General features: G+C 42.5%; 2 protein-coding genes across 2 annotated transcripts in view; one reads left to right on the forward strand and one right to left on the reverse strand.

Annotated features, from left to right (window-relative positions):
• Positions 1 to 12,990, forward strand: part of LOC124136905 (calcium and integrin-binding family member 3-like) — a 21,542-nt gene extending 8,552 nt beyond the window's left edge. Inside the window, exons 3-7 of the mRNA XM_046502948.2 lie at positions 1,221 to 1,338; positions 2,419 to 2,566; positions 2,995 to 3,101; positions 4,071 to 4,159; positions 10,585 to 12,990. Of these exons, the coding sequence (XP_046358904.1) occupies positions 1,221 to 1,338; positions 2,419 to 2,566; positions 2,995 to 3,101; positions 4,071 to 4,159; positions 10,585 to 10,606 (484 nt within the window). The 3' untranslated portion in view covers positions 10,607 to 12,990. The remainder of the gene's footprint in view (positions 1 to 1,220; positions 1,339 to 2,418; positions 2,567 to 2,994; positions 3,102 to 4,070; positions 4,160 to 10,584) is intronic.
• An 8,544-nt stretch (positions 12,991 to 21,534) lies between these two features.
• On the reverse strand, positions 21,535 to 55,113 carry LOC124136906 (regulator of G-protein signaling 9-binding protein-like). The gene is made up of 7 exons (XM_046502949.2): positions 54,268 to 55,113; positions 37,293 to 37,459; positions 34,495 to 34,625; positions 27,261 to 27,396; positions 26,071 to 26,168; positions 23,746 to 23,804; positions 21,535 to 22,466 (listed from the first exon to the last, which is right to left on the reverse strand). Exons 1-7 carry the CDS (start codon positions 54,367 to 54,369, stop codon positions 22,341 to 22,343), a joined length of 819 nt encoding a protein of 272 aa, XP_046358905.2. The 5' UTR covers positions 54,370 to 55,113; the 3' UTR covers positions 21,535 to 22,340.
• Between the last annotated feature and the right edge of the window lie 5,735 nt (positions 55,114 to 60,848).

The following is a 60,848-nucleotide window of genomic DNA, read 5'->3' on the forward strand; positions in this document are numbered from 1 at the left end:
GTTTCAAAACATGTTTGGGGACATAAAACCAGATGGGTTTCACAATTAAACAAAGGGAATAAATGAGTTATGATTGCAATACGCATGGGAATTAAAAATAATTCTTTTTATACTTTAAGTTTTTAGTAATTTCAATATCAATTTATGCATTTGAAATATTTGAATACAAACTGTTAAAGAGTTATCTGTTTCTGTAAATTATATAAAGATCACATGTAGATTGAACATTTACTGGACATTATTTAGTTGGGTTTTTGTTCATTTCATGACATGATTAAATTGGTACAGTAAAGTAAATATCATTTTGGTAGAAATATTAATTGTTACCAAAATTGCAGATCAAACTGTACTTTACTTTAAATATTTACACACCCTTTATGTAATAATTCAGTTGAAATATTACACCTCATGCTATCTAATCTTTCAACATTGACAATCAAAATAACAACTGTTCACAATCACAACAGCACAAGTAGATCTAGAGGTCTAATATTTTATTGGAATGCATTTGAGTCCATTACAATTTACATCAAATACGCAACTGATGCTAACTTCTGATTTGTTACGATTGTAAATTCTCAGTAGGTTACAATTTGATACATTATATCAACATATCAATTTAGTTAGTTTCTGACATATATCTAGATATGGTCAAAAGGTCAATATTTCGACTTCAAATACAACCCGCTAAGTTATTTAAACTCACAATAAATAGTTTGGCTTAATGGTGTGTAAACAATGAATTATTCTTTACAAGATTTCAGTAGCATTTGTATTAAGTCTGTTCAGCTACCATAAACTGCACTGGGAGTTACCAGGTGGTCATGGATACTTTAAATTGAAATCACAACAGAACGGCCAGACTCAAATTTATATCGGTAAGGAGTCCAGATAACAGTTGAATAGTTTGTCAATAAGAATAATGTTCAATACTTACGATAAATGTACCGGGATGGTTAAATTGTCACAGTTTGTCCCGATTGCGTGCCTTGTTGACATCTCCATGTGTTTCATGTGCTATCCAGCCTTCACCTTCTGCTCTCCAAGCCTCGCTTTCAAACCGGAAGTTTCGAAGTGTGAAAAAGGTCAATATCACTGGCTTAATGTAATGTGTGACCCTTGGGTGCCGGGAACTAACATTAACTCTGTCATTGGCACTCTTATACAAGTCATTGGGAATCCTTTCTTCATTGAATAACATTGCCTGTGTGTTTGTGCAGGGTGTTCAAACGCTTCCAGTTGCTGGATCCCGATCAAATTCCTTTTGACATGACTGGTAGCGAAACGAGGACACTCAAGATCCCAGTGGACACCATAGAAAACATGTCGGAGCTGAAGGTACGTTGTTGGCAGAGGAACAGGAAAACTCTCCAACCAGCCTTAGGTCTTGTCACACTTTTAATAGATTTCATTTGTGTCAAACCTGCTGAAGCAGAGAGGAATGAGGAACATGTTGTTGAAAGATAAATATGGTAAAGTCCCCCTTGGGTCAATAAGCATGATTAGAGTTTTCAAATCACAATACTACCTCTGATTAATGGCCATGTAATTGCAGAAGCTAATATTTAGAGAAAAGTATGTATTTCCTGGTCGTTTAGGGCAGAAACCACAATAGAAAGAAAACTGTTTCAAAACTATTCTCACACACAGACACACACAAACAGACACACGCTCATACAAAGAGAGACACGCAGATACAGACACACACTGCATGTTTGGTACCATATACAGCTAGATCTGCCCTGCTCTACATTGCATATCTCCTCAATATATTCAACTTTTTATCCAGCTACTAACCCTTCATACTTCTGTAAGCCTTAAGTTTTCACTTGACATCATGTCCAATATACATGTACAATGTATTAATATATGCACTGCTAGTACTATTACGTAAGGTTACAGTCTTTGTTCTAGAGCCAGACTTCCAATTAGGGGCCAAAGTCACAGACAGCTCCTTGTGTCAAGTGTTTTGTAAACAAACAGCTGAGTGTCAGCTCTCCTAATTTAACGCCTTTCATCTAAATTTTTTCATCCTTCAAAGATTGTAAAAGCAATATGTGCTAGAAAAAAGATAACTCTACACCATGTTCAGTCCCAAGTGCATAGCAAATAAGACTGCTGTGACTTGTAGTTTGTAGACAGAAGTGTGTCAGAGTCCCTAATCTAGATGTGGCGGTCTGACCCAGCCAAGATACCCTGATGTCTATTTTTGGTATTTTGTGAGATATGTTTAATCAAGATATACTGGTAGTTATATGTGGGAGTTTCATTGTGACCTAGTTACGTAACATATCCATGATATCATTTCAGGTTTTTGCTTTAGGCCTTTGAATATTTCTGATGGCATTCTTTAGTCAAATTAGTGTAGACTTGTAGACATTGTAGAGTGACTCATCATTGATCATGATCCTGTTGCAGGAGAATCCGTTCAAGCGCCGCATCTGTGAGGTGTTCTCGGAGGACGGCAGCGGAAGCATGTCATTCGATGACTTCCTGGACATGTTCTCCATCTTCAGCGAGGCGGCACCTCGAGACATCAAGACGGTCTACGCGTTCCGGATCTATGGTACAGTGACACCAGTGTTGTTAGATGGAGATTACACTTCTTAGATGGTCATAGTAAATGTATGCCAAGTTTGTTTGTTGTTTAACGCTGCACTCAGCAATACTCCAGCTGTACGACAGCAGTCTACACCTAATCAAGTGTAAACCAGCCCATCCAGTGATTGACATCATGAGCATCAATCTACGCAATTGGGATATTATGACATGCATCAACCAAGTCAGTGAGCCTGATTACCTTATCCTGTTTAAAGTTTCCTCTTATGACAAACATGGGTTGCTGAAGGCCAATTCTAAAGTGGAATCTTCACCAGGTTATGCCATGTAACACAAGAGATTGGATCCCTATTACTCTAATTGATACTAAGCAAATCCTCCTTTTAGTTATATTAATTCTGAAAAAAAACATCTGACTGAACTTCCTTTACTCAGATTTTGATGGCGACAACTATTTGAACCGAGAGGATCTGGAGAAGACATTGTTTTGTCTGTCGGGAAAGGAGCTTTCCACAGAGGAGGTCACGTTCGTTGTGGACAAGGTTAGATCAACAGTTTTATGATTTCACTTAGTAAAGTTTTTCTGTGTGTACTATCCAGTCATCCTAGAAACAGGTGTAGGTGGCAGCATTACAGATAATTGCAGAGATTGTGGCCCTTAGTAGAGTAAGATCTGTTGATCAAGTCAAGTAGAAGCTACCTTATAAAGAGAGATTTGGTTTACAATTGGAAAGATTTCTGACCTGGGGTTTTAAGCATGTTGAACTGTGAGTCCAGTGAATGAGGTGGCTGCTTGTTATAAAGGACACTCTAGAATTACACTGGGGGGTTTCTGCTAAATTGCATATTTTATGAATACATAATGCCATAAAGAAGTGGTCAAATGTTACAAATGTTATATTTGCGTTATGCTTTCTCAGTAAAGTACAGATTCTAGCACTTTTTGGGGTTGAGTCCCATCCAGGATTCGAACCCACACTGCCAGAGTGAGGCACCTAATCACCAGCACACAAAGTTAGCGATCTAACCCACGCAGCCACCGAGGCTTCTAGGCATATTTTATGACTGCTTCTTTTATTGGCTATAATTGTACTGTAATACATGGTAATGTCACTGTATACATGCTAGATGTTTTTGGACTATTCCTTCTATCTGAGCAGTTAATTACAGTGTACCATGGCAACAAGACAATCAGGTCATTGAAGTATACTGTCTGTCAGTGTTTAGGCATGTTATCCTAGATTCCTTGCGTCATCAGCTTATACAAACAAAAGAACTTTCACTTCAGTCAATGTCCCACAGTTTCAAAACAATAATTCTCTTATTTTTAGAAAATATTCTGGATGATATTTAGTAATTGAGTTGAAAGTTAAATGTTATATCAGATACATCTCAGCCATATGGTGTTGATAGGGATAATTTTACTGAGTGAGTTGAAGGGTTAACATTATATCAGCATTTTATGAGCCCACTGACATGACTGCTATTGACTTGTTTCTTCTCCCGTGCAGGTGCTGGAGGAAACTGATTTAGATGACGACGGATCATTGTCATACATTGAGTTTGAGCATGTCATCTCTCGGGCTCCAGACTTCCTCAAGTGAGTTGATGTTGAAATGACGCAGTAGCAAGTCCATGTGTGTACATCCTGTTTTGGTAGCTTTAGATTAGATGTTAGGATCAAGGTGGCTGAAAAGTCTAAGTATGATGGAATGCATTGATGGAGTTGGTAGGTAATTATTTTTCAACATAATCCCCTCTGAGGTCCCCACTCTTCTGCCAACTGTGCTCGAATGCCTGGACCCCAGGGTGTAGAAGGTTTCCTGCTGGTGGTGTACAGAATCCTCCACAGGAGAACTGATGTCATCATTTCCATAACGCTTGCCACCTCAGAAGAGGTGGAAATCTGACCGTACCAAATCTGGTGGGGATGGAGGATGTTTAAAGCCACAGTCATGCATTGCAGCCATGGCTACAACACTTGTGAGCAGGTCACAGGGTGCACTGTCCATGGCTACAACACTTGTGGCAGGTCACAGGGTGCACTGTCCATGGCTACAACACTTGTGAGCAGGTCACAGGGTGCACTGTCCATGGCTACAACACTTGTGGCAAGTCACAGGGTGCACTGTCAATGGCTACAACACTTGTGCGCAGGTCACAGGGTGCACTGTCCATGGCTACAACACTTGTGAGCAGGTCACAGGGTGCACTGTCCATGGCTACAACACTTGTGGCAGGTCACAGGGTGCACTGTCCATGGCTACAACACTTGTGGCAAGTCACATGGTGCACTGTCCATGGCTACAACACTTGTGGTAGGTCACAGGGTGCACTGTCCATGGCTACAACACTTGTGGCAGGTCACAGGGTGCACTGTCCATGGCTACAACACTTGTGGCAAGTCACAGGGTGCACTGTCCATGGCTACAACACTTGTGGCAGGTCACAGGGTGCACTGTCCATGGCTACAACACTTGTGGCAGGTCACAGGGTGCACTGTCCATGGCTACAACACTTGTGGCAGGTCACAGGGTGCACTGTCCATGGCTACAACACTTGTGCGCAGGTCACAGGGTGCACTGTCAATGGCTACAACACTTGTGGCAGGTCACAGGGTGCACTGTCCATGGCAACAACACTTGTGGCAGGTCACAGGGTGCACTGTCCATGGCTACAACACTTGTGAGCAGGTCACAGGGTGCACTGTCCATGGCTACAACACTTGTGGCAGGTCACAGGGTGCACTGTCCATGGCTACAACACTTGTGGCAAGTCACAGGGTGCACTGTCCATGGCTACAACACTTGTAGTAGGTCACAGGGTGCACTGTCCATGGCTACAACACTTGTGGCAAGTCACAGGGTGCACTGTCCATGGCTACAACACCTGTGGCAGGTCACAGGGTGCACTGTCCATGGCTACAACACTTGTGGCAGGTCACAGGGTGCACTGTCCATGGCTACAACACTTGTGGCAGGTCACAGGGTGCACTGTCCATGGCTACAACACTTGTGAGCAGGTCACAGGGTGCATTGTCCATGGCTACAACACTTGTGAGCAGGTCACAGGGTGCACTGTCCATGGCTACAACACTTGTGGCAGGTCACAGGGTGCACTGTCCATGGCTACAACACTTGTGGCAGGTCACAGGGTGCACTGTCCATGGCTACAACACTTGTGGCAGGTCACAGGGTGCACTGTCCATGGCTACAACACTTGTGGTAGGTCACAGGGTGCACTGTCCATGGCTACAACACTTGTGGCAGGTCACAGGGTGCACTGTCCATGGCTACAACACTTGTGAGCAGGTCACAGGGTGCACTGTCCATGGCTACAACACTTGTGGCAGGTCACAGGGTGCACTGTCCATGGCTACAACACTTGTGGCAAGTCACAGGGTGCACTGTCCATGGCCACAACACTTGTAGTAGGTCACAGGGTGCACTGTCCATGGCTACAACACTTGTGGCAAGTCACAGGGTGCACTGTCCATGGCTACAACACTTGTGGCAAGTCACAGGGTGCACTGTCCATGGCTACAACACTTGTGGTAGGTCACAGGGTGCACTGTCCATGGCTACAACACTTGTGGCAGGTCACAGGGTGCACTGTCCATGGCTACAACACTTGTGAGCAGGTCACAGGGTGCATTGTCCATGGCTACAACACTTGTGAGCAGGTCACAGGGTGCACTGTCCATGGCTACAACACTTGTGGCAGGTCACAGGGTGCACTGTCCATGGCTACAACACTTGTGGCAAGTCACAGGGTGCACTGTCCATGGCTACAACACTTGTAGTAGGTCACAGGGTGCACTGTCCATGGCTACAACACTTGTGGCAAGTCACAGGGTGCACTGTCCATGGCTACAACACCTGTGGCAGGTCACAGGGTGCACTGTCCATGGCTACAACACTTGTGGCAGGTCACAGGGTGCACTGTCCATGGCTACAACACTTGTGGCAGGTCACAGGGTGCACTGTCCATGGCTACAACACTTGTGAGCAGGTCACAGGGTGCATTGTCCATGGCTACAACACTTGTGAGCAGGTCACAGGGTGCACTGTCCATGGCTACAACACTTGTGGCAGGTCACAGGGTGCACTGTCCATGGCTACAACACTTGTGGCAGGTCACAGGGTGCACTGTCCATGGCTACAACACTTGTGGCAGGTCACAGGGTGCACTGTCCATGGCTACAACACTTGTGGTAGGTCACAGGGTGCACTGTCCATGGCTACAACACTTGTGGCAGGTCACAGGGTGCACTGTCCATGGCTAAAACACTTGTGAGCAGGTCACAGGGTGCACTGTCCATGGCTACAACACTTGTGGCAGGTCACAGGGTGCACTGTCCATGGCTACAACACTTGTGGCAAGTCACAGGGTGCACTGTCCATGGCCACAACACTTGTAGTAGGTCACAGGGTGCACTGTCCATGGCTACAACACTTGTGGCAAGTCACAGGGTGCACTGTCCATGGCTACAACACTTGTGGCAAGTCACAGGGTGCACTGTCCATGGCTACAACACTTGTGGCAGGTCACAGGGTGCACTGTCCATGGCTACAACACTTGTGGCAGGTCACAGGGTGCACTGTCCATGGCTACAACACTTGTGAGCAGGTCACAGGGTGCATTGTCCATGGCTACAACACTTGTGAGCAGGTCACAGGGTGCACTGTCCATGGCTACAACACTTGTGGCAGGTCACAGGGTGCACTGTCCATGGCTACAACACTTGTGGCAAGTCACAGGGTGCACTGTCCATGGCTACAACACTTGTAGTAGGTCACAGGGTGCACTGTCCATGGCTACAACACTTGTGGCAAGTCACAGGGTGCACTGTCCATGGCTACAACACCTGTGGCAGGTCACAGGGTGCACTGTCCATGGCTACAACACTTGTGGCAGGTCACAGGGTGCACTGTCCATGGCTACAACACTTGTGGCAGGTCACAGGGTGCACTGTCCATGGCTACAACACTTGTGGTAGGTCACAGGGTGCACTGTCTATGGCTACAACACTTGTGGCAGGTCACAGGGTGCACTGTCCATGGCTACAACACTTGTGAGCAGGTCACAGGGTGCATTGTCCATGGCTACAACACTTGTGCGCAGGTCACAGGGTGCACTGTCCATGGCTACAACACTTGTGGTAGGTCACAGGGTGCACTGTCCATGGCTACAACACTTGTGGCAGGTCACAGGGTGCACTGTCCATGGCTACAACACTTGTGGCAAGTCACAGGGTGCACTGTCCATGGCTTCAACACTTGTGGCAGGTCACAGGGTGCACTGTCCATGGCTACAACACTTGTAGTAGGTCACAGGGTGCACTGTCCATGGCTACAACACTTGTGGCAGGTCACAGGGTGCACTGTCCATGGCTACAACACTTGTGAGCAGGTCACAGGGTGCACTGTCCATGGCTACAACACTTGTGGCAGGTCACAGGGTGCACTGTCCATGGCTACAACACTTGTAGTAGGTCACAGGGTGCACTGTCCATGGCTACAACACTTCTGGCAAGTCACAGGGTGCACTGTCCATGGCTACAACACTTGTGGCAAGTCACAGGGTGCACTGTCCATGGCTACAACACTTGTGAGCAGGTCACAGGGTGCACTGTCCATGGCTACAACACTTGTGCGCAGGTCACAGGGTGCACTGTCCATGGCTACAACACTTGTGGCAGGTCACAGGGTGCACTGTCCATGGCTACAACACTTGTAGTAGGTCACAGGGTGCACTGTCCATGGCTACAACACTTGTGGCAGGTCACAGGGTGCACTGTCCATGGCTACAACACTTGTAGTAGGTCACAGGGTGCACTGTCCATGGCTACAACACTTGTGGCAGGTCACAGGGTGCACTGTCCATGGCTACAACACTTGTGGCAGGTCACAGGGTGCACTGTCCATGGCTACAACACTTGTAGTAGGTCACAGGGTGCACTGTCCATGGCTACAACACTTGTGGCAGGTCACAGGGTGCACTGTCCATGGCTACAACACCTGTGGCAGGTCACAGGGTGCACTGTCCATGGCTACAACACTTGTGGCAGGTCACAGGGTGCACTGTCCATGGCTACAACACTTGTGGCAAGTCACAGGGTGCACTGTCCATGGCTACAACACTTGTGGCAAGTCACAGGGTGCACTGTCCATGGCTACAACACTTGTGGCAGGTCACAGGGTGCACTGTCCATGGCTACAACACTTGTGGCAGGTCACAGGGTGCACTGTCCATGGCTACAACACTTGTAGTAGGTCACAGGGTGCACTGTCCATGGCTACAACACTTGTAGTAGGTCACAGGGTGCACTGTCCATGGCTACAACACTTGTGGCAGGTCACAGGGTGCACTGTCCATGGCTACAACACTTGTGGCAGGTCACAGGGTGCACTGTCCTGGTGGAACAACACACCTTTGTGAGTTTTCCATGACGTTTAGCCTTGATATTCTCACACAGTTGCCTGTAAGCAGATTAGCATAATATTGGCCATTAATGGTACGACCATTTGGAAGATAGTCTACCAGTAGGATTCCTTTGGAGTTCCTGAAAACTGAAGCCATCACCTTTCAGCTGATGGAACAGACTTTGCTTCTTTGGAGGAGATGTTACATGTTTCCACTGCTTTGACTGTTGTGTAGACTGTGGCTGAAAGGGGTAAACACCTAGTCCCATCCATTGTTGCAAATCGCTTGACAAAATCAGCTTCGTCTGCTTCTAGGCGTTATAATTTCTGATGAGAGATGATGAACCTGGAATGTTTCTGATCAGGAGTCAGAAGCCTTGGAACCCAGCACGCTGAAACATTCCATGCTTTGTCATGCCCAGCTCATTCCCCAGAATGTTCTCAACTCACCCATGAGTGATGCCTACAGTCCTGGCTATGTGATGTGTGGGGAGTCATCAATCATCTGTGATCATATCATGTAATATATCAACAGTTTCCTTCTTGGTGACAGTTGAAGGTCTTCCTGATCGTGTGTCCTCTTTGAGGCTCTATTTTCGTCTCTTGACCTCCCCAGCCCCACCTAACAGTGGCTAAAGGAAGGAACATCATCCCCTAATGTTGACACCATGCCAGCATGGTCCTTAATACAGGGAAACTGTTGAGGGTGTACAATACGTCCTTCATGGTGAGACTCAGAACCTTTCAGCCACCCCTCGTAGATACATTTATTCTCTGTAGGATCTAAAGAGTAAATGTAAGAGTGGTTACTTTTTGTTTGAAATGATTACCAAGAGCACTGACTTTGTCTTTGGCTATGATCCATCCCTTATGTCACATTCCTAATTATTAGACATCAGCATCATAATCTGCTTTTATCACAAAATAATAAAAGTACTTAATGCAGAGAAGGCAAGGAAAGAATTATCTCACTCTATTGCAAAGTAATGTCCACTTGCATTAAGTCCAACTTAATTGACTGTGACCCTTGTGGGGGTTCCACGTTAGAATTGGTCCCCAGCAACCTTTGTTGGTTGTAAGATTTTGTTGGTTTGTTTAACGCCGCACTCAGCTGTATTCCAGCTATATGATGGCAGTCTGTAAATAATTGAGTCTGGACCCGTGATTGACATGATGACCATTGATCTACGCAATTGGGATGCCGGTCGTAAGAGTCAACCAGATGGATCGGGTGGTCAGGCTCAGTGACTTGGTTGATAGGATGTCTCTGACCCGACGATGGGGCTCACACTTTAGTATATCAATCACTGGATTGTCTAGTCCAGTTTATTGCTTACAGGTTACCATTATTTAGCTGGAATGTTGCTGAGAGCGGCATCAATCAACAAACTAACAAAGAAATAATAAAGGGGGCAAGGTTCTTAACCAACACTCGATACTCGGTCTGTAGTCTCCTTGCCAGAGCTTGTTGGTTCCACCAGCATCACTTTGTGCTTTCCTTTCACATTGATCTGACATCTTGTATAGCTCCTAAATTGTTAAAAGAAGTTAAACATCTTAAAACCCATTCCCTTAACTCGTATCATATTCTTTGTTTCAGTACGTTTCACATCAGGCTGTAGCTGGGGGGCTGATGGCTTGTTTGCTGTCTTCTGCTGCTGATGTATCAGTTAGAAACAGTTTGGTTTTAAAGATGTCAAATCAAGTGTCACTGGTGAGAGTGACCACATTTTCCTGTATATATCAGCAGTATAGCCTATCAATATGATTACAGAAATTTGAAATCATATCATTCATAGAATCATAACATTGACGTTTATTGTAGATAAACCATTTTCCATTGACAGAGCATATGTCATTGAACATTGAAGGCATGGCAGAGTGCTATGTTGCCATGGTTTCACAAACTACCTTTGTAGTAAAACAAGTGCATACTAGGTTTATCTAACACCAGTTTAGACACCACAAATTTTGACATTATTTTTATTTAAATATTTATTTAGCATAATTCATTGGTTAAACAAAATGCAAGAGACTTGCCGGGGTAAATTGGCTCCTTGTTGTTATGTCTTCTTTCAAGGCTCAAGAAATGTTCTGCCTGCTACTCAAGTGCCAGAAACATCTTGCAGGATTCTTAATACTCATGAAACCTTTCTTGTTTTCTTCTGTCCTACTGATATTAAGTGATATCTGCTGCATTAATGAACATTGGTTACGGAGTACTTTCCCTTGTATGGATGCCAAGATTGCAACCACTCAGAACTGGGCCTGGGGCCTGTTTTACAAAGGGATCGTAGCGCAACGACTGTTGTAAGTCTATGTTACAGTATGGGAGTTACGATTGTCTTTGTGCTACGATTGCTTTGTGAAACGGGGCCCTGGACTAGACAGGGAGACTCTTAGACATAATTTCTACTTTGTTCTACATTGGAATTTTTTGTTGATGTTTACCCACAATCAGAAATGTATTTCTGTGGGATGTCAGTGTAAGGTGTGAGTACAGTGCAAGAAGTCTAGGTGGCTACAAGTATACACCGTGTGATGTAGGAATGTCGAACCCCGTCATACATCAACAAATATGTTCCTCATCCTCGGACTATGGACTGGCTACTCTAAGCATTTTTCATTGTTCTTACATGATTTTATTGGTTGTTTTTAACATGTTTGATTCTGTGCAATATTGTCTCACTCTGGAGATGTTGTTTTGTTTTATTTATTTTCTGTTTGATGAGCGTTTCCACATTGTAGTGTTTATTATACTATTCTAGTCACTCATAAGTGGAAACAGAGAATCAAGATGAACATCTGTAGATGGATTTTTAATTTTCAGGGATTATATACTGTTGATTATTATGTTATTAATTGTTATGTTATTAATTGTAATAGGGTATGGATACACCTCCAGTTAGGTGCATACCACTTTTATAGAGGCAATCCCCTTTTGTGCCTGTTTCTTGTCATATGCAATCATTAAGTGGCTTTGTTTTACATGAACAATTTTACAATCCTGATCAGGCAACATTTTATATATTTTTTGAAGTTTTCGAGTAAAAAGCAACCATCTGACAATAAAATAAAATAGTTGAATATATTTATTTTCTTTCTGACCACATAAAAATATCCACAACATATTCATCATGATCATTACTAGATTACATGATTAACATTTTGTTAAGTATATTAAGTTTGAAAATAATTATTGATCAGATCAGGGGTTTATTGCGGATTCCAAACTAAGTGCCCTTGGCCAGCAGAGGGGGACAAAATCGTGATACTTTTCAAAACTGGATTATTTTAATGTTCTTATTTTCGTAATTTATGAGGAATTGGGAAATCTTTAATTCAAATTGAAAATTTGTTCTATCATTTGCTGCAGACTTGATTCTGAATATAAGCCTCTTAGTAGGTCTAGAAAAATCCTTGCAAATGCATTGTATGTGGACTCTGGTCATTGCCATCTGCAATTTCCTTAAGAACAACGCCTGCTCAAAATCTGATATGACATGGTACAAATACTAAACATTCTGCATTTTATGCTGTATTAGCAAATTTTTTTTTTAACTGCTCCAAATGACCCAAACAATGTCTCAATAAATGGGATTGAGGGGTCAGGTACGCTGACTTGGTTGATGCATGTCATTCTATCCCAATTGCGTGGATTGATGCTCATGAGGAATCAAACCCACCTAGGTTTCTGGCGTGTCTAAGATGTGTAATATCATTTTTCTATATTTCACCCGACTTCCATATGCATCAAACATGTTATACAGTGACACATACAGTATATTAGGCAAAGCTTTTTTGATTTTACAGTTCACTGATTTTTGTTAACCAATCAGCTTGGCTTTGTTCAGTGAGAATAGAATTTTGTGTAGCTCAGTATTTCTTTTGTTTTTATTTGAAAGACGTTGTTTGTTAACGCCACACTGGGCGATATTTCAGCTATATGACTGTGGTCTGTAAGTGATCAAACCTGGACCACACAATCCAGTGATTGACATCATGAGCATCGATCCACGCAATTGGGATGTGGTGACATGCATGAAACCAAGTCAGCGAACTTGACCACCCGATCCCGTTAGTTGCCTCTTGGTTAGTCACCTCTTGTGACAACCATGGGTTGCTGAAGACCTGTTATAACCCAGATCTTCATGGGTTCCGGTGGAGTGAGGGGCGGTCGGGTAGCCTGGTGGTTAAAGCGTTCGCTCGTCACGCCGAAGACCCGGGTTCGATTCCCGACATTGGTACAATGTTTGAAGCCCATTTCTGGTGTCCCCCGCCGTGATGTTGCTGGAATATTGCTAAAAGCGGCGTAAAACCATACTCACTCACTCACTCACTCACTCACTCACTCCAGTGGAGTAAGCAACACTTGATACGCAGTGAAGTGTATTCCTTGAAGGGGCAATTACTGATGTTCTGCCATAGCCATAATTAACTTCACTCCTGAAATAACAATCCATACTGGCTCTTACCTTGGTAGTTTTTAATTGTAACTCTGAATTATGTAATGGTAGAGCTTCAGTGTTTCAAATTTAAAAAAATAATAATTTGGATATCTTTTTATTTTTTATTAACCGCTATTGTCTAAATAAGTCTGTGTGCCTCAAGCAATAACAGGATATTTGTAAAGAGTGAAAATGATGTTTTTGTTTATTTTAAGAAATTTAAATTTGAGTGAGAAAAAACTTCTCAGATGACCAAAAGTTGATTAAGGTTTGTTTGAGACATCATAATTAGCACATTGATTTTGTTTCTGAGGGGTGGGTGGGTCGGGTAGCCTAGTGGTTAAAGCGTTCGCTCGTCACGCCGAAGACCCGGGTTCGATTCCCGTCATGGGTACAATGTGTGAAGCCCATTTCTGGTGTCCCCCGTCGTGATATTACTGGAATATTGCTAAAAGCGGCGTAAAACCATACTCTCACTCACTCACTCAGAAAACACAGTAGTCATTTTATATGTTTATTAGAAGAAGGGCTATCCTCCCAAAAGACCCTCTTCAATTAATGTTTTTAATGATCTTAAATGTTCCCCCTGAGTGCCATGTGTTTTATTGTTGTTCACCGATTCTGGCAAGCCCATACTCTCCTACACTAAATGACCATCAGGCCGCCAGAGATGTACTGGGGTAGATCACTACCACATATCTACTCAATAAGCCTTTCTACTGTCTTGTTTTGGTTGTTGCTATAGAAACTGGACATTGAAGCTATGTACATTTCTCATATTACCTGATTGGAGAGTGTGGTTTTATATTGTCATTGATTATTTCAATGTTGATGGTTGTTAGAAACGAGTCATTGATTATCTAATTGTTGGTGGGTTTTAGAAATGTTGTTGATTATCTCAATGTTGGTGAGCTGTTGGAGGTTAGAAACCTACAGCGATCTGCACACTTGGGTGGTTGTCATGATCATGAACATGTTGCTCGTGTATTGTATCATGTCTCACCTATTAGACACCTACTGTCTTCACACAGTATCTTCATTAAGGACTTGGAGGAACGTTAATGATGTCCTCATTTGATGTTTACTCATAAAGTCTGAGTTGGATATATATCAGCCATTCAAATTTGCAGTTAAGGGAGTGACCATTAAAACTACCGATATGAGCATAAATATCTTTTGAAAAAACAACTGGCAACAATGTAGTTTTTGTGGCAGACAATTTCTTTTATTCAACCATCTGAAGCGTAATTATATTTTCAAGCATTATCTGGGATAATTTTTGTTGATAAAATTCTCCTCAGAATATCAGGTGGCTTCCTTATTGCTTACCTCAGTCTAAGATTATGTCCACCCATTTGGTGACATGCATTAAAATGTGTTAAAATGTGTTTATCCAAAACCACTAATGTCCAGGTGTTGCAGTTTGTTTGCTATGAATCAAATACGAAAATTTAGAAAAAGGTTTTGGTTTTTTCCCCCAGAAAAATTAATTTAACTGCAAAAATAACCTAAACGAACGGATGCAATAAATCACATTGTCATATACAAGTAAAAGCTGAAAATATATAGAGGATAATTGCCATCCTTTGACTGATCAAGCTATTTTCACTCAGAAGTAGATTAGGCCACAGCTCACATTCATCACCAAAGAGCTTATTACCATCTTTGCTTGGACAAAAATGGCTTAATATAAATCTGTACTTATTTTTTTAATGTGTGATTTGATTGTTAAGTTACAGCAAGCACACTGCGGCCCTTCATTAGCACAAAGGCAAGGGGAGAGGCTCAGAGTAAACGACTAATTTGGAACAGTCATTGGTTTTCTTGACACTGGTTGTGATGGCCTCCTGATGGGGAATTAATTTTTCCTGACATTTTTGTTCTGTTGGGTGTCAATGCAGTTTTCTACGGTGGCCCATACCCGCCACTGGTGAGATCATTTTTCACTGTATGCCGCTATATTTTATCTGGCGGCCACCAGATACTTCCACTGGTGAAATCATTTTTCACTGTATGCCTCTATATGTTATCTGGCAGCCGCAAGATACTTCCATTGGTGAGATAAGATATAGAGGTTTACAGGGGAAAATGATCTCACCAGTGGAAGTGTCTGGGGGCCGCCAGAAAAGTATTTGGCGGCCGCCAGATAAAATATAGAGGCATACAGTGAAAAATGATCTCACCAGTGGCGGTTATGGGCCACCGTAGTTTTCTGTCTTTTATTTTCTGTAAATATGTTGATACTGGTGTTTTATATGTTGTTGACAAGTTATCTTGCAATAATGCCGCCCATGTAGAACTTGTTTGTGTTGTGAAACATTCTTAATTCATCATCAAATGATCGTATCAATGGAGCCCAATGCAAATGTGTGATACTAACTCATTCCATCCAATGTTGTGATTTATCTACATTGATTTACAAGTATTTACAAGCAATAAACGTGACTATGGAACTATTGCTTGTTTTGAATGAATCATTCTGATCTACAGAAGGTGGGAGAGACTGAGGATAACCCAACTGCATACAGCTATGTCCAAGTCGAAATGCCTGGGATAGTTCTGCAGTCAGCACATGCTTGTCAGCACTGTCTAAAGCAAGGATCTGGCATGGATTGTTGCTGATACTTTCAACCACTAGTTTGCCTGACCCTGACTCAATTTACAGGCTGGTGTTGACCTCCCAATAGACCAACATAGAGCCTCTGAAATATAGCTATCTCCAAGGTTATACGGCACCTCTGTGGATCTGCCCAGAGAGCGAGGATTGGGGATTTCATCCCTGCTGAGTCATACCAAAAGGTGGAAAAAGATGGTACTTGTTGCCACCCTGGAACACAAAAGTCATTTTCTTCTGCTGACACCAGTGTAAATGGGGGTAGAAATGGCAGGATCATTGAACACCAGTGATCACACCATGTGTTCGCGATGAGTTCGCGATGAGTTCGCGATGTCCAATAAGAATTGATTGAGGGACCCCAGCACTCATTAAACTTCACAGCAGTGACCTTCTGTTATCAGTTGTCACCATCTCATTAGCACGCGGGTGCATCACCTTTTTATACTGTATGGGAACTGGCTTGTGGGAGAACTTGGATATATTATAATTATTATTGAGGAATCACTCTCACCGGGAACAGTGGGGGCACATTAGGGGGTTGCACACATTAGACGTGTCAGGATCCTGTGATCGCGGGTTCCAATACAAGACACACCCAGGCTATACTCATTGAGTTGCCAGCATCATTCCCGTCCCTACAGGTGCTACCAAAGAGGCACACGTCTCCGACCTGACAAATAATGGGCATTCCTCATGCCAGAGGTACTGCTGTGTGGCATCAGGTCACATCCTCTGTCGTGGAAATGTGTGTGTGTGATACGATACGATACGATGGGGTAGACATGCTTACCCTTTTCGCGAACCCCTGGTGTCATTACTGATGTTTAACAATCCATTCATATAATTTTCACTGCTATTTTGTCTTTTACGTCCAATAGAATCTGTTTATCTGGTTAGTGTCTGACGTTGACATTTCCATGTTAAGCTGACACGCCGTGATATAACATTAATGCTTCTCACAGCAGCGTAGATCACCACTCACCCACTCACTCACAGATTCACCCTCACACCGCCTAACAAAGTGCAAGTAATGATTTATTCAGCTATTTATTAACTGCATTTGTTGTCAATACAAACAAGTGTTTCTTCTACTGCAGGCGTGATTAGCTCGGGGCCGACGGTATTCAAACACAAACATTATCTATAGGTAATGACAGACAACTGGTGATAGAAACAGGTTTATTCCACGCACTGAGAGGTGATAAACATATATATACTTCGTAAGGTAATCTTCTCAATGTGTGTAGGCCAGATGACGTTGTTAATACTTACCCACCCAACTACATGACGCATATATATTGAATGCTCGATAGATGTCGGCATTATGGATGGAGCATAATAGCAGCATATTCGCTTCACCATCACATGACCCTCTCGATGAACGACCTGTAAATGTCATACAGGTCGCTATCGGGAAATATATTACATTAGCATAAATTTGAAAATGATAAAAATACAAACGAACAATCAAAAATGCTAAATATTTGAATATACGTTAATATGTTTTCCCCACGTGCAAGAACAGGTATGATAAATAACGTTCATGGCTCTTACTCTGCAGGTAAAGAATTTAAAACGTAGTAGGCTCGGAGGTACCACCAAGTTGATTAGTATCGAGAAAACATATCTTGTTCTGGATCTAAAACACTTTTTGAGAATACTTTTCCACATTATAAACATTAGTACTATCTATAAAACGTTTCATGGTTTGGTCAAAATGTTCAAGAGTACCCTTAATCAACTCGCCTCGTTGCTTAAGGAGATGTGGACATGTGAAGCACTTCAATCACGTCTTGTTCCCTTAACTAACACAACGTTGCCATGTACAGCTGCAGGAATCATAAAAAGACATTTTACTTAAGCTTGACAATGTAACAATAATTTAAATAAGTATCCATGTTTAACAACGGGGTAAAGGAAAACAACTGCAATGGGGATTACTATACAAGCCATTTCGGTCACGAAACTGAACAAACGTTAGGGGATGAGTTCCTTTAAGTGTAAAAGTATATGGAAATATTTCATGATCCCTTATATGTTTTGGTCAGTATATGTTTGAAGAAGTACGTTAAACGTCATCCACGTTTATAACAAAAACAAATATGACATGCATGTTTATTTCATAGGCACGTTTTTCTACTAGAAGTAATAATGTCAGCTGTCAGAGAAATTGTAAATCTTGACAGAACCTAATTTGTTTTTCGAACATGACTCAAATGTGACAGCAGACCTGTAAAACAAGTAATTAAATTGGTCCAGACAAATATTTATAATTATATTACCAGACGCTTTTGTGTCAATCTCGTTGAAACCAGAACCTGGTGCTCGCGACCGCACCACAAAGATCCGAGGACAACCGTTATCGATCAAGTTAGAACGACATATATTTTTAAATGACTGACCGGAAGTCTACATCACCAATCAAAAAGCCCCTTCCTCGAGCTTAAAGCCATAGTTTCAAAATGGCGACTTCAACTCCAGACAACGCTATAGAAACTAACTTCCGTTTCAAATGGGTATCCCTTTCTTCACTTTCTCAATTTCGTAAGTGACTTTCTGATTGGATGAAAGGTTATTCTCACGTGACCTGTAATATGATGTCTTCAGATCTTTGTGTTGCGGTAGCGAGCACAAAGGTCTGATTTTAATCAGATTCCTTTTATTTAATGTTCTCTTACCGCATTGTCTACAGCCAGTAACTGTGGCCCAGCTGGCTAGAATACAACCACGAGGCACTGTAGCTGAACTGGCTAGAATACAGCCACGAGGCACTGTAGCTGAACTGGCTAGAATACAGCCACTAGGCACTGTAGCTGAACTGGCTAGAATATAGTCACCATGTACTGTAGCTGAACTAGCTAGAATACAGCCACTAGGCACTGTAGCTGAACTGGCTAGAATATAGTCACGAGGTACTGCAGCTGAACTGGCTAGAATACAGCCACTAGGCACTGTAGCTGAACTGGCTAGAATATAGTCACGAGGTACTGCAGCTGAACTGGCTAGAATACAGCCACTAGGCACTGTAGCTGAACTGGCTAGAATATAGTCACGAGGTACTGCAGCTGAACTGGCTAGAATACAGCCACTAGGCACTGTAGCTGAACTGGCTAGAATACAGCCACTAGGCACTGTAGCTGAACTGGCTAGAATATAGTCACCAGGTACTGCAGCTGAACTGGCTAGAATATAGTCACCATGTACTGTAGCTGAACTGGCTAGAATATAGTCACCATGTACTGCAGCTGAACTGGCTAGAATACAGCCACTAGGCACTGTAGCTCAACTGGCTAGAATACAGCCACTAGGCACTGTAGCTCAACTGGCTAGAATATAGTCACCATGTACTGTAGCTCAACTGGCTAGAATATAGCCACGAGGTACTGTAGCTCAACTGGCGTGAATACAGCCTCGAGGCGATGTAGCTCAGCTACTAAGTTTGCAATTTTATGAATATAAACATAAATGCTAAATTATAAGGTAATATGACATATAGAAGTGGTAACGTCACAGATATTTTCGTGCACTATGCCTGACACATTGGCATACGAATTGTTGCAATTACAATAGAAAATGGTCAAAGGTGAAAATTGTGTCGAATCAAACTACTCCGCAAAAACGTATTGAAGTACTGTCCTTTGCTGTCATCATTCATGGTTCGCTTTCATAGGCGGACAACGGACTATAGGTCACGTCGTTAGAGCTGAGAGAATAACAGCTGTCCTAAATTATATACAGGCAAAGCTTAGATCACTCGTCCGACATTCGTTACTGGTTTTACATGTATATGCTTTTGTTCGTTACACATCAGCTGCATATTTATATTTACTAGTGTTTATTCACTTGTGCGTGTATAATGCACATCACATACAAATACGACAGGGGCCGCTTGTTGGAGGTGAGGTGAGGTGAGGTGAGGTGAGGTGAGGTGAGGTGAGGTGAGGAGAAATGGGGTTTGACGTCGCGTTCCAGAATATTGCACTACGTGAATACACGTGTGTATGTGGCTGCTTGTATTAGTCTGGACTTACGACTGTTTTAGAGTGCTAACCCAAGAAGATACCATGCCGTAGCTCAGAGTTTAACATGGATACTACTCGGGCAGATACTGATTCCCAGCCGACCAGTTCTTGTTTTACTCCCCTAATACAGAGCACCAGGCAGGGTAACAGCACCACCAATATAAAGCGACCGCAGCGCCATTTTCTCTCCCCCCCCCCCCCCCCCCCCCCCCCTACGCACACACGCCCACCCAAAAAAAAAAGAAAAAAAAGGGCAAATACAGACAGGGTACAGCTTGCCGCCGGAGCTCTTCTCGGACATTGTTTTTGTTGTTGTTTAACGCCGTACTAAATGGCTATATTTCTGTAGAAATAATCAAGTCTGGATCAGACAATCTAGTGATTAATACCTTGAGTATCGATCCACGATGACTTGCATCAACCAAGTCAGCGAGCCTGACCACCTGGTCCCTTCAGTTGCCTCTTTCGACATTGTACGTTCTCTGTCATTTCTGTACTTAGTCATCTAACGTTTACACCATATCTGCAACAGTTGATAAGCTGATGCTGTGTAGACCAAAAAAACCCTCACTCACTCAACGTCCAGCTTCAGGAATCGCATACTCGACATGTGTAAATGCGATTGGGACAGTTGCGCCTAAGACAGGCACCCTGTCACATGACCAAGGTACCCCTGAAGATCCGGGGTGGAATAGGTCTTCAGCAACCAATGCTTGCCGCAAAAGGCGTCTATGCTTCTCGTAAGAGGCGACTAACGGGATCGGGTGGTCAGGCTCGCTGACTTGGTTGATGCATGTCATCGATCCCAACTGCGTAGATCGATGCTCATGAGATCAATCACTGGTCCAGACTCGGATTATTTACAGACCGCCGTCATGTAGCTTGAATATTCCTGAGTGCGGCGTTAAACAACATACAAACAAACAAACACTTGACCAAGGTCCTCAGTGCCATATATTTGCTGTTAGGGTACAATGAGGATCGGTTGGCTCCGTGTTACCTAGCTAATTCTGTATCGTCGTAGCCCGGCAGCCCGATAAGCACCATCTTCCCGAGTCAAGAGAGTTAACTGACTATCAAAGTCCAGTTTTCACCCTTGCCGAACTAGGCTGGTATTATGGATTTACATTTTGGCTGGACTAACGAGTCTATGCATAGTCCAATCAAAATCGCGTAACGAAATCGAAATCCGGTTCGTAAACTGTCGTGCAGATTTCGGTCGATTGCAGGATTTGCAAAGCATATGTACCGCCAACTCGTTGTCAACAGATATTTAAAAAATCGTTTAATGTTTTTAATCAAGGTGCTCAAGTGATTTGATGCACTTCGCGATGTAAGACCCGTTTTATAACAATACAGATCTTGTGTTTTGATCAGATCGTCTTGACTGGGGGCCGCCATTTTGTTTGAAGCAAATGCATGTGATACGAGAGGTGGAATTTGAATGGTTCATAGGAGAGGCTTAGAAGGGATATAACTCGTAATAACAACTGGTGGCGCTACGATCGAGCCCAGGATCGGCAAGGGTGGGAACTGGACTTTTAAGGTCAGTTAACTCTCATGCCTCGGGAAGATGGATAAGCACACGATATCGACATGGTATCAGCCTGGTCCGGATTCAAATATTTACAAACCACAAGGATATACACGTATAACTGGTTTTTGCGACATAAAACCATATTCACTAACTCACTCACTCCAAGACATCCGTAATACAATATCACCTAACGTGAATGGATGAAACACAATCAAATGTTTTTATGTCCAGTGTGTGAGCGTTGTGAAACGAGGAAATTGTTGCATCACTTGGGAACATGGTGTAGAGGCAATCTCACTGGCACTTCTGTTGTATCACGCTGCCATTTCTCAGTCTCAGCGTTGATAGTTCCATTACAGTTTAATCATTAAAATGCATTGCGTCTGAATTTGAAAACAACGTCAATTCATTTCCTGACTGGGATCTTGATTACAATACCAGTATTCATACATTCGATTTGCAGTTCCTTCTGAATCCGACGAATACTAGTATTGCGCATGCGTCAAGTTCAACATTATTAACTGTTTCCACCGATGAATCGCGTGGCAGCTAAGCGCTTATAGTCAGACAGGCGCCCAGTCCAGTCCACGTCATTGTTAGCGTCTTCCGGTTGCGTTCAAGCCCCGGATGAACGGAAGTTGTCAGTTTGTGGCTGTTCCGTCACATGGTTCGGTTCCCGACAGCAAAGACCGGCACAGTAACACCACTACAGGGTAACAGGATACTCATGGATCACTGGGCGCCATGGAGAAACCCAACCAGAAGTCCGACTACACTAGAGCAGAGTATAACAGCTGATATGGTGACCAAGGCGACGCATGTGCATTTTCTTCTTGAGGAACTTTCGTTGGAAGAAGTCTGAAAAATTAATGTTAAATAATCTGCGTGTGGGCTCAGTCGATTCGACATACAGGAAATACCTACTTGTCTTACTGACCCTTCACGATTGCATTTTTATCAGTTTAACAATGACATATCATACCTCCGGATAACTTTTTGAGCAACTGAGTTTTTAGTCGAAGGTTTCTATTTTAATTTGGTTATTACATTTTTCAGTGTGTAACCAATATTTTTTCACTCATCTATTCATCACTCTATTTGTTTTTTCAAAAATGTGTAAACATTTTGAGATTTAAAAAAATATGAACTAATGTTTTAGTTGTATATAACGGTTCTAAATATAGGCTTGACTCGGAAAGTGAATTAGCTGGTAATTGTGTTTCGGAAATTAGCTCCGTTGTACTAGGTTGAAAAAGCTTCATTGGGTATTTCAATAGTTTTTTCGTAGATAAAGCAAATACGCAGCTTATCTGTAGCTCTGCACTTATGCTTACAAAAATGGGCTCAATCATTGCGGTTGACCATCGAAGGCTAAACATTTCAATAAAAAATATCTGATAAACTCAGCTTGGTGTTCTATACTCTGGCCTATCAACACTTGTTAGTAAACCTCAATTCTTATGCCATAAACCGTCTATCCTATACCAGAAATCTCGAGTCCTGTACTGTGTACAGCATGTTTTATAGCACATATTTTCTCATCCATATGCCACATGTCATATGCAATAAACTGCCTGCCCTATACCATACATGTGTCCTATACTATATACGACATGTTCTTTTTACCACATTTTCTAAACCATATATAAAATGTCCTATGCCATAAACCGCCTGTCCTACACCATAAAACACTCGTCCTGTACTAAATACACGTTTTACCACGTTTTCTGAACCATATACCAAACGTCTGTCCGCCGTATGCCATGAACCATGTGTCCTATATCATATGGACCCGTGAAGATCCGGGATAGAACAGGTCTTCGGCAACTCATGCTTGCCGTAAATTTCGACGCTGCTTGTCGTTAGAGGCGACTAACGGGATCGGGTGGTCAGACTCGCTGACCTGGTTGATGCATGTAATCGTATCCCAATTGCATGGACCGATGCTCATGGTATCAATGACTGGATTGTCTGGTCTAGACTCGATTATTTACTGACCGCCGTCGTATAGCTGGAATATTGCTGAGTGTGGCGTTAAACATCAAACAAACAAACAAACAAAGTATACTATATTCCACGTGTTCTATACAAGATACCACGTGTCCTATACCACATATACCAAGTGTTGTATACCTACTGGCGATATCTCCACGCTGGACTCAGCATCACTGTTGGAACTGATAGACTTGCCACAATCTGTCAAATATAAGCCGGATGCGTATTTCAACAGAGGTATACATGTAAGTGTTTTACCAGCTAGTGTTGTACATGTACAACAACAGTGTAACGTTTTAGCGCTGACGATGTTGCATAGCTTATTGCATTTACCCTCAACGAAGAATACACACACAGGGTGAGAAGCTTAGCAACGCCGATGCAACCAACCCTGTCCCACAAAGGCCACCTTAGGATCGACCCCCCCCCCCCCCCCCCATCAAGAAATGTGGAATGAAATGAAAATGAAATCAGGGTATTTTTTTTCCGTCGACCGGATATAAATAAAATGTTAAATTACAACTCTTTCACTGTCGCTATCAACATAACAATAAATAATTCAAAGTACTATAATAACAACCGGTTGAAAATGCATCTTAACAACTTCAAAACACAACGAATAATGACGAAACGCTTGAGAAAATAGATTTTTTTTCTCGAATTGGAATTTTTATGTTTTATATTTTTCGACCAACCGACATGAATTTAAGGACCAAAATAACGTAAACCAAAACAAAAAGAAGGAAACAACGTCTGGCTTTATCGATACTACAACCTTAAAGTCAGCCCGTGAAGACCCGGGGTAGAATAGGTCTTCAGCAACCCATGCCGTAAAAGGCGACTATGCTTGTCGTAAGAGGCGACTTACTGGATCGGGTGGTCAGGCTCGCTGACTTGGTTGATGCATGTCAACGTATCCCAATTGCGTCGATCGATGCTCATGATGCCAATCACTGGATTGTCTGGCCCAAACTCGATTATTTATACAGATCGCCGTCATATAGCTGGAATATTGCTGAGTGCGGCGTTAAACAACAAACAAACAAACACACAAAACAAAAGAAACTGTAAGATGATGGCGACATCAGTACAGTTGGGTGAAGGATACAGCAAACTACGTTTATAACGAACACGCTTATAACGAAGTGACCGATATAGCGAACTAATGTTTTAGTCCCGAGCATTTGTTAAAAAATGCTGTATATATGCTTATAACGAACTACGGTTATTAAGAACTAAATTTAGTGGTCCCTTTGAGTTCGTTATAACCGTAGTTTACTGTATTTATCATAACAGAATTGAGACATAACACACTAGATATTGGGGTGCAGCACAACACTGACGAGACTGTCATGGCTAAATGTGCATTTGATAGTCTAGACGAATAATTATTATATTTAAAGTCAACGTGTAAGGTGCTAATTCACAGAAAGTGTAATTGAAGTCGAGGATCACGTGATCTAGTGAAACAATCAATCTTTATTAAGGACAACATGGTCTATTCGGAGCTGATATGTGATAACCTCAGTCCAGGCCTCAGACTTGGGTGACATACTATTTATATACACCCAGAGAGTCGCCTTGCTTCACAATGGTAGAAATCAATGTGCCTTTTTGATAAAGACGAACGATACAGTTAATTACTCAGCTCATTCTAACAAGGAAATCAGAACAGAGGCTTTGCCCAGAGTCATTGAATCAGAATATCTTCCAGGATCACTCCGAGATACTTAACTTTAAAGGGACATGACTATACTGCGATGTGAAATTACTCAAATCTAAATGAAACGCACAGGTTACAATCGACATGTAACGCGCTCTGGACTGTTAGAGTTATGTTCTAAATCCTAAAATCTGTGATACCAACAGGTCATTAAGATAAAAACATTTATCTGTTCTTTCCAATATTCCACATATACCAGACAAACCACTGATTGATATAATGACCATCATCTCACGCCGTCGGGGTATGGCGACACGTCACATAGCCTGATCCCCCGATACATTTACCCGCCTCTTACGGTTAGCATCGGTTGCTGGGGGGCCTATTCTAACCCGTCTATAACCAATTAAAACTAAAAAAGAGTTGTCAATAAATTGTTGAAATATAACTTTGTAAAGTTAAACGAATCGTTGTATTTTATCTCACCCACAATGGCTACTCAAGAGTAGAGCATTGCCTCCTTAATATGTCATAGTGTTAAAAATATATATTAACAATCTTGCCAAAAAACAAGGAACAGCATTTCCCCGCTAATCTGTTTTCAGTTGAAGACAAGGATTGGGTGGTCAGGCTCACTGACTTGGTTGATGCATGTCATCGTATTACAACTGCGTGGATCGATGTTCATGATGTCAATCACTTATCCTTGTCTTAACCAGACTCGATTATATGCAGACTGAATATTGCTGGGTGCAACACTGAAAACCATCGATAATAATTATGCAGATCAGATTGGCTTCTCACCGAAGTTCTCCGTGGAAATCTCCGGTTCGATGTCCCAGGGCTGAATGTCCATCGTCTGGCTGACCGTGTACACTACCTCATGGATGTCACAGGCCGCTCTGCAAGAAGACACACCTGGTCATCAGATTGGCAAGAACAGATACAGTGCAATAGCATACTGTTGTGAACTGAATTCAATCCTCGATCACACCAATAGAATATTCTGGAAACAAGCATTATATAATTGATCAAACATTTGGATTTAATGCCGCTTTAATCGATACTTTAGCCATATAACAAAGTTCAGTGTAGGTCTCCTACAGAGGGTAGGACAAAGTACAGTAGGTCATAATGTTGTAAGGCTACTACATAAGGTCAAAGTGTAGCAGGTCACAGGACAAAGTACAGTAGGTCATAATGTTGTAAGGCTACTACAGAAGGTCAAAGTGCAGCAGGTCATAGGACAAAGTACAGTAGGTCATAATGTTGTAAGGCTACTACAGAAGGTCAAAGTGCAGCAGGTCAAAGGACAAAGTGCAGTAGGTCATAATGTTGTAGTGCTACTACAGAAGGTCAAAGTGCAGCAGGTCAAAGGACAAAGTGCAGCAGGTCATAACGTTGTAAGGCTACTACAGAAGGTCAAAGTGCAGCAGGTCAAAGGGCAAAGTGCAGTAGGTCATAACGTTGTAGTGCTACTACAGAAGGTCAAAGTGCAGCAGGTCATAGGACAAAGTGTAGCAGGTCATAACGTTGTAAGGCTACTACAGAAGGTCAAAGTGCAGCAGGTCAAAGGACAAAGGGCAGTAAGTCATAACGTTGTAGTGCTACTACAGAAGGTCAAAGTGCAGCAGGTCATAGGACAAAGTGCAGCAAATCATAATGTTGTAGTACTACTACAGAAGGTCAAAGTGCAGCAGGTCAAAGGACAAAGTGCAGCAAATCATAATTTTGTAGTACTACTACAGAAGGTCAAAGTGCAGCAGGTCAAAGGACAAAGTGCAACAGGTCATAATGTTGAAGTGCTACTACAGAAGGTCAAAGTACAAAAGGTCAAAACCAAGTAGATCCAAAATGAACCAAGTTAAAGTGTAGCAGATGCAAAAGGTAGGTCAGGGTGAACCAAATCAAAGATGTTTAAGAAGTTTCATGGAAATAACCATCATGGATCAATGGATAATGGTTTATGTCCATCACCCTCCATGCTTACGTACCTCTCAAGGCGGAGTAGTTCCTCTTTTTCCATGAAGCTCTTGTCTGTTGTGGGCGTGTCCAACTGTTCCACTGCCAGACACGCCTTATATGGTATGACAGGTTCACATATACCCGTGTTAATCATCACTCTTATACCTGCAGTGTCAACGTGGTTCTTTCAACATAGCGAATATAAAATAGAACAAGTTTTATCATGCCTTTGCCTCACATGGCGAGAAGATGTACGGCGGTAAACAACACACAAACAAAACATGACGAGATATTTTCCATATACTTAAATCTGAATACAACCGGCTTGTTTGTATCTATAAGTATCCTAAGTCACTGATACAGGATTTACATATTTCAACTTCCGACTTTAACATAGAATGTCTATCAGATTTGGCATCGTATTGCCAACGTGGAGATTTAGTATCTTGTCTTTGTGTCTTCAGGGCGACAGGCATTACTTTCTTTTCAGCCATGTGTTGCTGAGGTCCTACAGCCATGTCGACACATCCTTACCTCTCCGAAATAGATGTTTTCAATGTCTCAACTGTAGAAGTTGTTATTTTATTATGTTTTATATAAGACAAGTTGTTTTCAACACTTTGCATTTTGACCACTCGTCACATGGAATGACGCAAATGTTTACAAATGGCGTCCTTTCATTCGTCACTATTCGCCCCTTCTCGATCCGGCAGGTCGTTCGGCTTATCCCGAAATGACACGATTGGTCACGAAGGACTTTGTCGCAGGAAGTGACGAGTATGACAGTATAACAGACCTGTCATTAACTTAATGGCGTACGCCTTGCTCTGTCAACAGACCGCTAATTGCCTTCTCACGCTCAGGAACCCGTTAATATCCTGGTAGAATAATGAGCACACATGATGCCCGATATGAGTGATGTATAAATACCATTTCACTGAATTCTAATAATCGTCAATTATAAACGCTAACAACTCGACTAAGTAAATGTCATCCAACGCATATAACAAAAAATGAATAAAATGGAGTTTGCTACCATCAACAGCAGGCATATTTTGAAATGTAATCGTTCCTTTAAAGGACTGGTGGAGCAATCGTTTTATCGCCACAATTCGCATTTCGCTGTGGGGTCAAGGATCAGGTGGTTCCTCATTCTCCCCGTCTATCTTGTTTGACCTGTCGGTACCATACCCCTGAACACTGGTGGCCGACTCATTTGTTACAAATCAGCTGAATATTTTCATTTACTGTTGTATATTCACTTGTGCGTGGACACTGCACATCACATACAAATACGACAGGGACCGCTTGTTGGAGGTGAGGTGAAATGGGGTTTAACGTCCCGTTCAAGATTATTGCACTTTTATAGCGACGTGCATGTACGTGTGTTTGTGGGTGCTTGTACTATTCCGGACTGATGCCGATTTATAGTGCTAGCCCACTGAGATACCATGCCGCAGTTTAACATGAATACTCTACTCAGACACAGTATACTGACTCCGAGCCGACCAGTCCTTGTTTTAGCCCCTTAATGCCGAGCGCAGGACAGGAAAACAACAAGTACCAACTTTTAACGTATTTTGATATGACGCGACCAGGGATCGAACCCCGGACAGTTCGCTCTCCGGGCGGACGCTCTACCGCTAGACCACGGAGGCAGTCTTGGTCATATGTGAACGTTTCTTGTTATGTCATTTCAGTGTAGCAAAGCTGTTTCTCTATTGATACAATTAACGACACGCGGTGCATATCCACATGTACGATATAAGAGGAAGTGACAACATCGTGGCAATGGCTATATACAAGTCTGCATTAAACAAACACAAGAAACACAAGAAACACTATTTACCAGGTGGTGCCCCGGGGCACCTAGTCTAACTAAGGCTAAGAGTGATACCTATTTCTCTCTCTGCCCTCTAACTCAATCTGGCCCAAAGCTTATATAGTCAATGTCACTTGACACCAATTAAGTCATATTCATAAACAACAGTAATTAATAAGGTGGTGGGTGAGTTTGGTTTAACGCCGCTTTTAACATCATTCCAGTTATATCACAGCGTGTCAGCTTAATGTGGGAGGAAAGCACGAAGTAATGCAGGTCTCAGACATTTACCACTTCGGTGAAACCCACGAGCACGGGTATGGTGCTGACAAACCTAGAAACATAATCGGGGCGAATCGGGATTCGAACCCACAATCATAGGTTTCCGGCGTACCCAAGGGACGCAACTCTGCACAGGGAATCGCGGCGCCTTAGACGACTGGGCCACCCGTGCCCCCGTAATTAATAAGGAGGGACACAGTTGCTATGCTCGTTCAGAGGGACTGACAGTAAATGATTTTCAGTGATCCATTTAAAAAAAAATCACCGCTATTTTTCATCTACGATTTTGGAATCTGTTTCAAAACAGATTGATTTAGATGATCTCATTTCTGTTGTCATGATAGATTTAGATGATCTCATTTCTGTTGCCATGATAGATTTAAATGATCTCATTTCTGTTGCTATGATAGATATAGATGATCTCATTTCTGTTGCCATGATAGATTTAAATGATCTGCGCATTTGATTAGCTAGACTACAATAAAACTTCAAACACCAAATATGACGATCTGACCAGGTCATTTTAAACTGCCTTAATGCAGTAGAATCCGACCGCTTCCCTTTCAAATGGGGAGATGACAGCAATTTGCAGTAGCATCCTTCTTACACCATGATTCCACGTTTGTAAACCCTGTGCAATGCATCGTGGACAGGCGGGCCAGTTCTGTACATGATTATACAGTAAACTCCGGTTATAACGAACACGCTTATAACGAACTGACGGATATAACGAACTTACTTTTTAGTCCCCACTATTTGCTGTAGTTATGCTGTATATATGCTTATAACGAACTATGGTTATAACGAACTAAAAATAGTAGTCCCCTTGAGTTCGTTATAACCGTAGTTAACTGTATATTAATAACACTGTATGCTATCACTTGGGTCGTTAGTGTATTAGCATACGTATTGGAAGAATTAATGAGCCAAAGCTCAAAGATCATATACTGATGTGATATAAACATATGTATTTCCATAAAGTGGAGGGATTGGCAAACAAGCAAATGTTGCTTAACTGAATGCCTCTCCCAATATACTGATGTATGTGGGTGTATGAATAATTATATCCATACAGAACGAAGTGAGCAGCGGGAATGGCGAGTGTGAAAGCGTGATCTGGGTCCAGTGTTCCACAATATTTCAGTTTATATCAGGGAAGACTTCTCTATTGACTGTCAGATAGTCTCATATTTTGGTATACTAAAGATTCCATAATTATTTTCAAAATGTCTATGGCCATGTCTAGAATTGGCCACTCCAACAGTCTTCGCCAGTGCATCTTATACCGGACTAGCTGGTCACACCAGCAAGAATAGTCTCACTTCGTCAAAAACATGATCATATTTCTCCTACACTCCACGACCTACACTGACTTCCTGTGCATCAAGGAATCTTTTCAAAGTCTGTGTTTTGCATACAAGTGCATGTCTGGCGATGGTTCTTTATATATTTGTATGATGTTGTGAGCTTCTACATCCCACGTATATCACTTTGATCGGAATCACATCTATTGCACATTCAATAAGCCCAAACTGTCATTTTTCGTCATCATCCTTCTCGTTTGCTTCAGCAAATGAATGGAACAGTTTTTCCCCTCAACTTCGCAACCTGGAAACTGTCTCTTGGTTCTGTGTAGATGTTATCGATGTAAATAATCGAGTCTGGACCAGACAATCCAGTAACTGATACCATGAGCATCGATCTAGGCCATTGGGATTCGATGACATGCATCAACCAAGTCAAAGAGCCTGACTACCTGATCCCGTTAGTCTTCTTACGACAAGCATAGTAGTCTTTCATGGCAAGCGTGTGTTGCTGAAGACCTTTTCTTCCCCGGATCTTCACGGTTCCGGTTGATACCGAGGTAGGCACTGTATCTGATGCACGTTTGAGTGGTTCGCGGTCTACTTCTCTATACGCTATCGAATGTAAATGTGACAATGAAACATAAGTGCCCGAAGCATTGATTCAATACAGCGTTCCTATATTGATATACTTAAGCAGTTCCGTCAGGAAATAACGAATTGTGAACTTTCACTCAGAGCACCTACTTTTAATTATAACTCAAACAGAACATCCATCAAGACACTGTTAATAGCAAATCTCTACGCAACTCGTATTAAGTTTCGTCCCGACGAAGGGTCGATGCTTTCCTAATTAATACACTGTTTGTTCTTTAAGATAAAAAGAGTCCCACTAACAGGATGAAACACGTAATGGATTATGGACTAACAGTGTCAAGGATCCCTTGCATCTCTTTGATTACTTAATCATCTCCTGCTATGACTACACTGAGATGACCGTTCACTACGTCGACAATACAGCGCTGCCATGGTAATCAGGATACGGTCAAGGAAGAAATCATTATCCTTTATCGGCAGGAATATCAGTGAAAGTGACATTTTCTCCGTGAATCATGCCTTCGGATTAGCTCAGTTGTGGACAGTTTTCCAATTAAAACATCTATTATCATATGCGGCCCGTGTGCATTCTGAGAAAGAATAGACATATTTGTTTGTTGTATAAAGACATGTTTGTTTGTTGTTTAGCGCTATGAGCATCCACTTGGTGAATGGAATCTGGCGCATTATAAATGCACTTATTATTATCATTTACAGATTAAAATTTAAAAAAATGCAGCAAAGAGGGTTTGGGTGATCCTGGCCCAGTCAGGATGGTTAGACTCATCATCAGCTCAGGGCCCTTGCCCCCTCTACACACAGCCCAGACAGTGAATGGGACTTCTCTCAGGAAGCGCTGCCTAGTCAAACCCACCCAGAACTTTTCGGAGAATGTGAAGACAGCCCAACACTGCAGCCTTTTGCATTACCCAGATTGTCAGATGGGCTGTATTCCTGGTAGCAAATCTGGGTACTCTCCCAGTGTCAGTCAACAGATTGGGAGGTACCAAACCTAAGGCACCGAGGGCAATGGGGAGTCGGACAACTTGGTACTTTGGATGCAAGCATGACATTTCGAAAGCGAGGTCTGCATATTTGCCATGTTTTTCCTCAATCTTGACAATCACATTATTGTCAAAAGGGATAGAAAATTCAATGATATAAATGATTTCATTGGATTTATCAAAAGGACAAGATCGGGTTTATTGGCCTGAATATGTCTGAGGCTGTAAATGGGCCTATTCCAAAGAATTTTGTATTTATCATTTTCCATGACGCCCTCTACATATTCAGGGTCGTACCATGGGTGGACCTCTGTGTCAAAACCATAAGCATGGCGAAGACGGAAATAAAATGATCGAGCTACACCATCATGTCGTTTAAGATACTGTGTTTGTGCCAAAGCTTGACATGCACTGACAATGTGTTGGGCAGTCTCATTAAATTAATTACATAATGTACATTTCATATTTACATTTTGATGCAAAATCACACATTGCCGGTGTCGAGTGGGAAGTGATTGTTCCTGAGCAGCCAACAGAAAGCCTTCTGTTTCACTTTTCAGGCCAGACGACTTCATCCAAGCGAAGGACTCTGCAGGATTGCTGATCTTCTCAACACACTGCACATAAACTCGATGCAGTGGCCGTTCAGATAGCCTCTCCTTTAAGAACTGAGTCTGGGCAGACTTGATATGGCACTTCGCTTGGTTGACACTCATATTATTATTGTTATTATTATTATTATTATTATTGCCACACTCAGCAATATTGAAGCTATATGGCAGCGGTCCGTAAATAATCGAGCCTGACCACCCGATCCCGTTAGTCGCCTCTTTTGTCAAGGATAGTAAGGAAGGAGGAGAAGGAGGGATGGCATCGATAAGACACTCCGGTTTTGTCCATTGTGCAAGTTAAGGGCAGTTGAAAATGAAATTCACTTCATTCTTGTTTGCCCTATTTATGAAGATATTCGCTCAAAATATTTCCCATATTTAGACTTCATTACTGGTAATAATCGTAAAGACACACTGGTTAGAATGTTAAACTCTTCTGATGTAAACCGCCTTGAGAACTTAGCCAATTATGTTAAAAATGCTATCTGTCTTCGTTCTTCTTACCTGTAAATATTATTTCATGCAGCACTTGATGTGAAACTAATTTGTATATATATGTACGTGGGCCTGAGGCCTTATTACCGAATAAACTGATTGATTGATAGTCGATTTTTACGGCAAGCATGGGTGACTGAAGACCTATTCTACCCCGGATCTTCACGGGTATAACATGTAGGTCCCCAGCACCCTATGCTTGTCGTATGAGGCGACTAAATGGATCGGTGGTTAGGTTTGGTGACTAGGCTGACCGCCATGATATTGCTGGACTATTGCTGAGGGTGGCCCGGTCATCAAAATCGTCACAATTCGGCCCTTGTGTCCTGGCCACGGATTCAGGACAACCTTTGGTCACATGAACAGGCAACTAACGGGATCGGGTGGTCAGGCTCGCTGACTTGGTTGATGCATGGCATCGATCCCAATAGCGAAGATGATGGTTGTAATGTCAATCACTGGATTGTTTGGTCCAGTCTCGATTGTTTACAGGCCGCTGTTGTGTAGCTGGAATGTTGCTGAGTGCGGCGTTTAACAACAAACAAAGAAACTAAACAACAATTTCCGTGTTGGTGTAAACGTCTAGGACTTGCAACACAGGGCGTTTCTCTCACGAGAAGCTAAGACACGCCATGATACACCCGACATACTGTTATTCAGACCCTCTCACTCAGTAGTGCTGACTGTGGCGTAAACATAACATATACGCACAAACTATCCAGAACCACTAAAAGAAACGCGAATACGATACATGTTGGTTTATATGTGAAAACGCACAAACGAACACACTGGTATGCTGTGGGACGCTCATGAACGCCTCACATGTGACGTCATAGATCCATGACTCGAGATGCATTTGTCTCGTGCAGTATTAGCGTGTATAGTTTGGAAATCACGTGCAGCATATCGTGATAAGAATAAAGACACTCTTTGGTAACACTTGACTGTCATTAATTGGTACATTTTGGAAACATCTCTTCTTAACGTACATACTTATCTATATGTTTCTATGATTCGCGTTTCTTTTGGCGGTGAGTATATATACGTCTTATACGTCTGTTTGCATGTTTGTATTCATTGGACGGAAAGTACAAGTGCAAAAAATGACTTAGCCTGGTAAACATTAAGACCACAGGAGCACTAAATACCTGAGTATAGCGGGAACGTTCGCTGTAGTGACGCCATCTTGAGGAGCTGGGTCTCCAACAGCTCCAGACACCCCGAGTAGAGCCGGTACAGCCGCTCTAGGTCCCCCTGTTCCTCCTGACGCTGCATCTTGCTGCAGCAACAAAAAAACATCCTCAATATTACTCACAGGCGGATCCAGAAGTATGCAGGGTGAGCACCCTCTCTTTTGGAGACAAGGTTAACATGCTTGTATTTGTAAGATTTGTGGTGAGGTGAAATGCGGTTTAACGTCGCCTTCAAAATTATTGCAGTTACATTGTGCGCGTGTGTGTGTGGTGTGGTGTGGTGTGCGTGCGTGCGTGCGTGCGTGCGTGCGTGTGCATGTGCTTGTGTGTGTGTTTGAAGTCCCCGCCTTGCATCATAACCCTGGTGGCATTTATCAGTTATATTTATATCAACTACAAAAGAAATGTTTGGGCCTAGACATTACATTCTCTTCGCCCTTGTACTCAAGACGTGGTTCAAAGTTAACATATCGTTTTGGGTTTCAATAAACTCAGTAAATTCGCTGTCGTGTCACTGAGTTGTCTGGTCAATCACTTGATTGTCTCCTCAAGACTCGATGGTTTATAGGCCGCCGTCGCATGGCAGTACTACGGCAGTGCGGCGTCAGGTACCAAACACTAAGTAAACTTATTTTATGCAAGTCGTGGGAGAGGCGGGTACTACCGGAAGGGCTGGAGATGCTTACTCTATGTTGCCTTTTACGCCCAATGGATTCGGCGGACAATCAAGTATAATTATTGCCTGGCGTTGAAGTTTTATATCCTAGTTTATTTATAGAGGTAGCTCACTGAGATACCATGTCGTAGTTTAACATAGATACTCCACGCCGACACTTTATACTCTCTTGGTTTTATGGCCTAAATGTCATGCAGGGTAACAACATCTTTTTATGTCTTTTCGTATGTCGAACCACCGACATCCCGCTCTGAGGGCAGACGCTCTATCCACTAGACCACGGCGTCGGTCCTTTTGTGGGTGATATGAAAAGTGTAAAAATATTACAAACACTTGGTGAAATGAAACATATCACGAATACCAAACGCAAATTGCTTTCCAGATTTGTTTACTTTTCTATATTAAGTTACTTTGTGATAACAAAATGCACGTGTCCTTTTCCCAAAAGCTGTAGCCAAGCTCGAGTGTACTTCGCGGAGTCAACACAACACTGCATGGTTGTATTTATGGCGTTTTTTCTGAATAAATAACACTACAAGTACTAACTAAGCGCCGTGAGGGATTAGAGCAGTCAAGACTAGACCCGTGAAGCAGTGACGAGGTCTAACAGTCAGGACTAGACCCGTGAAGCAGTGAGGACGTCTAACAGTCAAGACTAGCCCCGTGAAGCAGTGACGAGGTCTAACAGTCAGGACTAGACCCGTGAAGCAGTGACGAGGTCTAACAGTCAAGACTAGCCCCGTGAAGCAGTGACGAGGTCTAACAGTCAGGACTAGACCCGTGAAGCAGTGAGGACGTCTAACAGTCAGGACTAGCCCGTGGGGCAGTAACAAGGTCTAAAGTCGAGACAAGACCCGTGAAGCAGTGAGGGCGTCTAACAGTCAGGACTAGACCCGTGAAGAAGTGAGGGCGTCTAACAGTCAAGACTAGCCCCGCGAAGCAGTGACGAGGTCTAACAGTCAAGACAAGACCCGTGAAGCAGTGACGAGGTCTAACGGTCAGGACTAGACCCGTGAAACAATGAGGGCGTCTAACAGTCAGGACTAGCCCCGTGAGGCAGTGACGAGGTCTAAAGACGAAACTAGACCCGTGAAGCAGTGACGAGGTCTAACAGTCAGGACTAGACCCGTGAAACAATGAGGGCGTCTAACAGTCAGGACTAGACCCGTGAGGCAGTGACGAGGTCTAAAGACTAAACTAGACCCGTGAAGCAGTGAGCGCGTCTAACAGTCAGGCCTAGAGCAATGAAGTTGGAGACTAACAGGGCAGGGTCTTGCTTTGACTTAGAAAATTGAGGAAACAATATGTGAAATTCTTCATTGATAATATTCATGTGAAGCAAGCACCAACCGCGTCCCCTTCTTGCGGATCTGTTTCTTTATGCATTTTAATCGGAGTTCCGGTTCGGATTGGCAAGTATCAAAAGAAGGGAATGTGGCCAAGAAGAGTAACTTAAGCTTCAGGTATATCGATGATTTGATATCGTTCAATAACATTCAAGTTACCCATTCCTATCTACTGAAGTACCCGCTGAACTAAAAATATCAGAGACCATTGACACTGCCTCATCTGTTTCATATAAAGATCTATACGTAGTGACTCAGTGTCAAAAATCTCTCAACACGACTGTATGACAAGGGGATAACTTCAACTTTCAAATAGTCATGCTCTTTCTGCGATGATTTCAAAAAGCGTCGCATGACTCTGGCTCAAGGTTACAATATATAAGGCCTCAGAAAAGCCTTCAAAAGGTTCATGGTAGACGAAGGGTGAACAATCCCAATTATGCAATTCCCTATTTGACAATCCCCATATGTTCCCGTGTGTTTTCGAGTGAACAATTGCCTGACCTTTGCATGTGTTTGTGGTGGGTGTCAACTGTGGAGCAGGATACGCTCACCTTTTCACGAACACCTGATTTCATCACTATTTAACAGTGATTCAAAACATATGCTCATGATAAAGTCATCGTACATTAGAAATTTCTTATGATTGAAAAATGTGTTTTTGTCGTATGTATGTAGCCTGGTCTTGACTGATCCCTTAATGCCAGTGTTAATACTCATCTACAACTTACCTTCTTAACAGCGGTATTAGTTTTGACTTAATTTGGTGCGCTAGATCACATGCTCTCAGCCGACTGCTTTTCAGTTCTTCTCGCAATTTCTCTGAATCGTTAGTTCCCCCGAGACCGACGGCGAGAGTACAGTAAAGGGCCACCTCTTTGTTGAACGCAGCAACCAGCTGCATGAGAAAGATAATTGAGTGAGTGAGTGGGTGGAGTTTACGGTGCTTGTGTAAGCAGTGTGTCAATTTGAAAATAACAAGGGGCACGGAGGACCACATTCACAAATACTGCATACGGTTTAATAACCGGAACAATACTGCGCCATCATAAAAGAACACAGCCGTACTGTAAGTTGGATTTAACGCTGGATTTAACAGTATTTAAGTTATACCAGGGTGTGTCAGCTTGATGCTGGACGGACAAAAGAAGTAATGTAGGTGTTAGACGTTTACCACTTTGGTGAAACCCATGGGTATAGTGCTGACATACCTAGAATCATAATCGGGGCAACCGGGATTCAAACCCACGACCATGGCATGCGTAAGGGACGCAACTCTGCAAAGTAATTGCGGCGCCTTAGACGATTTGGTCATTCGTGTCCATTATGAGGAAATGAAGAATATATGTTTTTACTTTGATGTTCAAGCATGGGTTACACAAAACAGCATTTCGCATCAGAGAAGAAACATAAGTTCAATCACATTTCATTGAAAGGTTATTACCATATTGTTGTAGCTTGCTTTCCACTAGCGTACAAGAGAACTTGATTGATGTGATTCTCAATGTACAGTATACAGTTTTACCACATATTTCTTTTCTTTTTCATACATACATACATACATACATACATACATACATACATACATACATACATACATACATACATACATACATACATACATACATACACACACACACACACACACACATACATACATACATGCATGCTATTAGCCTTTGTTTACCTTTTGCTGTCATCATACGGTTTTAATTTATATTTTACTTACTCATTTAACTTCTTTTATCTGTTATAACAATACTTCCATAAATCTTTGTCGTAAACTATATCTAATCCTCATAGTTTGTGATAAAATATTGTCAGGTGTTTCATACGGTATTGCCCTATTGGGTGCTCAAACCAATCCAACCTGACCCCGTTCACGAAATGAAGCTGTGAAGCTCAGAGTGAGTGAGTATGGTTTTACGCGTCTTTTAGCAATATTCCAGCAATATCTCGGCGGGGGACACCAGAAATGGGCTTCAGACATTGTACCCATGTCGGGAATCGAACCCGGGTCTTCGGCGTGACGAGAGAACGCTTTAACCACTAGGCTACCCGACCGCCCCGAAGCTGTTCAGAAGTGGAGTTAAACACCCAAAGGACTGACTATACTCGTAACGGGCAATATCGATCTGTTTGTGTGGCCCTGTTGAGAGAGGAAATGAAACCTAAATATGGGTTTTAACAAGAAAAAACCATGGCAACAAGAACGGAAGTGTTTTTTTTAATTAGATTAATGTAGACGTATGAGACAACTGAATTGCTTCCCTTTCGGTGAAGTGATGTTCTTAAATTACCGTGGTTGCTGTTGAAAACGTCGATATACATAAAAAGGAGCATCGCTCCGCACATTTGATTCTTTTGTCAGCATTGTGTATTTTGTTAGTCTGGACAGGAACTGCCCAGTCCGGATTAAGGGCTTTCACTATTTAGTCATCAGCCTACACTGTAAACACGTGGATGTTAAAATTAGAAGCTGGTATAAAAAAACTCTCTAATTGTCCCGAATAGAACGGGTAAAATTAAAATCTTAAAATAATACTATATAATACGATTTATCATCCGTATTCAATCAGTGTATGAAAAAGGCACTATCTTACACGCTTTATTATTCGTTTTGAATCAGTATATCAAACCTACACTATCTAACACGTTTTATCACACGTATTCAATCATTGTACAAAAACAACACCATCCAACACGTTTTATCATCCGTATTCAATCAGTGTATAAATACAACACAATCTAACACATTATATCATCCGCATTCAATCAGTGTATGAAAACAATACCATCCAACACATTTTGTCATCCGTATTCAATCAGTGTATGAAAACTGCACTATCTAACACATTATATCATCCGCATTCAATCAGTGTATGAAAACAATACCATCTAACACATTTTGTCATCCGTATTCAATCATTGTATAAAAACAACACTATCTAACAGGTTTTATCATCCGTTTTCAATCAGCGTACAAAAACAACACTATCTAACATTCTTTATCATCCGTTTAAATCAGTGTATGAAAACACACTATCTAACAGGCTTTAACGTCCGTATCCAATCAGTGTATGAAAACACACTATCTAACACGCTTTATCATCCGTTTAAATCAGTGTATAAAAACAGCACTATCTAACACATTTCATCATCCGTATTCAATCAGTGTTTGAAAACAATACTATCTAACACGATTTATCATCCGTATTCAATCAGTGTTTGAAATTAATACTATCTAACACGCTTTATCATCCGTATTCAATCAGTGTACAAATCGACCCTATCTAACACGGTTCATCAGTCGTTTCTATCAATGTTAACTACCCTGGGAGTTGAGAAGTAAATTGAGCGTAACATTTTGTCCTGGAGAACATATCCAGGTGTATGAGACATTGCATTATATCACATTATATCCTCGCATTAGGGATAACACGTGCCAAATAAATAATTCATTGTGCTCTACATGTATTCATGTCTAACTGTTAGAAATGCACATAATCAATGGATTGTTGTGACCGCAATGTGCTACAATAGGCTAATATAAGATTATATACCTAGATTGTATTCAAATGCTGGTTGTGCTGCACACTGTAACAGAACAGAACAGAACAGAACAGAACAGATATTTATTCATGAAAAAGACTTGGGTTTCTGCCCCTCGTCTAACAGATAAAACAAAAATATATATTGACAATGGAGGTAGGACACGATTTCATATTTAACAATGTGAGACTAAGAACGTGCTTGTGTTGTACACTGTAACAATTTGAGACTGACAGAACGTGTTTGTGTTGTACACTGTAACAATTTGAGACTAACAGAACGTGCTTGTGTTGTACACTGTAACAGTATGAGACTGACAGAATGTGCTTGTGTTGTACACTGTAACAATGTAAGACTGACAGAACGTGCTTGTGTTGTACACTGTAACAATGTGAGACTGACAGAATGTGCTTGTGTTGTACACTGTAACAGTAGGAGACTGACAGAATGTGCTTGTGTTGTACACTGTAACAATGTAAGACTGACAGAACGTGCTTGTGTTGTACACTGTAACAGTATGAGACTGACAGAATGTGCTTGTGTTGTACACTGTAACAATGTAAGACTGACAGAACGTGCTTGTGTTGTACACTGTAACAGTATGAGACTGACAGAATGTGCTTGTGTTGTACACTGTAACAATGTAAGACTGACAGAACGTGCTTGTGTTGTACACTGTAACAATTTGAGACTGACAGAACGTGCTTGTGTTGTACACTGTAACAGTATGAGACTGACAGAATGTGCTTGTGTTGTACATTGTTACAATGTGAGACTGACAGAACGTGCTTGTGTTGTACACTGTAACAATGTGAGACTGACAGAACGTGCTTGTGTTGTACACTGTAACAATGTGAGACTGCCAGAACGTGCTTGTGTTGTACACTGTAACAGTTTGGGACTGACAGAACGTGTTTGTGTTGTACACTGTAACAATGTGAGATTTACAGAACGTGCTTCTGTTGTTCTGGTTTAATAGTCTGGTTTAAATTGTAAGGTTGTTTATCGTTGATTAAACATCGATAAATGCTACTTTTAGCCGAATAGGTTTATCCCCATTCTACCCTGACTAAAATGCGTTTCTTTTGAAACGGACTCTTTTTCTCGCGCACGTATTTAGTTCAGTGATGCGGTCGGAATGGTCACCGCTCATTAACCACTTCAAATTTAGTAAAAAGAAATAATCAAGCAAGTTAGATAATCCTACATTGTCATGGTAGAATATACAACTTACAAACCCTACTAATAGTGGTCACAAAAGCCAAGGGAAAGATTCTCATCCAATGACGATGAACGGTTCAAAGCCCCTCCCTGAATGGAAACCTATATGAGACTTGTATACTCTCCCTGGTTAAAGGGAGGCTTCGGGGATAGCCATTTAATAATATTGCAATAGCATGCACTAGTGCAGAACATTTTCACAATGATATTGCAGTGGTTGTAAAAGTATTGCAACAATAATGCCACAGTATGATAAAGGCCTTAATCTTCGAACTATGTAGATTTCCTTGCAATATTCACATGACGCCCAAAACCCAACGCGTCCGATATTTCCTGGTTTCAGTATAGGATAAAGGGAGTTAAGGGAGACTGCCCTGATTGTTGCCGGAGAGTAAGTTCTAAATGGATGTTGGAAAAGAGCAATTATTTCAGCATTTCAAAAACACAGTAAACTACGTTTACAACGAACACGCTTATAACGAACTGACCGATATAACGAACTAATGTTTTAGTCCCGGGCATTTGTTGAAAAATGATGTATATGTGCTTATAACGAACTACGGTTATTAAGAACTAAAATTAGTGGTCCCTTTGAGTTCGTTATAACCATAGTTTACTGTAATTAATGATACTCTTTTTCATTTTGTTACGTCAAACTCCGTTAATCCTGACATCCCGCTTTCTGGACTGTAACGGTAAGGACATAACCATATACTTATGATTCGATAATCAGGACATTTTGAAAACGGGAATATTGCCCTGGCAGCGGTGGTGTCTTGATTAACGGGTGTTCGCTGTACATCGATCAGTCATTCCAAGCATGTGCAAGGAACAACCCAAGGACGAGATATCAGGAACTGAAGCGTATTGGACCCTGTGTTGATTAAATGGTCAGCTAATTGACTTGTTGGGCGGAGACCATAGTGTCGACATGTCAGCGTGGTGGCTAGGTCAGCGTTTAGCCTGGATCAACACGGTACTGGGCGGCCAACGACTGAAATCGATGGGGGACAAGGAGGGGAGGGACGTATTGATGGACTGTTTGATCGACTGTTGAGGTACCAAAAGTAACTAGCTAGTCTGGCATAATTGATTGTCGTCTTAAAATGCGGACCTGGAAATACCAATCGGTAGCAGAGCTTAACCGCTTCATTTAGCGGGGCTTCACCTCACACGAAGCGTCAGGTGTCAAGTGTGGCCGCCTGTCTTGGCGGACTGAGGAAAAGAATGAGTAAGTGAGTTTTTTTAAACAATATTCCATTTACATCACGGCGTGTCAGCTTCATGTGGGAGGAAAGGCCGAAGTGATGTAGGTCTCAGATGTTTACCACTTTGGTCAATCGAACACGGATAAAGTGTTGACAAACCTAGAAACATAATCGGGTCGAACCGGGATTCGAACTCACAATGATAAGTTTCTGAGCACTAGGACTGCTTCGTGGAACGAGACCCAGGCATATGAACAAGGGGAGATTTGTAACATTTCAATAAAGATCACATTAAAATATAGTATGGTAATATGAGATTTAACAGCCCAAATAAATTGATAACCCGTCGAAAAGCTATTATCTTGGGCAGTAAATATGCGCTTTCCTGTGAATTCCTGTTATCTGCACACGCCGCACAGTAGGCACAAAATTGATTTTCTCGATATACTGAACTTCATTCTTGTAAATTGTATCCAATCTCCGTCGGGTGAACAATACAACGTTTCTTGTTGTTCTGCGTGCTTGATGTTATCCAACAAGACCAATAAGGATGATCCATATCTTGTACACACACCGCTGTTTCCAACACACGTCAACACCACGCGGCGTGTGGCCCCGGGGCTGGCAATATGGACACACTTTCACCAATACCATTGACGGCAATTTTATATTTATTTTCTGCATGAGATATAGATTAAAAACGAAACAAAAACTCCTCGTGGTTGTTTGTATGTTGTTCTACGCCGCAGGAACAATCAGCCAAGTCAAACAACCTGACCACCCGCCTGGTGAACCTATAAGGATCTATTATGACCAGCTCTCCAAACAGGATTCTCATGTTGCCGCGTGCAGCTCAATATCATTGTACCAGGCCGTGGCGCGCGCGCACGCACGCACACACACACATTCACACACAGACACAGACAGGCACGCACACTCTCACACACAGCGCCTCACAAACATTCTCTCTCTCACACACACACAGCCACGGATAAACACACATAGAGACAGACACACACAAACACACACACACACATTCACACTCACACACAGCCACACTCACATTCACACATACAGACAGACATGCACACTCACACACACACAGAGCTTCACACACATTCTCACAAACACAGAGCCACAGATAAACACACACACACAGAGACAGACACACACACATTCACACATACAGACACGCACACAGAGCCACACAGGCACGCACACACACATTCTCTCTCTCACACACAGAGCCCCACACATTCACACAAACAGACAGGCACGCACACTCACACACAGAGCCCCACACACATTCTCACACACACAGAGCCACGGATAAACACACATAGAGACAGACACAGAGAGAGAGACACACACACAAACATTCATACGCATACAGACACACGCACATTCACACATACAGACACACACACAGAGACACACACACACACAGCCACACACGCAGACAGACAGGCACGCACACTCACACACACAGAGCCTCACACACATTCTCACACACAGAGCCACAGATAAACACACATAAACACACACACATTCACACTCACACACAGATAGCCACACACACATTTACACATACAGCCACACACATTCACACACAGACAGACATGCACACTCACACACACACATAGCCACAGATAAACACACACAGAGACAGACACACACACATTCACACACACACAGACACACACACATTCACATATACAGACACGCACACAGAGCCACAAGGGCACGCACAAACACATTCTCTCTCTCTCATTACACACACAGACACACACACATTCACACACACAGACAGGCACGCACACTCACACACAGAGCCTCACACACATTCTCACACACACAGAGCCACGGATAAACACACATAGAGACAGACACAGAGAGAGAGAGACACACACAAACATTCATACACATACAGACACACACAAACACACATTCACACACACAGACAGACAGGCACGCACACTCACACACACAGAGCCTCACACACATTCTCACACACAGAGCCACGGAGCCACAGATAAACACACATAGAGACAGACAGACACACAGCGCCACAGACACAGGCGCACGCAGGCATATACACAATCACATACGCACTTAGGCACACAATGTGAGTGAGTGAGTGAGTGAGTGAGTGGATGACGTGACACCCGTTTTGATTATATTCTATCAATATCTAGACGGGGTAGACGAGGAATGTACCCGTTCAGCGTGAAGAGCGAACCCCTAGTCTAGGCTACGGCCATGAACATTGAGAACACTGTGGAACCTAAGTACCTACTAACTGCACCTACATTATAGGACCCGGTTGCATCAAACCTTAATGAGACATTAACCTCCAACTAATGTACCATTAATTTCCTTTATATAAAACCTTTTATTGTCCATCCTTACACTAACTGTCCACTGACATGTTAACCTGCTTTTAAACCATACGTGCCATAGAAAATGGGGTCAAGTATAAAAAAAACCGTGTTTTGCATTGAAACAAAAAACAACAACATGCATCGTACATCACAAAATGAATGTCAGAAGTGTCGCATTTGGCACTAGTGACTTACTTAACGTTCGAGATGAGAGAAGATCTATTTTTATCGCTACACCAACGCTCTCCCCTCCCAAAAATACGAACAAAAAACAAACAAACCAAAACCTAATAACAACAACAAAAAAACAGGTGAAGGTGAAATGGGGTTTAACGTCGCGTCCAAGGTTATTGTACTTATATAACGACGTTTAACCCCCCACCAAAAAACCCAAAACAAACCCAAAAAATCCAAAAACAACAACAAACAAAAAACAACAAACAAACAAACAAACTAAACAGTCTTTATATATGTAAACTCCAGTGAATTAACCATGTCCCTTACCATCCACAGAAAAATAACTTGCAAGTTGTACGTCAGCTGGAAGGATTTGGGACAGCGTTGATCTATGTACGCGGTCGAAATTGTGAACGCTAATATTGTATTCGCATAAAAGAACGGTTCTCAATATATGTGTAGTCATCGCGTCACTCAGCATCATGTTGACGTCATGGTAACAACATCCCATTAAATAAGCTCAGCTATGTCCACATATGTTTTAAAACCACGATAGCAACGGGAAATATCGACTAACGACAAGGCTGTTGAAAAATGTATACCCATGTCTAAACATCACCAGCATTACATTAGCATACGTGTCATGGAGAAGACTGCGTCCTGTATTGGCGGGGCGGTGTGGTCAGCTTGACTGAGTGAGTGAGTATGGTTTTACGCCGCTTTTAGCAATATTCCAGCAATATCACGGCGGGGGACACCAGAAATGGGCTTCACACATTGTACCCATGTCGGGAATCGAACCCGGGTCTTCGGCGTGACGAGCGAACGCTTTAACCACTAGGCTACCCGACCGCCCCTCAGCTTGACGGAAGAGCTCCGGAAAAGAACCGTGACAATTCGACAGCAGTAGTTTGTTGTTCTTTGTTGCTATGACAACGACGTTATCATTTCAATGCATTTGAAACTCTAGTATATGGTGTATACATGAAGTAAAGCTATTTAAGCCGTCAGCACACTTGAATACAGTAAAATACGTTTATAACGAACACGCTTATAACGAACTGACGGATATTACGAACTTAAATTTTGGTCCCAAACATTTACTGTATAGATGTTGTATAGATGCTTATAACGAACTACGGCTATAACGAACTAAAATTAGTGGTTCATTTGTGTTCGTTATAACCGTAGTTTACTGTATAATAAAACAATAAAACGGTGTCGCGTCACAGCCCTACTAGTCAGCTGGCCGGGGGTAAAAAAAGAAGATTGTCTTTCCCACATTCCCCTGAATACCTACACTTGCAACTTACTACCCAACACAAAGCGCGAAAAGATGTCTTCATTTCGCAATAGTAAAGGTTGAAGGTGTACAGGAAAATGTGGGAACGGAAATCAAAACTAAACCTCTTTTTCTCTGGTTGCGAACCTCCTACGAACTGAATGTTTACTTGGTATAACATTGTCCCAGAAATGCTAGTCAAAAAGAAGTAATGTCCGACGTTAGCAGTTTATGTCCTATCAGTGTCGTTTTCTGCACAATGTTACACATACCAGACGCGCGTGCGCACACACATACATACATACCTTGAACGCGGCGTTAAACCCCATATCACCTCACCTACTCGTAAGAACCAATGTCCGTGCCAAACAAAACGAATACTTCGAGGTGTGACAATAGTCATTAATATAGTTCCTATGTCTGTCTGACTGATCTGTTTTATTTGCATTTGTAACAGCACAGGGATTAGTGCTTCACCACAACACCACATGGGGACGCCGGGAACAAATTCTTGAAACGATATTTTACAAATACACAGTTACACATTATTGTGGGAACATAGTCTAGAAATGGCGACTTACAAGTAATCATTGACACACACTGTGGGAACATATTCAGGAAACGGCGTTTTACAAGTAAGCACTGACACGTCATTGTGGGAACATATTCTACAAACGGCGTTTTACAAGAAAGCACTGATACATTTCGGGAACACATCCTCGATACGGTGTTTTACAAGTAAGCACTGACACGTCATTGTGGGAACATATTCTACAAACGGCGTTTTACAAGAAAGCACTGATACATTTCGGGAACACATCCTCGATACGGTGTTTTACAAGTAATCATTGACACATTGAGGGAACTTATCATGGATACCGCGTTTTTCAAGTAAGCATTGGCACATTGTGGGAACATATCCTCGATACGGTGTTTTACAAGTAAGCATTGACGCATTGTGGGAACATATCCTCGATACGGTGTTTTACAAGTAAACATTGACGCATTGTGGGAACATATCCTCGATACGGTGTTTTACAAGTAAGCATTGACGCATTGTGGGAACATATCCTCGATACGGTGTTTTACAAGTAAGCATTGACGCATTGTGGGAACATATCCTCGATACGGTGTTTTACAAGTAAGCATTGACGCATTGAGGGAACATATCCTCGATATGGTGTTTTACAGGTAAGCATTGACGCATTGTGGGAACATATCCTCGATACGGTGTTTTACAAGTAAGCATTGACACATTGTGGGAACATATCCCCGATACGGTGTTTTACAAGTAAGCATTGACGCATTGAGGGAACATATCGTTGTGGGAGTACGCTTGAAATACGTATTTAAAAAACAAAAACAAACAAGTTCTGACGCACTCATTCATGCACCAAGTTTGCAGGTTGAAACTTAACAGGCATTCTTCCAAAGCGACAACGGCAACAATCCAGACCGACACCGGAAACGGGCTTCGTGTCCACGCAACATCAGCGAAACAATTCCTATGGCTGCGGTGCCTCGAATGACCACGCCCACATTATGACTACCGTTTCGGACAATGAACACTGAACAGTACGCTGACCAAAATACTGTCACAAGTTCAAGAACTCATGGTGATTCCGATTACGAATATAGGTTCCCCTGTAACCTATGCTGGTCGTAAGAGGCGGCTAAATGGATCCGGTGGCCAGGCTCGGCGTGGGTCGTTGTTCATGATGTCAATCACTGGACTATCAGGTCCAGACACGATTAATTACAGACCACTGTCGTGTAGCTTGAATATTGCTGAATGCGGCGTTAAAACAATCACACAAATACAACGTCGGGTTATAAACGACGACACAGCAATATATACTATGGTCTGTATAATTACCATTTTCTGAAGAATTTCAATGACTGTGGACGTCAGGGAAACACACCCTACAATGCGTGGGCAACTGACTAGGAGTTCCAATTCTTTGCTTTCCAATTTTCCTGTGATATTTATATAATGGACTTATAACAGGCCTGTCATTTAGTGTATGGCCTGTCACTCTAATTAGATGGCGTTTCCAAGCATTGAGTAATGGACTTCGTCAGGGGAAATCAATGATAGCCATACTGGTCTAACGACGGTCAAAAGACCATCAACAATGGAGTTGTACAACCAATACCATGCATACTGATGCTTCAAATCTATAGACAGAGAGAAAGACAGACAAGCGGGCGGACGGACGGGAAGGCAGTCAGGCAGGCATGCAGGCAGACAGACAGGCGGACAGACAATTTGCTGTTGGACGATGTTACTGAAGTAGACTGACAAATGTTTGGCAAACGTGCCATCAACTATTAGCGATCACTGCAGTAACAGAACAATACGTGTGGTGTATTTCAAACAAAAAACAATTCGCTTTACATTTGAAAAATTAGGAATTGAGTATGATACCCATACTGTACCTAGGGTTTATCATGTACTTGTAAAATAAACATTCGGTAAAATCAAACTTTTATAAATGAAAGCGACTGAACCATTTTCATGATCATAAGACATTTATGCTTTAAGAAGAGTCCATTGTACGGCTCCGGCTTTAACGAGGGGCGGTGCGGTGCGGTGCTGTGCGGGGCGGGGCGGTGCGGTGCGGTGCGGGGCGGGGCGGGGCGAGGCGACGCGAGGCGAGGCCAGGTCAAGTCAAGGCCAGGTAAGGTCAGGTCAGGTCAGGACATTGCTGTTTATCAATTACTATCAACAGGTTATGGTACCAGGTATTCCCGAAAAGGTGAGCATATCCTGCCCAACTGGTGGAACCCGTCAAAAACACATGCAAAGGCAAGTTCATTGTTCACCTAAACAAGCACGGGAACATATAGTCTATTTACAAGTACGAGTGAGTGAGTGAGTGAGTGAGTGAGGTAGCTTTGAACATTATCAGTTATGTCGTGGCGTGTCAGCCGTGGGAGGTAGGCCGGAAGTGTTGCAGGTTTTCGACTTTACCACTTTGGTGAATGCTATGGATGTCCGCTTGAAATAATCATATCAGTCTTTAGTGTGTAACATGCTACAGAAACTACAAACAATATCACAACCTCTATTCGTTTAGTATGCTGTCCGCCGTCCATGGATCTATTCCGTCACATCCGTCTATATTGTGTCTATTCATATCACTCGTCGACTACAGCAGCGTCATCGCCACGGCTGACGTTATAACCACAAAATGTTTCTAATCATAGGACCATCAAATCATTTCGACAATCAGTCTAGTGGTTGAATTAGACTAACAGACATCCATGACTTGATGTAGAATCCCGATGTAATCAATGATCGTCAATATTTGCCTGTTTTCCGATATCCGGAGGCCTAGTTGTGTAACAGCCTGCCTTATTCCGGGATATCGGAGATATTAACCTTGACCGTGTTTCGTTGTCTGGTGTGTTCTGATTGAAATGTATTCCCGTCGACCAATTAGCGTAAGCGACGCAGGTGTTCATCGGTGTATGTCCGGTTAACGGGGAGAGGGGAACATAAAAAAATGAGGTTTAAAGCGCAGAACACATTCATGCTCTCATAAAAATGTACCGTTAGCCCGTGAATGTTAGAGGGCGAAAAACACAGAATGTAGTGAATTGATTGTCCACCGATACTGCCGTGACAGAACACACACGCACGCACGCACGCGCACACACACACACACTAACACACACACACACTAACACACACTAACACTAATAATGGATGAAGCAAAGACGCGTGTTATGCATGCGGAATAATCGCGGGGGAAATATTTTTAGTGTGACACAATAAATTAACTCCAAATAAAGCCAGCAGAATTCTCAAAGGAAATATTCGCGACAGGCAAATCCCCGAGAACAAATCAGGTTAGCCCTAACTTTCTTCAGGGATTCCAAGGTAACGGTGGAAATGGGTTAGCCATGCTAATGTCATTCATTTATGTAGAAAAAGTATTTTCCATTGGGAGGCATATCGTTTTCGTAATTGCTTCGTACCACGTAAATACAGATAACAGATCAAGCCTTTTTGAGACTGTTTTCTAATACACGGTGTTTTGGTGTAACGTTGCTTAATGAGTGTACGCAATACATTGTCATGTAATAGCATACTGCAACCATTGGTAGGCAAGGCGAGACCTCCTATATTAACTCCATTCCAGTCACCGTAAATTGAGTTACGGCAAATACAACTCGCTTATTGTATTTTTTGGTTGTTGTTTAACGCCACACTCACCAATAATCCAGCTGTGTGAATCCGGCCTTTAACTAATCCAGTCTCAACCAGACAAACCAGTGACTGATATTATCAGCAATCCCCCATGCTGTCAGGATATGATGATACGTGCAGATAGTTATACATTACAATACTATTATTTTTGATACTTGTGAAGTTGTGAAAAGTTACCCTTTTCAACAAATACTCATAAACTTTAATATAACGTATCTAATCTGGCCACACTTAAACGTCCGCATATCAAAACGATGACCGTATATTTCCTTTTGTCACATATGAATATGGGTTAAATATATATTCTACCATGATATTGAAGAAAGCTTGAATCTGATTGGTCAAAACACGATTAAAATCAGGTATACTTCTAAATCAAACCCTTAAACAAAACCCTTGCGTATGAATACATAAAGCTAAAGCGCACGGTTCAACATTATAGGGGCGGTCGGGTAGCCTAGTGGTTAAAGCGTTCGCTCGTAACGCCGAAGACCCGGGTTCGATTCCCGACATGGGTACAATGTGTGAAGCCCATTTCTGGTGTCCCCCGCCGTGATATTGCTGGAATATTAATAAAAGCGGCGTAAAACCTCACTCACTCACTCACTCACTCACTCAACAGTATAAGATATATCGAATCTACAGCGAGACTACCCAAATTTCAAAACACAGTAGGTTATGTCCTACTTGGTCACATACATACACTGTCAACATTTCCTAGGGCTCACACTCACTCGGTCATCTATATTGGTCATAGTTCTATACATGTCACACTAACTGTATCACACATATCTGCCTTATTATGCCTTACCACATGTAGTTGACATAGCAACAGCTGGGAGCACACATACAGAATCTACCATCTATATACGATTAAAATAATTAGGGTATATATATGTGGTGGAAGAAATCCACATAATGTAAGGGACTGTTGTTGTTTTAAATAAACAATCTGTTCCAAAAATGCTGGAAAAATATTTGGCCTCATGTGTGACCGCAAATATATTTTGTTCTTTGGACTAACACTTCTCCCCTCCCGGGTTGTTTTCTATACATGGTGGTAACCTAGGCAACTTATGTACCAACATGTATGACAGCAGATTACATATAAAATAGGGATGTAAACTGATTCTTCTAATAACTCGTGGCTTGTTACAGAAGATTTTCTTATTTCGTTCATGAGATCATGATTCGAATGTTATATCAGGTTTTAATTGCCTGCTAAATGTTTTAATATTCGAATTTGTTGAGGAGGGATATGAAGGGGATCTTTTCGCCCACTTAAATGTTTGGACAACACTATGATGTCAGTGTATACGACCGTTATCCGGCAATTCTCATCTGATGCTTTTAGATGCAATCAAGTACGGGAGAATTTTGGTAATTTTAATGATAGTCAAAAGTAGGTGTTATACACTCTAGCCAAGCCGTGTTTTCACTATCTGCAAAGACCTGCCGTGCAATTATCGCCAAAAGATCGATAGTTTTATATAACAGATTATCATTTTGTAGATATTATTATTTTATATACCTTTTATAGTCTCTCATAATGTCGCGTTGGGTGTCTCGTTATATTTTACTGTGTATCATGTTTCAGTCGTTGTATGATGTATACATGTTGTTTATATTTCTTGAATCTTAATTATATGTAACGAGGTGTCTGTCAACCTGTCTGCCTGCCTGGGAGCAAGGAAACTCGGGTTCGGTCAAGGAATTGCAAGGATCTCTGATAACCTCTTTCACGCATCCCCGCCAACTTGCCCTCTAGACTAAAAATCACACTGGCTGTGAGGTCACGTTGGTTTTGAAGAACACCTCTCCCAAAACCTGGAACAACGAGGCTTAATGATGGCCTTTGGGGGCCACTCGAATTAAAGATAAAATATAATGATTATTAAAGAAACTTGCCAGGTATGTTCAACATATTGGACTTGCAACAAGCCTTTTTTATTTTTATTATTGGCATGATTGGGTCTTTGAATACCGGGTATGACCAAGAAAAGAATTGTAGCATAAATAATTTAAATAAGTCGATTCTCTGTGAACGAAAATCCAAAGATTCAGTAACCGAAGATGATGCTTTCACAACGTCCTCATTGATTGCACCCGAGTGTCCTTTGAATAAGGGTTGTACAAAGCTTGTTCGAGTTAATGTTTTCAGAAAAACGACTTCGCAGTTCTACCTGATCATACACTCATCATCCGATGCTTTACAAAAGATACACTTCACAAGAATATTCATGCCACACATCATCAATACACGCAATGCGTGTTCTATATTTTTCTTATAAAAAAACAAAACTAGGTAATTGAATGCAATGTTTAAAATAACTAGTTCTGTCAAATTTGCCTGCCTAGGACATTTAGTTTGCAATCCAAGATTTATGAACAGGATAAATATAACGGTATAATCATACTCATACACGCCTACGCAAGTGACATGATTTCGAGAAACACTGTGTTATTCATTGCGGATAACTATCTCTCACCGGTATGGGGTATATCGCTTATGTACTTCATTTGATAAATTCGCTTAATGCTAGAAAACGCGGCCTGAGAATAACGGACGTAATTAAATTTGTTTGTTTGTTTGGTCGTTAAACAACAAACAAACAAACAAACTTAATTAAGTGCGGGTGACCTTAACAACACGAGAGTCAAAGACAACGCTCTCCCATAACACGAATCGTAAATTCAATTCAAAACGTCTTGATCGCTAGTTGGATTACTCCATCAAATAGTTCCAACGAAGCCCTCTGGCTAGAACTGACTTGTTTGAATAAAACATTGTGTTTGTCCGAAAGATGGCAGAATAGGACCTAAACGTTATTCCCCAAAGAGTGAGTGAATATGGTTTTACGCCGCTTTTAGCAATATTGCCGCAATATGACTGCGCGACACACCATAAAGGGGCTTGACACATGGTACCCACTTGGGGAATCGAACCCGGGTGTTCGACGTGACGAGCGAACGCTTTAACCACTAGGCTACCCCACTGCCCCGCCATCTATGGAGTTCATACCATAACACGATATGCAGTTGTGAATGTTTAAGGGGTACACGTCCGTACACCAGCGGAGATCCGGGCTAGAATTGGTCTTCAGCAACCCATTCTTGTCGTGAGAGGCGACTAACGGGATCGGGTGGTCAGGGTCGCTCACTTGGTTGATGCATGTCATCGTATCTCAATTGCATGGAACGATGCTCATGATGTCAATCACAGGTATATCGGGTCTAGACTCGAATATTTACAGACCGCCGTCATATTGCTGAGTGCGTTAGACTACAAACAAAGATAGCAATTTCTCACGGAAACCCGTGTCTACTCCAGGTATATCCCAATCACATTTGTATGAGAAGTAAATTGCCATAACTTTACACTGAAAATTAAAATGCAATTATCAAAGTCATGCAAATCGATGACATTCGACAAAATGTACCGTTCACATATTAATTCATAAAAACAGAAACTGACAACAAAATAACAGCATCCGTAAACTGTATACCCCTCATCTATATATGTGGGTTTAAATGGGTATAAACGTATGTATTTACTACAGACATATATAGACGAAAAGAGTCCATGGGTTAAGAATGGCGATGCTTATAAAAGCAGGGCACGGAATCCACACGTGTTTTCTATCGCGGGTAATGATATAGCTGACTTACCTTCGCGCACTCCTCGTGTGATGCACCTCCGTCGCCAATCTGGGGGGTCACCTGTGACTTGCCCCCGGGGGTGAAGATACAGTGACCGGGGCCGTTAGCCATCCCAAGCTCCTGGTTCCAGGGGGAGGGTTGGTCAGCCTCATCTTTCCTGAGTTGGGGGACAGGAGGCAGCGCGTGGGGTGCGCGTGCTCGGTGCCAGAAATGGTCAGAATTCCTGCATGCGTGCCCCTCGTTGTTCACCAACCAGAGCACTTAACCCACACACCGGGCGATTATCTAAGTGCTATCCTCCATTTGGCAATGTTAACCATTCCATAATCTAATTGAAGATCTTTGATCAATAGCACCCTCTTAGATAAATCACAATCGCCTCAGCCGAATATTGTGATCCGTTCGTGGTGATAAGAGCCCTGTGTGAGCGTGTGTCCAAGACCTGTCTGTTACAGCATGAAACCCATGTGTGTATACCATCCGAGAGTAGCCCCACCTCTTTTACAGGTACAAGCAGCAGATCAATACGACGCCAAACAGGGATGTACACAGAACTCCGTAGCTATAGCAACAGGTAGAACGCCACACTCGCTCAAATGTCCGCATGATCCCAGATCGAAGGATGTGGGGAGGGCACAATAAAACCACTTGTGCACCACGCGGACAAGAGGTGACAATGTCCGACTACCTATCCAGTTGGTATCGTGGCATTATCTCTCGACATATGATTATCCGCCCAAATAATTACGTTTGACAACTGTAGACAATCGATTACACGGCCGTCGTCTCGGACTTGTCATTACGCGGAGCCAAATTGCGAAAACGTTATAAGCTGGACCACAGAGTCGTTAATTCATCAGGGTAGAATTACGCAAGCGGAAGGGGCCAGCTGCTTCCAATACTCGCCTTGTTCAGACCACAATAGGACGGCGGACGTGATCTACAGGTGTGAATAGACTATATGTTAAGGTGTGAATAGACTATATGTTAAGGTGTAAATAGACTATATGTGGCTGTTTGTAATCGTGAAGACAAACCAGACCAATTCATGTTCACAGCTGTTTCCAAGTGTTAGATTTTGAATGACACAAATTGTGAGTGAACTGTGCCTGTGTTTCGTCAGTGAGAACATGTGTAAGGTTTGTGCAAGTGTGTAAGTTTTCCCTGACGGGAAGTCCCTTGGTTTAAAGTACACATTTAGATTGTTTATGTTTTCATTTTTTCGGGTCATTTAGAGGCGTGGTGTCGGACGCCTCAATTCGATGTGTACATTTGTGCCAGTATGCTTGGTTTGAATCCTGGAATCGCTCCGTTTTAGATCTAAGGTCTGTCCGCACCATATTCATACGCGTGGTTAATTGGTAAAGAGCCGGTTGGGTAGCCTAGTGTTTAAAGCGTTTGCTCTTGTCACCGAAGACCCGGGTTCTATCCCCTATATGTGTGCATTGTGTGAATCCCATTTCTGGTGTACCCCGCCGTGATATTGTTGCAATATTATTAAAAGCATACTCACTCACCCAAATTGGTAAATGTCTACGACATGCGTCACTTGGAGTCACTGAAAAGAAATAATGTTAAGATCGGCTCACTCACTCACTTGTCTGGACAATTGTGTTTTAAATACACAAGACGCGTTCATGGTGCATTATGCGATCAGCGTATATGATGAATAGTCTGTAACAGACAGAACAGTCGTGCGCCAGTTGCTGTTATGATTTTATATGTCATGTTGCTATGTTCTGTGCAATATTTCTGCACATATGACCATAAACTTCAATAGTGCTACAGGAAGTGGAATGTCCCCCAACGGCGTGGATCGTGTATCATCGTACACCAACGGCGTGGATCGTGTGACATCGTACCTAGACGGCGTGGTTCGTGTATCATCGTACCCCGACGGCGTGGATCGTGTATCATCGTACCCAACGGCGTGGATGGTGTGTCATCGTACCTAGACGGCGTGGATCGTGTATCATCGTACCTAGACGGCGTGGATCGTGTGACATCGTACCTAGACGGCGTGGTTCGTGTATCATCGTACCCCGACGGCGTGGATCGTGTATCATCATACCCAACGGCGTGGATCGTGTGTCATCGTACCCCGACGGCGTGGATGGTGTATCATCGTACCCCAACGGCGTGGATGGTGTGTCATCGTACCCCAACGGCGTGGATCGTGTATCATCGTACCCCGACGGCGTGGATCGTGTATCATCGTACCCCAACGGCGTGGATGGTGTATCATCGTGACCTTTTCTACCCCGGATCTTCACGGGTCCCTTTTACGGCAAACATGGGTTGCTGAAGACCTTTTCTACCCCGGATCTTCACGGGTCCCTTTTACGGCAAACATGGGTTGCTGAAGACCTTTTCTACCCCGGATCTCCACGGGTCCCTTTTACGGCAAACATGGGTAGCTGAAGACCTTTTCGACCCCGGATCTTCACGGGTCCCTTTTACGGCAAACATGGGTTGATGAAGACCTTTTCTACCCCGGATCTTCACGGGTCCCTTTTACGGCAAACATGGGTTGCTGAAGACCTTTTCTACCCCGGATCTTCACGGGTCCCTTTTACGGCAAACATGGGTTGCTGAAGATCTACTCCATCCCGGATCCTCACGGGTCCCTTTTCCGGCAAACATAGGTTGCTGAAGACCAAATCCATCCCGGATCTTCACGGGTCCCTTTTACGGCAAACATGGGTTGCTGAAGACCTTTTCTACCCCAGATCTTCACGGGTCCCTTTAATGGCAAACATGGGTTGCTGGAGATTTTTTCTACCTCGGATCTTCACGGGTCCCTTTTACGGCAAACATGGGTTGCTGAAGACCATCCCGGATCTTCACGGGTCCCTTTTACGGTAAACATGGGTTGCTGAAGACCTACTCCATCCCGGATCTTCACGGGTCCCTTTTACGGCAAACATGGGTTGCTGAAGACCTTTTCTACCCCGGATCTTCACGGGTCCTGCTGAGATGGATATGAACCTGGATGCAACGTGATAGACATCTGACAGACGCTGAAGGAAGACGCATGACCATAGCGTGGAGAAGATCGCTTTCCTAAAGACAGACAGTGCATTATATAAGCAGTATCTATAGTACCACAACACTGTAGCTCACATTGATATATAGTCAACAGTTAAAAATGTCAACAAATATACACAAGTGTCAACATTGATATTCAAATATTTTCAACATAAATGTGATTTGAACAAAACGTAATCATGACATTAAACAGGGAGTTTAGTTTTCTCAGTCTCACAATTTCAGAGAATATGTGCCTAAAGCCAAAAAGGTGTTTTGGGAAATTCACGCATTGTACCCATGTTGGGAATCGAACCCGGGTCTTCGGCGTGACGAGCGAACGCTTTAACCACTAGGCTGTTAACTGGAAGGTGGATGGGCAAGTCGACGGTGAAATAGCTTGCCGTGTGTCAGTACATACGTTGAGGGAAAGTTCGTTATTATTTTAAACTGACTATTTTTCACGCTCAAACAAAATGATATAAAATGACACTAAACTGCTGGGAAAAAGAAAGTACAGCACATCCTTGAATACCCGCCCGGTGTGTACTTTTTTGGAAGGTCCCCACGTTTATTTAAAGGAGATCTATTAAATTACAAACTTTTTAAAACATGTTAAATAGTTGTAAAATGTACATATTCGCGTACCCCCTAAAAGCATATGTGATTTCATTGTTATATAAAAAGCAATCAACAACTGCCCAGACCTCACAAACAGCGCGTATGCATATCGAAATCCCAGCTAGAGGAGAGACGTCCGCCAAGATTTATTTACAGTGCATTAATCTACATGGCAATGAAGTGATTTTCCGTTATTCCCGGCGTATTGAAAACGCGGAATTTGGTATTGTGTTGCGTGAGGTTGCACTAATTCATCAAACAAAAGTACCAAATGTCATTTCTTTAAATTTCCTAGCGAAAATGACGATTTAGCTAGTTTGAAAGTTTGGATACAGCGAAAATGGAAACCGATGGTTTCTTACATTTTGAGGCATGTGTACATGAGAGAGATCCATACAAACTAAAAAAACTTGGTTAAGTAAGTAAACTTAGCCTTCATTGTTAAAAATAATCCATGACAGTCAACATATTTGACACTGTTTTGGTGTACATAAATTCACATATTTTATCCATGGTCTTGTATATTGGAAAGTTGAAACCCTTGTATGTGTCTGCTGGAAAGGCCCCTCTTATTTTATTCACAAAATATACGAGATGAACTTTTCTAGATTTTAGGAAGTCTTTAGTAAACTAGACTCGAAGTTGAGAATCTTCTGTGTGCACGGTATCTGTAGGCCCTAGAGTTATATGAGTCGTCATTTTGAAAAAAGAATACAAGCATGTTGGGTGACCACGACCTTCGCGAGTAGTCTTTGATATAGGCATTTTGGGTGACCTCAACCCCCACAGGTCGTCGTTGGTGCCGACTCGTCGGGTCACAACAATCACAAGTGGTCACTGATGCCGGCATGTTAGGTGACCTTAACCTGAGTTGTCGTTGATGCCGGCATGTTTGTGACCTCGCTATGGCAACCTGTGATCGGAATCCTGTTTCATAAGAAATAAGACGGACTTATCCTGTAGTTCCACATAGTTGTTTACTTCACAGCGTCGATACAAACGTCCGCCATAACAAGCGTCTGACAAATTTACCCAACATGCATTGCTGAGGTCTTATTGCATGAGATTTACATAATTTACATAAATGACAATTTACATACGTGCCTACGCGTGTGTCCGTTTCTTTTTTTGAAAGTCTGTACTGCTCGTTCAGTGACATCATTTGTAGCAGGATGATAAGGTGCTACACATATATGCTGTATGCTGTTCTTGTTCATACATTCCTGGAATTTCTCACTGGTGAAGCACTGATGAAGCATTATCTGTATCCAAAGTCTCTGGAAGACCATGTATCGGGAACGAACTTCTCAAACAAGCCATTTTTGCTGTAGCTGTAGACGTGTAAAGTGGAAACACATCCATCTATTTTGAGGGGACACGGAGGGTCTATTGCGCCGCGATTCGCTCTGCAGAGTTACGTCCCTTCGGACGCACAAGAAACCTATGATTGTGGGTTCGAATCCCGATTGGCCCGATTATGTTTCTAGGTTTGTCAGCACCATACCCGTGCTCGTGGGTTTCACCGAAGTGGTAAACGTCTGAGACCTGCATCACTTCAGGCTTTCCTCCCACATTAAGCTGACACGCCGCGATATAACTGTAATACTGTCATAATAATAATAATCATGTCGAGCTTGGTGAGGGTCTTTCCACCAGACAATGATGCGAACAGATCTTGTATCCTGGGAATTGGGTAGATGTCAGGTTTTGCCACCTGATTGATGGTCAGTTTATAGTCCCCCACATATCCGAATTGACAAGTCAGACTTTACTACCGGTACAAAGGGAACAGCCCAGTTTGACTTTTTAACTCGTTCTGCCTTTTCCAACCTGTCAAGTTAATGTTCAACTTTCTCTCTCAATGCATTTATAAGCAGCATTGCGGTGCTTATAAAATCTTGGCACACACTACACAGAGCAGTTGATTTTCACTTTACATCCTTGAAACTCGCCTAGTTCCTTGCTGAACACACCCAAGTAGTCAGAGAGCAAGTCTTTCATTTTCTCGTTCTCCACCTTGAGGACATTTCATCATTCCAAGTGTGAAAGCCAGTCTCTACCAAATAACAATTCTGATCATGTCCTTCCACAACAAGAATCGGAATCTCTAGTGTCTGTTTCCCATATGGCGCTTCTACATCCACACAGCCTAGGATCGGGATCCTAGCACCTCTAAACGCTGTCAACGTAATTTCTGATGGAAGTCATGGCTTACTACCAAACAGCCCACGATAAGTCTGTTCATTGACAATGGACTATGTTGCTCCCGTGTCGATTTCCATTTCAACCTTTTGTCCATCTGTGCACATGTTCATCAAGAATGAATCAATCTTACAAGGCCCTTCTGACTGTACACGGAATATCTGGTATTCTTCATGGTTGTTGATCACTGTCTCCATGACCCGTTCGGTGTTTGTAGATTGCATCGTCGGACTAGTATGGCCTCTACCACGTCCTCTGTTACCACGGTAATTGTTAGACGAGTCAGCAACTTTAGCCATATGACACACTCTTTCAATATGTCCAATGAGACCGCAGAAATGGCATTTAACATGCCTGTAATGGTTGAACGATGATTGGTTCCCCCACATGTCACGTGGTCTGTACCATCCCACCTTTTGGCCCGGGCCCCTCTCGTTATGGGAACTGACATTTTGTACTCTCAGAGTCTACCTTATACACAGTTGATTTCCCTTCCCCCTTAATGCGCATTGCAGTCGTCTTTGAATTGCGTCATTGTTTATGTGTAGGAGAAACCTTTCCCGAATGGTTGATGCCAGCATATTTGGTGACCTCAACTTTCCCAAATGGTTGATGCCAGCATATTTGGTGACCTTAACCTTCCTGAGTAGTTGATGCCGGCATGTTTGGTGACCTCCACTTTCCTGAATATCTGATGTCGGCATGTTTGGTGACCAACTTTCCCAAGAAAGTGATGCCAG

This window comes from Haliotis rufescens, unplaced genomic scaffold (genome assembly GCF_023055435.1).
Source record: "Haliotis rufescens isolate VD_foot unplaced genomic scaffold, xgHalRufe1.0.p SCAF_1, whole genome shotgun sequence".
Classification (NCBI taxonomy): domain Eukaryota; kingdom Metazoa; phylum Mollusca; class Gastropoda; order Lepetellida; family Haliotidae; genus Haliotis; species Haliotis rufescens.

Coding starts and splice junctions, on each gene's coding strand:
- LOC124136906 (XM_046502949.2), bottom strand. CDS start 54,369: ATGGCTAACGGCCCCGGTCACTGTATCTTCACCCCCGGGGGCAAGTCA. Junction 34,626..37,292: donor CTAATACCGCTGTTAAGAAG/GTAAGTTGTAGA, acceptor TTGTTGCTGCAG/CAAGATGCAGCGTCAGGAGG. Junction 27,397..34,494: donor AACGTTCCCGCTATACTCAG/GTATTTAGTGCT, acceptor TTGACACTGCAG/GTATAAGAGTGATGATTAAC.